Source organism: Gossypium arboreum, chromosome 13, assembly GCF_025698485.1.
Source record: "Gossypium arboreum isolate Shixiya-1 chromosome 13, ASM2569848v2, whole genome shotgun sequence".
Taxonomy (NCBI): Eukaryota; Viridiplantae; Streptophyta; class Magnoliopsida; order Malvales; family Malvaceae; genus Gossypium; species Gossypium arboreum.
In genome coordinates this window covers 9,816,839-9,888,927 of record NC_069082.1, presented here as the reverse complement: position 1 = coordinate 9,888,927, position 72,089 = coordinate 9,816,839, and the positions used below count along the sequence as shown (strand labels likewise).

The 72,089-nt window shown below is 33.2% G+C and overlaps 3 long non-coding RNA genes across 3 annotated transcripts; all 3 read left to right on the top strand.

Moving 5' to 3' along the window:
- Nucleotides 1-38,045: 38,045 nt before the first annotated feature.
- On the top strand, nt 38,046-38,759 carry LOC128286469 (uncharacterized). Its single transcript, XR_008277047.1, has 2 exons — nt 38,046-38,168; nt 38,516-38,759. It is a non-coding gene; the product is annotated as an uncharacterized LOC128286469 (long non-coding RNA).
- Nucleotides 38,760-47,133: 8,374 nt separating this feature from the next.
- On the top strand, nt 47,134-50,128 carry LOC128286579 (uncharacterized). The gene is made up of 3 exons (XR_008277192.1): nt 47,134-47,250; nt 48,842-48,914; nt 49,884-50,128. It is a non-coding gene; the product is annotated as an uncharacterized LOC128286579 (long non-coding RNA).
- An 8,376-nt stretch (nt 50,129-58,504) lies between these two features.
- LOC108463624 (uncharacterized) lies at nt 58,505-59,244 on the top strand. The gene is made up of 2 exons (XR_001868102.2): nt 58,505-58,627; nt 58,975-59,244. It is a non-coding gene; the product is annotated as an uncharacterized LOC108463624 (long non-coding RNA).
- Nucleotides 59,245-72,089: the final 12,845 nt, after the last annotated feature.

Below are 72,089 nucleotides of genomic sequence, written 5' to 3'. Positions count from 1 at the left end.
GCAGATTTGGCGTCTCTGTATTTGACGAGGAGCAGATCAAGGATATTAACATGGCGTCTCTGAGTTTGCAAGGAGCAAATTGAAGACCAGGAAGTCAGGATCTGATAAGACCGGGCAAATTTGATCCTTTTATAGTCTTTGCTCTATTCCTGTTACACAGTAATGAGCAAATAGGGGCAGCTATAATAGCCTAAAATTTTCCCCACCCGTAAAATAAACAAAAATAATAATAAAAGTTCTTTTACAGTCCATTTACAAAACCCAAATTGCTAGCCTATTTACATAGCCCAATTAAAACATTACTTAGGGCTCACTTACAAACCATACCGGTAGCCCACATTACACCTAAAACCCTTTAGCCCAAATACTCAAACTAGACCCAAATTAACGGGGCCCAAGAAGGCCCAATGCCTAAACTGAATCAGGAATCCCTAGGGTTTCTAGAAACCTTCGCGCTGCAAGCACTCCAATCGTCACGCCCCTTCGTGTCGCGCCGTTCCAGTGACCCTTCATCGACGCCTCCATCAGCGCCGTGGCTCCAGCTCCGTATCACACCGAAATTGGCGCACGAATCAATGCCAGCACACTCATCGCCATGATATCCTTGCTGGTACTTGCAAAAAGGAAAGATCCACAGCAGAAAAGAGAAGCAAATATGGAAAGAAATCAAAGATTTCTTTCTCGAAATGTAACAATTTACAGAAGGCTATAAAAGCCTCTTTTTTCTAATCTGTAAATAAAATTTTTTTTTACCATATATACAAATAGATACACGCATATATACAGAGAAGAAAGAAATAAGAGCAGTTTCTTTTTGAAAAAAAAGTGATTTAGTTACATATTTCGTTCCTTTTAGTTTATTTCTTTTGTTCAACGCATACGAATCGTTTTTTACAAAAAAACTGTTAGTATTTAGAAAAAAGGAAAAGATTACCTATGATTCGCTCGAAAAAATAAAGGCTTTTGACCTTCCAACCGCCAGATACTGGCGGCGCATGTGTGCGATGGTAGCGTCTTGACCCAAAGGGTCGGAGGCCGAGCTCTAAGGCTCTTCTTTTCTCCTCTTTCAGAGGATTTTAAGTTTTTTTTTTAAAAAACCAGCTCTTAAAATGAATTTTGGGCTAAAATTTGATTTATATAGCATTATAAAAATGGTGTCGTTTTTGCTTAGTTTAATAAGCACCAAAACGGCGCCGTTTAAATGAAGGATCCGCGCATTGACCCGTGACCCGGGGAGGATCCGCGTGTTTTTGGTAGATGGGATAATTGCCGAATTGATCCTTCCGTATTTTTTAATATTTATAATTTCATTTTATTTTTATTTTAATTTGGCCCCGACCTTTTATTTGTGTTTCAATTTAATCCTAGTTGCTATTATAAGGTCTATTTTGGAACGACGTCGTTTTGGGATTAGGGTTAAATTGCCCAGTGAGTCCCTCAGCTTTTATCGCTTGTTTCAATTAGGTCCATTTTTTATTTTAAATTTAACCCTAGAGTTTGATTTTCATTTAATTTTAATCCTTTTTATATATAATTTATTTATTTTAAATATATTATATATTATTTATTTTACTAACAACATTATGTATATCTAAATAATTTATTATATATATATTACTTTTACTTATGCATTGTTTATTATATTGTTTATATTTTATGATATATTTTATTATATATTATATTATTTTTATTATTGTAAATTATTATTAAATAATACATATATCATTATTAAATATTTAGTATTATGTAATGTTCTAAAATTTACCATAAAGTTTTGCTCCTATTTAATATAATATTATTTTTATAAATATATATTAAGTTATTATATCATATAGAATATTTTATATATATTAACCATTTTTTAAAAAATTTTCCTTTATTATTTATATATTGTTTTAAATATTTTTGATACCTCATTTATTTTTTTAATTATATTTAGTTTTTATCTTTATTTTTCTTTTCTTTTTTGACCTTCTTATATGATCATAATTTGTTTATTTTTTTATTATCAATATGTTGATTTATTTCATAAATTATTTATTATTTTTATGGTTTTTATATATTTGCATGAAAATTGATTATTTATGTTGTTGTTTTAAGTTATGTTTGCATGAAATATTATTGTATAGATTATGTAATCTATATTGTTGTATTCATTGTTTTCTATGTGGTATTGTGCATGAAATGATAATTTATGTATATTAGGTAACTTATGTCGGTATTTATCATTTTCTATATTACATTTACATGAAATGTTAAAATATGTATCATGTAGTTTATATTATTTAGTATTGATATCTTGTAATATGCCAAATGCATCATTGTTTTAATTTTTTTCATTTAACCTAAAAGAATTTTAAAAGTAAGGCAATGTCTTTTGTATTTAGGAATTCGGGAAGTAGTGCCCTAACATGCTGGGTTGCGATTTCCCGTTTGTCTAAATGTCTAAAGCATCCTTCTAAATAGACTTTGTAAATCACGAGATGATTTCAATTATGAAAGTTTAAGAATATCATGCCCAATCATACTGGGTGTGATGTTTGTATTCTTTTGTAGTGAAGGAATCTCGATTTTCAACTCAAATTACTCCAGATTAAAAAAGGATCCTACTTTTAAATTCTTTCAAACTTTTGACATTAAGATATAAAACTATTCAATTTGGTACCAATTTTGGGCATTGCAAGGGTGCTAATCCTTCCTCGCACGTAACCGACTTCCGAACCTGTTTTCTCTCATTTTCGTAGACCAAAATGTTTTGTAAGGTGATCCAATCACGCCTAAAAAGGTTGGTGGCGACTCCCGTTTTCAAAATTCTCCTTTTTAAACAAAGGGTTTCGACACATTTCATCTGTTAATCTAATAAGGGTCTGTTTGTTTACATGTAAATAGTTTTACGAAAAATATTTTTTACAATTTATTGTGTTTGCTTTACAGAAAATAGTTTGGTCAACAGAAAATGATTTACAGGTCAAAGTAAAATAAGTTTTTTTTCCTGTAAAATGATTTAACTTTTTGAAAAGCGTAAGTCATTTTCCGAAAAAGAGCTCATCTATAGATAATTTTATTTTTATATAAAATTAACTTAAATCAAGCTTAATATTATTATATTGATAATAAATTTTATTTTTATTTTTAAAATTTTTAAAATATTATATTTTCAATATTATTAAACATACATATTTATTATTTATATTTAGTCATATAAAAAATATTAATATAATAAATAAAATTTATTATTTTAATAAATTATTTAATATTTTAATTTTATTTTAATAATAAATTTTAAAAATAAAATAATTTTAAATAATATTATTCACATATTATTGAAAATATTCAATATTAATATTTTAATAATAAATATTTATTACAATTATAAATATATTAATAATAAATGTTTTGTAGTATAAATGTTAAAATATGCCATAAGTCTATCTACACTTCAAAGATTTGTAATTTAGTTTTGTACTTTTATTTTCAAGAATTTAGTCCATTTACTTTTCAAATTTGAAAATCAAGTCTAATTGTTGACATCGTTAATTTTTTGTCAATTTTGTTGATGTCACATTTTTAAATAAAAATACTCACTTAGTAGTCATCTAATTAAAAATAACGTTGTAATGAATCTAAATTTAACATAATATTTTTAATATATGAAAAACAATGTAAAATATAAAATTATAGATAAAAATAAATTCAATTAAACAATGAGAAAATAAGAAAATCTCAAATGTATATTTGTTTAATTGAAAACAACTTTTATGAAATATTTTTAAGAAATCTACTAAACAATGTAAAATATTTTACAATGATTCATTCAAACACCAGAAAATATTAACTTTTTCAAAAAAGTAAATCATTTTCCAAGAATCATTTTCAATAAAACAAACGGAGCCTAAATTATTTTGCTGAACATAATTTTAAAAGCTTGAATTTATTTGGGGTTTGATTTAATCACATTGAGTCATGCTTTTGGTTCTTTTAATTTATCTTATTTATATGGAAGCTAACCAGTTGTGATTTGGTAATCCTGTGACCACCATGGTAATGAAAATGTAATTAGTTTTATTTAGCTTAATGACTAATTTGACTAACTTTATAAAATAAATTATTTTAGTCTCATAATGAATGAAAATATTATTGTTTTTAACTTTGCTGATGTAGCATATATGTGGATTGTCACATAGATGACATATCAACATTAATTAATTTTTTAAAATTCAAAAATACCCAAAAATATTTTAAATATTAAAATTATTAAAATTATTGATTCAATATTTTAAAATTTTAAAAATTAATTAAATATTGACATGTCATCCACATAGAAATCCAAGTGTATGTCCTGTCAGCAAAAGTAATCCCTCCATTTTTGAGTAATTTAACAAAAAATGTAAGTTTAAGGGCTAAAAAAGACGAAAATTAAATGAATGGTTAAAATGATTTTTTTGTTTGTATTTTCGTCTATATACACTTGTATTTCTCAAACAAATTGATTTAATAATAATATCCATTAATTACATTAATATCATTTGTATATTGTCCTTAATGATTTTTGTATGCAAAGCAAAATGGAAGAAAATATTGGCTGACTAGTTATCTAATGTTTAACTAATACTAAGCGGTAGAAGTGATCGGATCGTAAGATGAACTTAAAAATATTTTTAGTCTAATCGAATATGAGCAAACCGATTGAAAGATTGATATGTCATCTATCAAGTCCAATTGGAGAGATGTTTTTTCCTTAGCATCCAAGTGGATGACTCTCAGAAGATAGAGACATAGAAGTGACTTACTGGATTGACAGTACATCAGACAGGACTTAAGTAGAATAATTCTTAATTGATTTATGCATTTATTCACTTGTGATGTTCATAGTGTAGTATACCTTAATCCTATGTGGATGATGGACTCCATATGCATGACTTGCATACATTGATGTAAGTAAAAGCCTAAGTTCAAATAGGTAAGGAAATGAAAGCTGGTGCATTAGGTATACAACTTCTGTAGTATGTTGGATAATTCACAATAGTGGAATTCATAGTCCAAAAAATAGCTAAATGATATATTTTCATTGGCATTACATGATAGATGAAAAGTAAACGTGGTCATGAATCATTTATCTTCGTGATTAATGACTTAATTACTATTTGATAGTAATTGACTTTTCATGAAGGAAGATGTAATGGTTACCATGAGATAAAAAATATTATACTGGGAGAATAAATTTACCCCAAAGAGATTAAGAATATCCTACAAGGGTAACACATTTATGGAAAGGTAATTGGACGAGCACTGATCGAGTAGCTTTTGTAATGATATATAATTAGGGAGAGCTCAATCACGATACTATGATACTGTGTTTATAATTAATAGGTGAAAAGTTAGAACATAATTATAAATCATTTGGACCCTAATTATATATGCCCAATCGATCCCTGATATTATGTTTATTTGGGACTTTGTGATTTAATGACTGAATTGCTATTATTATATTGTATGAGATGTGAATGTTACATGTCTATTGTCACCATAATTAATAAATTGGTATTGCTATTACTGCTTATGCCCTATTGAGTACTTATTAAGCATGTCTACTATTATTGTTTAACTGAATACATGTTAAACATGTCTACTATTTCTGCACTTTTTTGTTACAAGCATGTCATAATGCATTGCATGGGGTGAAACGATATGAACGGATGAAGTAGTAACAGTTTAATAATCTGCAGACACTAATGGTTCATCCATAACTTATTGCGGTTTACCTGGCTGTTTATATGCAAATTAGTGGTGGTTTATCCACCATTTGACATGTAGGGATGGATGAGTTATTAGGAACTCTTACTATAGTGTGTAGCGAAGTTGTGTAGGATCCTTCCGGATAAACTGAAATAGCATTGCCATTCATAAGCATGTTCATGCAAAACTATGAATTTCAAAATATTATACTGATGCGTTGATCCTAAAAATTGATACTGTATTTCTATGCAATTGTGATTATTCTAAGAATTGTTAGTTCGTATGTTTTGTCTAATATTTTACACTGATTTTCTTGTGAAGAGACTCCCACTGAGCTTTTTAAAGCTCAACCCCCTTTAATTTCCATCTTTATAGATAATCCTCAAGGTTAGGACGCGAACTCGGCATCCGGAGGGCTCAACTTGGATAGTTTTTAAATAAAAGTATTTTAGAATTATTAATTGAATTTTTTGCTATTCAGAAACTGTATTATTTTATTTGAATTGTGGCATGGGACTTAGGTTTTGGGTTTATTTTGGCATGCATGAAGTTATAGTTGTTTAGATTTTTGAAACTTGGATAATAAATTTATGATACATGAAATCTAGTTTTTAATTAAAACTGTGTCAAATATAACTTTTCAATTATATTATTATGTAAATGAGATTTGAAAAACATATAAAGTTGGAAATAATTATTAAAATCAACTGGTTTTTTGCAAGACAATAAGTTTTTCTACTTGAGTAAACAAATGTTTTAGAAAGACTGTTTTATAAACTCTGATAGTTTTTACTAGGTCATTTCGATGGCTAATGTGATCTTCTAAATTCGACCGTAACGTCTAGATCGGGTGAAGGATGTTACATTTGGTGATATCAGAGTCAAGTTATTCAAAACCCAAACTGTGAAATTTTGAATGAGTCTGCATGCATGTCTTAAAAAGGGTATTTTGGGATAAACCATGCCACAAACTTTTGAAAAATAAAATTATTTATAGAAATTAAATTTAAGACTCTGATGATGATCTTGGCTTAGTTACTTTTATATCTGAAAGCAGTAGACAAACTCTCAGGAAGAATAACTATTGTTTTTATCTTTTTGGAAATTGTTACTGAAGTTACTGTAGTTAGTCCTTTGGGATAGTATGTGGTAGTGAGTAGGATTTTCAAGAGAAGTTCGTTGCAGGTTTAAGGAGAAGTATTGTAACACCCCTAACCCTTATCCGTCGTCGAAACAGGGATATGAAGCATTACCGGACTTTTTAGAACAATTACAGACATTTCATATCATTTAATACACACATCAAAAACTAATCATAAATCCTTTACATTGTCCCTTATGTGAGCCATCGAGGCCCAAAATAAGCGTTAGAAATAATTCGACACTAAATCGAAAACTCAGAGAATTTTTTGTAAAATTTCAAAAATTTCCTTAGCCACAGGGGACACACGCCCGTATGGCTAGGATGTGTGGCTCACACGACCAAGAGACACGCTCCAATCTTAGGCCGTGTGGGCATTCAATGTGAGGCACACGGCTGTGTCCTAGCCCATGTCCATACCCGTGTAACTCTCTGACTTGGGTTACACGGCCAAGCTACACGCCCGTGTGCTAGGCCATGCATAAAAACCTGGCTATTCTGTTTCTAAATTTTGAGTTACAGGGGACACATGACCGAAACACATGCCCATGTACACACGACTGAGACACACACCCGTGTCTCTTCTCGTGTGGACGAAAATTGGTCATTTTAAGGTCTTTTTCTCACCTATTTTGATATCAACCTATATACAATATTTCAATACATCAATATATCCCAAACAAGCAATCAGCACAAGCCAAAATCATGTTTTAAACATGACATAACATCAAAGATACTCAATTACTTGAACTTACCTACTTAACCTATTTCATTGATTTATCAAAATCTACCACTAGTTACACACATACAAACATTTATCATTCACAACCACAATTCAAACTATTTCATTGTCAAACCAACCCTATACATGCCATATAAACCAAAGTGTTCATTGCAAAAGCTACCGGATTAAGTTAGATAGTGTGGCTTGATACGTTGATCCGATCTTCCGATCTTATGTTAATCTACAAGAACATTAAATAACACAAGTAAGTTTAATGAAGCTTAGTAAGTTTGATAGGTTAAACATGAATCTTACCAAACCTACTCTAACAAATCAATTAAGCAAATCATTCAATAGACACTTCCTGCCAAATCACAACAATCACTTGATAGTTACACTTATTTCAATTCAATACCAATAATAATCATAAGTCCTCCAATATTAATTTCATATGTCACTCACCGAGTCTTACCGAATCGAAAAATGGCTTACAGATATGAGTACATCATATTCAAAAGCCCAAAGGCTGAACAAAAGCATATAAGTGCTAAACAAAAACCCATAAGGGTTGAATGAAAGCTTGTAATAGCTGAACAGAAATCGTAAGGGTTAAACAAAAACTCATATGAGTTAACAAAAGCTCGTGAGAGCTAAACGGAAAGTAAACTCAAAATTTCGCAACAAATGTTGAACCTCGGTTTACTTGGTAATTTTCCATCAATTCATCCTTTGCATTTACCATCAATTCATCCTTTGCCATAGAACGATTGTACTCAATTCTGCGTTCCACTCGTTTTGAACATTTAATTCAATTTCATAATTTAACAATAATTTTATTTTCAACAATAGTTATGAATAAATACATAATAGCATTCAACAAGTTAATAAATAAATATTAAATTTTACCTATACGAACTTACCTGGATTAAATTGCATGATTTGTAGTAGCTTAGGGACTATTCCGCTAATTTCTCTTTTTCATGTTTGTCTATGATTTCTTGATCTAAAATATAAAATCATCCATTCATTAGCATATATTTCATTTTAAATTTAATTCATAATTAATGCCCCTTAATTTTTGAAATTACACAATTAGCCCAAATTATACAGCTTTTACAATTTAGTCCCCTACTAATTAGCCTATCAAATGAGCTAATTTTTATTAATTGACAATTTATCCAAATACTCTAGACTATTATACAGCTCTTGCTATTCAAAATTTCAATACCAAACCCTAATAATTAATCTTTTCACAATTTAGTCCTAAAATCAATATTTATTAAAATCACTTGATAAAATCATCATATAACAAAATTAAAGCTCTAAATCCATGTTAATTCATCACAAATATCCTGCACTCATCAATGGTAACTTTCAAAATTACCCATAAAATCAAAAACTAATGAAATATATTATTGGATCTAATTGTAAAAGTCTTAAAAATACAAAAATCTCAACAAAAGAGCAAGAATTGAACTCACATGAAGTAAAAATATGAAAAACCAGCTTTAGGAGCTTTCTTATGGCTGTTTTTGGCTGAAGATTGATGAAGAAATGTCTAGAATTCAATTTGGTCATTTGTTTTATTTTTAATTTCAACTAATTTACCATTTTGCCCTTCGTTCACAGTATTTCATTATTTATTTTCTACACTCATGCAGTCCTGCCTTCTCATTTGAGGCTTATTTACCCTTCAAGTCCTCCCTTATTTAATATTTAAACTATTTAATCACTATTTCTTAATTAGCAAGTTTTGCACCTTTTTCAATTTAGTTCTTTTTAATTAATTAACTATCAAAACGTTAAAATTTTCTAACAAAACTTTTATACTATCTTAATAATATTCCGTAAATATTTATAAAAATATTTATGACTTATTTTTTAAAATCAAGATCTCGGTACCTCGTTTTTGAAACCAAATAACCTAATAAATCCTTAAAACACACAAATTACTAATTCCAAAATTCTCCTAAAATCACATTTGACTCGTGAATACTAAATAATAAAATTTACAAGCTCACTTGTAGGATTTGGTGGTCTCGAACCATCGTTTCCGACATCACTGAAAATTAGGCTGTTACAACTCTCCCCATTTACGAAATTTCGTCGTCAAAATTTGTTACCTGAGAATAAATTCGGATGTTTTGATATCATCAATTCTTCTGTTTCCCAAGTAGCCTTTTCAAAACCATGACGATGCCACAATACGTTTACAAACGGTACTCACTTTTTCGCAATTCTTTAACTTCACGAGCCAAAATTTTTATTGGTTCTTTCGAGTATGTCATATCTGGTTGTAATTCAATCTCACTGTGAGGAATCACATGTGAAGGATCAGGTTTGTACTGTCTCAACATTGATACATGGAACATATGTGAATTTTCTCAAGTTCAAGAGGCAAAACTAATCGATAAGCTAAAGGGTCAATTCTTTCAATAATTTGATATGGTCCAATAAATCGTGGCCTCAGTTTTTCTTTTCTTCCAAACTGCAATACTTTCTACCACGATGAAACTTTTAAGAACACTCGATCACCAACTGCAAATTTTATATCTCTTCTTCTCAAATCTGCATACGATTTCTGACGGTCAGAAGTAGCTTTCAAACTGTCCCGAATGGCTCGAACTTTTTCTTCAATTTCCTAGATCAAATCGACTCCCACTAACTTGGATTTACTCAATTCAAACCAATATAATGGAGTCTTACATTTTCTCTCATAAAAAGCTTCAAATGGTGCCATTTTGATATTGGATTGATAATTGTTGTTATATGCAAATTCAGCCAATGGTAAATACTTTTCCCAATTACCTCCAAACTCGAGTATACAAAATCTCAACATATCTTCCAAAATTTGAATCACACGTTCTAATTGCCTGTCAGTTTGGGGGTGAAATGTTGTACTGAAATTTAGCTTTGTACCTGAAGCCTCTTGCAATTTACTCTAAAATCTTGATGTAAACCTCGAATCTCGAATTGAAACAATAGATATCGGAACCCCATGTAACCTTACAATCTTTGTTATATACAATTCCGCTAGCTTATCAACTGAAAAATCTGTTCTGACTGGAATAAAATGTGCCGACCTAGTCAATCTATCAACAACCACCTAAATCGAATATTTCTTTCTCGGGGTTTCAAGCAACCCAGATACAAAATCCATCGTGATATACTCCCACTTCCATTCAGGAATCATAACAGGTTATAGTAAACCCATTGGTACTTGATGTTTTGCTTTCACTTGCTGACAAATCAAACACTTTGTTTCAAATTCATAGATTTCCCGTTTCATACCCGACCACCAATACATCCGTTTCAAATCACAATACATCCTTGTACTACCGGGTTGAATGTAGTACGTACTACTGTGAGTTTAAAAAAGAATTTCATTTTTCAATTCTGAATTATTCAGGACACAAATTTTAGTACGATAACGTAACATACCACTATCATCAATGTTATACTCTAAACTGAGATTGTCCTGAACCATCTGTCTTTTCAGCACAAATTTCAGATCTTCATATTACAATTCCCAAATTCATTGAAGAAACATAGGTTTCATTTTCAATTCTGCTAATACAGAACCATCTTTATTAAGTGATAAATGAACATTCAACACTCAAAGTGTAAACAAAGATGACTTTCGACTAAGTGCATCCGCAACCACATTAGCCTTTCCCGGATGGTAGTCAATCACCAAATCATAATATTTCAGCAATTCTAACCACCGTCTCTATCTCAAATTCAACTCTTTCTGAGTCATTAAATACTTTCAACTTTTATGATTTGTGGATACATAACATTTCTCACCGTATAAATAATGTCTCCAAATCTTTAAAGCAAATGCAATTGCAACCAACTCAAGGTCATGTGTAGGATAGTTCTTCTCATGCGGTTTTAATTGTTGAGAAGCATAGGCCATTACTTTTTTCGACTGCATCAATACACAACCCAAATAATTTAGAGACGCATCACTATAAACAATATACGGTACACCAGATTCTAGCTGAGTCAAAACCGAAGCTTCTGTCAACATTTTCTTCAACTGATCAAAGTTTTGCTGACACTCATCAGACCAAAAAAATTCAAAATTTTTTTGCAATAATCGAGTCAATAGCGAAGAAATCATCAAAAATTTCTTGACAAAACATCAGTAATAGCCTGCTAAACCCAAAAAACTTCGTACTTCAGTAACATTCTTCAGAGTTTTCCAATTTACTACTGCAGATACTTTGCTCGGATCAAATCGAATCGCATCGACTGATACAATGTGACCCAGAAATCCAACCTTGTGAAGCCAAAATTCATATTTTCTAAACTTTGCATATAACTACTTTTCTCTTAAAACCTGTAGCACAATTCTCAAGTTTTGTGCATGTTCAGATTCTATCTTGGAACAGATCAATATATCACCAATAAACACAACCACAAATCTATCCAAATAAGGTTTAAAAATCTAATTCATTAGATCCATGAAAGCAGTAGGGCCATTGGTTAAACCATATGGCATTACCAAAAACTCATAATGACCATATCGAATTTTGAAAGCAGTTTTCAGCACATTACACTCTTTAACCTTCAACTGATAATACCCAGATCTAAGGTTATATTTTTTAAAACACTACGGCACCTTTTAGTTGATCAAATAAATCATCGATATGGGGTAATGATATTTATTTTTAATTGTGATCTTGTTCAACTATCTGTAATCTATAAGAGTTCAAATAGTCGTCTTTCTTTTTCACAAATAATATAGGTGCACCCCAAGGAGACATATTCAGCCTAATGAACCCTTTGTCTAATAACTCTTACAACTGTGTCTTTAATTCTTTTAACTCAACTGGTGCAATACAATATGGTGTTACTGATATCGGAGTTGCCCCAAGAACCACATCAATTACAAACTCAACTTCACGATCAGGTGGTAAACCCGGCAATTCTTCAAGAAATACATCAGCAAACTCACTAACAACCGGTAACTATTCTAACTTTGATTCAAAATTACGAGTATCTAGAATGTAGGCTGTAAATGCCTTATTACCTTTTCACATTAACTTCTGAGCTGAAAAAGCTGAAATAATTTTAATAGTATCATTCGGATTCTCAGACTCAACTGAAATTACCTCCATTGTCTGACATTTCAAATTAATCTGTTTCTGTCTACAAATTATTATGACATCATGCTTTATTACCCAATCCATTCTCAAAATAATATCAAATTCTTGAAAAGATAGTAACATCAAATCAGCAGAGAATTCACAGCTTTTTACTTTCTGTAGACAATTTCGACACACTAAATTAACTATTACACACTGACCTAATGGATTAGTGACTTGAATATCTTAATCGGTAGGTTCAACAGACAATTTCTTTTCCGATATTAATGCATGCAAACATAAGAATGCATGGACCCAGGGTCAATCAATGCATATACAGTAACATCAAAAAGATAAAATGTACCAACAATTATGTCCAGAGTCGTAGCTTTTTCTCTTGTTTGGATAGCATAAGTACGTGCAGGTACCCTAGCTTTTGACCGGGCAGTACAATCTCTCATACCGAAACGAGCAGTTCCAGTAGCACTCTTTTGACCTAGATGTATACTTCTTTGAGAAGTGGCCGACTATTTCTCTTTCTGATATTCTTCCTCTCTTTACAATTGAGGACAGTTTCGAATAAAATGGTCAGTGGCTCCGAATTTGTAACAAGTCCCCGTTTTAATTCTATATTCACCGTGGTAGTTTTTCCCACAATATTTGCATTTGGGCTTAGGAACATTCTGCACAGTACCCACACTAACAGCAAGTCTAATAGATATCCCGTAATCAGGTTGAGTCACCTTATTTTTATTTGATCGATCAGGCATTGAGGAGGCTGATAAACCGTAATTTATACATATTTTTACCCCATGCTTAACACATTTTATGGATGATTTTTCCTTAGAATTGGTGAATTCAATGCTCCTAATGCTTTAATTTCATGTTTTATACTTAGGCGAGCATAAGAGAGCAAAAGGAACGAGAAAAGGACAAAAATGGAGAAAATGGGCCAAAGTAAGAAATCAACACGGCCTGGACTTCCTCACACGGGTAGACCACACGCCTGTGTCAATTTGGTAGATTAGAAGCACGACTCACACGGGTAGATCACACGCCCATACCATTCTAACAGGATCGAGCACGGCCTAAAGTAATCGTACACGGGCGTGTCCCTGCCGAGCCTAAGTTTCCAATTCAGAAAAGGCTAATTTCGAGGGTTCTTAGGCATTCCAAAGCCTATAAATACACCCTAGATGAGGAAGAAAAGGGGAGGCACAAAGAGGAAGGAAGGAATTACTGGAAGATAGCCGATTGATCCATCTCAGGATCCGAATTCATCATCAAGACTGAAGATCTCCCCTGAATTTCCTTTCAGGAGTTTTGAGTTTTCTTTATGTTTTGTATTCATGTTTTGTATTCATTACTCTTCTGAAATGTTTTCCTTTTTAGTTATGAACTAAATCCCCTAAATACATAAGGGGAATGAAACCTAAGATGAATCTTGTTATTATTTTCTGGATTGTATGATAAATATTTAACTTGTTCTTAATTATGTGTTCTTACCAGGATACTGATTCAAGATAAGCTCTTATTCAGAGAAGGAATAGACCCTGACTAAGAGTACATTCGTGATAGTTAAGCGGAGTTGATTGCGCGCCTAGAGATAGGGTGACAAGATTTTGTCGGATTAAGGTGAAACCTAATAAGGGGATCTATAGATCGAGTTAATGCAACCCTAGGATGTTAATTAGAGAAAAGCCTCAATTATTCAATCTAGGGATTAGACGTTATTAGTCTTGAATAGGGATAATAACATAACTTAGGGATCTCTACGGAACAAGTTAAACGAATAAATCGTCCGATACGGAGTCAAAATAACAAGTGAAGTCTAGGTGGATTTTTCCTTAGGTATTGTCTTAATTCAAACATTTTCCAAAAGTAATCCCCCAATTCTATTTTCTGTGAATTCTTAGTTTAGATAATTAGTTAGTTAAAACAAAACCCCCTTATTCTTAGGCTAGATAATAAAAAGACAGTCATTACTAGTACTTTTAGTTCCTTTGGGATTAACAATCCGGTCTTGCTAAAACTATACTACTGTTCGATAGGTACACTTGCCTATATCGTGATAATAGTTAGTTTCAAGAACGATTCATTATAAATATTTAAAACCTTCCACAAAAATTGCGTATCAAGTTTTTGGCGCCGTTGCGGGGGAACTAAGATATTAGATACGCTCAATTTTTATTACTTTAGCCATTTATTTTCCTTGCAAAATAATTTTATTTTATTATTATTATTATTTATTAATTTAATTTTTCTTTCTCTTGGCAGGTTTTTATTATTTATGACTAGAAGAAACCCATCAGGACCACTACTTTTTTACTAAGAAATCGATCGCACAGTTCGCAGAAACCAAAGAGAAATAAGGCGAAGCTTAAGATACATAGAGAACAAGCAAAAGGATGATACTCAAACCCCAACCGAAGAGATGGCTGAAAACCAAGACAATCAGCTACCTCCTGCGATACACGTTGAACTAGTAAATCAGAATCCTGCTCCTCGTACTATGTATGATTATGCTAAACCTACTTTAACAGAAACTGAGTCAAGTATAATTAGGCCTGCTATTGCTGTGAATAATTTTGAACTAAAACCTAACACTATTCAAATGATACAGCAATTTTTTCAGTTTGATGGTTTGTAGGATGAGGATCCAAACACTCACTTGGCAAATTTCCTGGAATTCTGCGATACATTTAAAATTAATGGTGTTTCTGATGATGCCATTCGTCTTCGGTTATTCCCTTTTTCATTGAGGAATAAAGCTAAACAGTGGTTGAACTCATTACCATGAGGGTCAATTACTACTTGAGAACAAATGACCGAAAATATTTTATTAAAATATTTTCCGCAAGCTAAAACAGCCAAATTACATAATGATAGCTCTTCATTTGTGTAGATAGACTTAGAATATTTTTACGATGCATAGAAGAGATACAAGGACCTACTGCAAAGGTGTCCTCACCATGGATTACCTCTATGGTTGCAAGTTCAAACATTCTACAATGGTGTGAACCCCTTAACAAGGCAAATGATTGATGCAGCAGCCAAGGGAACCATCAAAAACAAAACACCTGAAGAGGCTTATGAATTTATTGAAGAGATGTCACTGAATAACTATTAGAGGCAAGTCATGAGGACTAAGCTAACTAAAACAGCAGACGTTTATAACGTCGATTCGGTTACTATGTTGTCAAACCAGGGATGTGGTGTTGGTAGGAGGCTGTGGCCAAATAGAGCACTAAGGTTCCCTTGGTTTCGGTTTGGGGAAGGTTGGGACGTTTTTGTAGTGTGGAAGTGGCCGAATTCTCCTATACTCAATTTCGGTACTCTACTGTCTCGAGATCCTTTTGTTTGCATATTTTCTTTCTTCTTCTATTCTCTCGATTGTTATCTTTTTGTGTTAGTCAAGCGAGCATTCTCTCTTTCGGTCTTATTCTGTTTGGTGAAGCACTACATCCCTTGTTGTTCTGCGTTAGCCGATTCTCTCATCTCCCTCAATTCTTTTCTCATACTCTTTTACCATTAGTCGACTTGATCTTCTCTCTCTCATCATTCTCTCTTTTCAGTTTTTTTTAGTCGAACCATTCTTGCTCTCTTCTCTGTTCATCTTTTTCTTCTTCTTGTTTTCCCTCATTGGCCGATTATTGTGCCTCTTGTTTCTGTGCACTTGCTTCTTTTGAGCATCAAGTTCCGACAAGCATCCATTGTGCCAGCATCTTTTCTGCCTATCGTTTGGTCTTGGGGTAAGTGTTCTTTCTTGTGCCTATTATTCTTTCGTTTCCTTCTCAAGTGGAATGTTCGGTTAGGGATGCTAATTCTCTACTCCTTTTGCATGTTTGGGATCTCTGGATTCTAACTCTCGAAGAGATAAAAGGGAGCCTTCAGCACTCAAAGGTGTACAAATTCTTTTTTGGCGTTCGATCTAATCACTGGGGTAAGAAGACTAAGTTGTCAGTTGCGGTTGGATGTCAAATCTTTCTAACTCTAGTTTGGGATTTATTTGGACTATAGGTATCAAGCTTTGGATTTTATACTTATTACTAATAAAATATGTTGTTAATGCAGTAGATCGGCAGGAGATGTTCGATCGTTTTCAATCAATGGTCTAAGGGTTGTAGATAGCATTTCTTGAGACAAGGTTGGATAGTTGAGTAACTTAGGCGGTTTCGTTAACAGGTGTGTAACAGCACCCTTATCTGTATCGATCAAAAGCAGAAACTACTGCTTAAGAGGTTCCTTGAGTATACGAATGCTCTTGGGCAAATCGAGCCATACACTATAGGTGACGACCGAAGGGGTCACCACGACAAACTTGTGGGCTTGCACTACTTTTGGGCCTCGTAGCGCCAAGATGAGCCATGTGGGCCGATAGGCTTGCGGGCCCACACTGAAAAATTTGTGCGATAGGTGCTAGACTGTGGTTTGGGTTGTGAAATCGTATAGTCGAGACCGAAAAAGGACTAGATGAGCCACACAAGCGTGTGGACCCACTTGGGCCGAGGAATGGGCCTCGGGCCCATTGGCACTATTTTCGCCATAAGGATTATTTGAGTTATTTGTAATGACCAAAGACCCTCCAAGAGGTCATTAATAGTATCGAGACCCTATAATGGTTAAATGACCAAAATACCCCTAAGGGGTAAAAATTTACGATTTTACCCCTCGCTGGCGAAATGATTATTATGTCCTAGCAATAGGTTAACTGATGTGTGTTGATATTATGAAATTGGTTGTGATTACAACATGTTGCATACACTTAGTAATTATGATATGACATACTACATGGGGATGGGTATATGATTTGGAAGGATCTCGATCGGTGACTATGTCACGATGATTATCTTGGTGGTTTACCACGCTTCTCACATCGGCGACTATGCTTTGTTTATTATTATTACTTGGCGACTTTTTGGGATATTGGTGTCTTTGGTTGGGTGGGTCGATTGATATCCCCACGTGTGTTGGTTGGTACGGTGGTGTCTTTGTGGTATGGGATGGGTTGTATTACGCATTTATACTGATATTGTATTGGGCTTATGCCCACAATGCTACTGTATAGGGCTAAGGCCCAGACTGTACTATTACTAAATAGGGCTTTGGCCCAAACGCATCGACATCGTGTTGTTTATCAGATATTTATTATTGGCATTACACACTGTGTTTTCGTAAACTCACTTTATTTCTAACTGTGCAGGTAATCCCTAAAGCTTAGATGATTTGGAGTCGCGAGGGACTCGGGTTGGCCACACTCATCAAGCTTTCGCTTCTTTAAATTGCTAATAGCTTTTCGCTTTTGGGTTTTAATTTATGTAATAAGGCCGTTGGTGGGTTTTAAGTTTTAATTTGGATTGAGGTTTCTTATATTAAACTGCTAGTCTAGGAAAACGTGAGTTTTCAAAATAGCATGATTTTCTAAGGAACACGAGGTTCCAACAACAAAGTTTTCAAAATGCTTCCACAGTTTTAACTGAAGTAACATACCAAAAGTGATCGTAATGGTACATGTTTTGATGTGAATTTTAATTAAATAATAATAAATGGGTTTAGATTCAGTAACAAATTTTTACCGGAAAAATCAACTTTGACAAACGATTTGATGTGACACGCCAGATTTAGCCATAACGTCTAGGCTGGGTTTGGGGTATTACATTTAGTGGTATCAGAGTCAGGTTACAAAACTTGGCTGTGGATTGGGTTTCAAAATTTTGGTGAATAATAAGGCTGTTTTCAAATTATGTAAAGTGTTTGAAATATGGTTCAGGAAAGTGTGGCACACCGAGTCTCCAGCGGCAAATCTGTAAGTTCTCTGCTGGTATCTATTGTTGTAAGTGTGATGCTAGAAAACTGTTATAGTTGGTAGCATTAAATCTTTGGTTAGAGCAAACTGATACTGTAGAAGACTCATATTGGTAGCGAAATTTTGATTTGCGAGAACAAAACTCTGAATATTGTTTATCATAAAATATCTTCTAATAATAAACTAGAATTATGAGCTAATGGCATAAAACTTTAAAATCCAGATAAAGCACGTATCGATATGAGCGCCAGAGGTACTCGTGGAAGGGGTACGCGAGGCCGTGGTAGAGGCCGAGGGAGTGCTAGGGCTAGGTCTTCAGCTTCGGGTCACATGCCTGCTAGGGAGACACCGGCTTCACCGATAACTGAGACCGGGTCTCATGATCTAGCAGTTGGAGATGATGCCCTGTCTCAAGCAATGCTGCGGGTTCTCGAAAGGGTTGCTAGAGTGAGTACAGGGTCAGTGGCTCGGGGGTCAATTTCTAAGAGACTCCAATACAATAGGGCGGACATCTTTAGGGGTGTTTCTGGAGTAGCCCCGAATGTGGCAGAATATTAGTTAGAGGCTACGGAGCGGATTATGGATGATCTTGACTATACTGTGGAACAGAAACTGAAAGGGGCATTGTCGTTACTGCGAGACGAGGCTTATCAATGGTGGCTCACTGTGAGGGAAGGTACGCAAGCTGACCATTTGACATGGGATTTCTTCAAAGCGTCCTTCTAAAGGAAGTATGTGGGTGCAAGTTATGTGGACGCTCGAAGGAAAGAATTTCTAAACATGACCCAAGGGAACAAGACTGTGGCGGCTTATGAGGCGGAGTTTCTACAGTTGAGTCATTATGCTCGTGAGATAATAGCTACTGAGTATGAACGCTATATGCGGTTCGAAGATGGACTTCGCGATAAATTGAGAATTCTGATAGCTCCACAAAGGGAGCGAGACTTTACTGCCCTTGTCGAGAAAGCGAAAATTACTGAAGACGTGAAGCGCTTTAAGCGCCAGAATTAAGAGAAAGATAGGGGCAGAGTTAAGAGGGACTTTGGATCCTCAAGTTCTGGAAGTAGGCCTTTTAAGAGGGCCAAGTTGGATGGGCCAGTTCGAGCTAGAGGTCCTGTTGCTGCTGCAAGACCACAGCCCTGTACTGACTGTAGAAGATCTTATTTGGGTGAGTGTTGGAAAAAGATTGGAGCGTGTTTCAGATGTGGGTCCACAGACTATCAAGTTAGAAATTATCCTCAGAGGCCTACTCAGATGTAAGTCACAGGACAGGGTCATGTTCAACCTGCGAGGGGTGATCAGCCTTTGGGAGGTCGTGGACAGCCTAGAGGTGGAAATGGGTTTGGACAAGGACGTGGAGCACCGGGCAGGGGCACAGGTAATGCTGAGGCGAGACAACCAGCCTTGGTTTATACTGCTCGTTGCCAAGAGGATGGTGACGCCCCTGACATCATAACTGATACGTTCCTGATTTATAACTTGCCTTATGTTGCCTTAATTGATATTGGATCCATGCATTCGTATGTTGCGTGCACTGTGTCTGGAATGTTGGGTATTTAATCTGAGAGCACTGCTAATGAAATGATAGCATTGAGTCCGCTAGGACAATCGGTCAAAGTCGATAAGTTATTCAAGGGTGTGCCCTTAGAAGTTCAAGGGGTCGTATTTCCTACAAATTTGATAGAACTGCCATTCAGGGAATTTGATATTATTTTAGGTATGGATTGGCTAGTGAAGCATCGTACGAAGTTGGATTGTGCTGCTAAGCAGTTGATGTTGAGGATGAAGAGGTGGTTGTAATAGGGGAGCGAAGGGATTACTTGTCTAATGTAATATCAGCGTTAAGGGCCGAGAAGCTGGTCCGCAAGGGTTGTGAGGCTTTCCTGGTGTATGTTAGCAATTCTCAGACTAAGAGTCTTACTGTTGGAAATGTTAGAACAGTTAAGGAGTTTATGAATGTTTTTCCAAAAGAGCTACCGGGCTTGCCTCCAGACCAAGAGGTCGAACTCAGAATTGAGCTTCTACCAAGGACAGCTCCAGTGTCCATCGCCATATATAGAATGGCACCAAAGGAGCTAGTGGAGTTAAAGGCTCAAATTCAAGAGCTGTTAGACCGAGGGTTCATTCGACCAAGTGTGTCTCCGTGGGGAGCACCAGTTTTGTTTGTGAAGAAGAAGAATGGGTCCATGCGCATGTACATCGACTAGTCAACTGAATAAGCTGACCATCAAGAACAAGTACCCTTTACCGAGGATTGATGATCTATTTAATCATTGCGGGGAGCTGCTGTGTTCTCCAAAATAGATCTTCGATCTGGGTATCATCAGCTAAAGGTTAAGGAAGCTGATGTGTATAAGACAGCGTTTAGGACTAGTTATGGTTATTACGAGTTCCTAGTGATGCCGTTTGGGTTAATAAATTCACCAGCTGCTTTTATGGACATGATGAACCGAGTATTTCAACCCTATCTGGATCGGTTCATAGTAGTGTTCATAGATGATATTTTAGTGTATTAGCAAATCGAGGAGGAGCATGATGAACATTTGCAGATTATTCTTCAAATTCTGAGACAGAAGCAGTTGTACGCAAAATTCAGTAAATGCGAGTTTTGGTTACAAGAGGTGACATTTCTGGGTCACGTGGTGTCTGCCGAGGGGATTAGGGTTGACCCTTGGAAAATTAAAGTCGTGTTATGATGGAAACCACCAAGGACAGTATCTGAGATTCAAAGTTTTTTGGGTTTAGCGGGGTATTACAGACGTTTTGTGGAAGGATTTTCAGTGATAGCTGCACCGTTGACTAAATTGTTACGGAAAGGGGTGCCGTTTGTTTGGTCCGATAAACAACAAGAGTGTTTTAAGAAATTGAAGAAAGTTCTGACTAAGGCCCCTGTTTTGATTCAGCCAAAGCCTAGAAAGGAATTTACTGTTTATAATGATGCATCACACATTGGATTAGGTTGTGTGTTAATGCAGGAAGGAAGGGTAGTTGCTTTGCATCGCGACAGCTTAAACCTTACGAGGTAAATTATCCCACTCATGATCTGGAATTGGCGACGGTGGTATTTGCGCTAAAAATTTGGAGGCATTATTTATATGGGGAAAGAACGATTATTTACACGGACCATAAAAACCTCAAATACCTCCTTACTCAGAAGGAGTTGAATCTTAGGCAAAGAAGATGGATTGAGTTGCTTAAGGATTATGATTGTTTAATTGAGTATCATCCAGGCAAAGCTAATGTGGTAGCTGACGCGCTGAGCCATAGAGTTGTCTCTGATTTAATAGCAATGTTTGCTCGTCTTAGCCTGTACGATGATGGTAGCATGTTAGCTGAATTGCAAGTAAGACTGACTTGGACTGATCAAATTAATAAGAAATAGTTGTTGTATGAGTCACTAGTTCCTCGTTTTCAGCAAGTGGAAAAGAGTGAAACTTCAGAATTTGGACTGAGCAGGGAAAGGGTGTTATGTTTCTGAGGAAAAATGTGTATACTGAATGATTCTGAGCTGAGGCAGTCTATTCTGCGAGAGGCGCATGGTATCCCTTATGCCATGCATCCTGGTGGGAATAAGCTATATCAAGACCTTCTTGAGGGTGGCCTGGGTTGAAACGCGAAGTTACCAATTATGTGAGTAAGTGCTTGGCGTGCCAGCAGGTTAAAGCTGAGCACCAATTACCTTCTGGGTTACTATAGCAAGTTAAGATTCCACTTTGGAAGTAGGAGAGGGTAACTATGGATTTTGTGAGTGGTTTACCCTTGACACCTTCTAAGAAGGATTCAGTTTGGGTGATTGTAGACCGACTGACTAAGTCAGCTCATTTTATACCGGTCTGCACTGATTATTCATTACAGAAGTTGGCCAAGCTATATGTGGCTGAGATTGTAAGACTGCATGGGTACCAGTGTCTATCATATCGGACAGAGATCCTAGGTTCACATCTCGATTTTGGAAAAGGTTACACGAAGCTTTGGGTACACGACTGGATTTCAGTACTGCGTTTCATCTACAGACGGATGGACAGTTTGAGAGAGTAATACAGATACTAGAAGACATGTTGAGAAGCTATGTTTTGGATTTCAGGGGCAGTTGGGAGGATTATTTGCCGTTGGTAGAATTTGCGTATAACAACAGCTATCAATCCAGTATTCAGATGGTACCATACGAAGCTTTATATGGTCATAGGTGTCGTACCCCTACATGTTGGACTGAGCTGGGTGAGCGGTGAATTTTAGGGCTAGAGTTAGTTGCTGATACAAAAGGCAAGGTAAAGCTTATTCAAGAGCGGTTGAAAAAGGCGTTTAATAGGCAGAAGTCCTATGCAGACTTAAAGCATAAAGGGATCGAGTACTCTATGGGGGATTATGTCTTCCTTAAGGTGTCGCCATGGAAGAAAATTATGAGGTTTAGACAGAAGGGCAAGCTGAGCCCTAGATTTATTGGGCCTTACTGGATACTTAAGTGAGTAGGACCGGTTGCGTATCAGCTTGAGTTGCCCCTGGAGCTAGAGAAAATTCACGACGTGTTCCACGTTTCCATGCTTAGGCGATATCATTCTGATCCCTTGTACATCGTACCTATCGAGGAAATTGAAGTTAGGCCTGACCTAACCATTGAGGTAGAACCAGTGCAGATATTGGAGCGTGATGTTAAAGTATTGAGGAAGAAGGCTGTTCCTCTGGTCAAAGTACTGTGGCGCAATCACGGCACGGAAGAGGCCACTTGGGAACCAGAAGAGTCGATGCAGCATCAATACCCTCATTTATTTTGACCAGGTAAATTTCAAGGTCAAAAATTTTTTTAGGGGGTAGAATTGTAACGCCCCAAAAATATGGGGTCTATAATTTTGCTTTGTTTTTGCATATAGTCCATGTTTGCTTGAATGGTTAGTTGATTTAAGTGTGTTTGGGGGTGTCTGAGTAGTTCTGGGTTCAAGTTTCGGCTTTTGCAGCATTTTTGTTTTTGCTCTTAAAAGAACCTGAACACTGGCACTTAGGCTTTATAAATATTCATGGTTGATTGGTGACACAGAAGGCCTTGTGGCTTAGTGGTTAGTAGCGTGTTGTGCATTCGTATGGCCATAGGTTTTAATCCCAGGTAACGCAAGGGGGGCTTTATTTTATGTTTTGGTGGCGCAAAAGGTGGAGTTTGACTCAAACTCTGCAGAAGTGGTTGGAGACTTGGTAAAAGGGGATTGGTTTGAATTTGAATGGGAGGTTTGTGAGATTGTGGAGGGATAAGGGGAGAGAATTGGGGAGAAAATCAAGGGATGTGGTGTTGGTAGAAAGTTGTGGCCGAATGGAGTACTGAGGTTACCTTGGTTTCAATTTGGGGAAGGTTGGGACGTTTTTGTGGTGTGAAAGTGGTCGAATTCTCCTATACTCAATTTCGATACTCTATTGTCTCAAGATCCTTTCGTTTGCATATTTTCTTTCTTCTTCTATTCTCTCGGTTGTTATCTTTTTGTGTTATTCAAGCGAGCATTCTCTCTTTCGGTCTTATTATGTTTGGTGAAGCACTACTTCCCTTATTGTTCTGCTTTAGCCGATTCTCTCATCTCCCTCAATTCTTTTCTCATACTCCTTTACCATTAGTCGACTTGATCTTCTTCCTCTCATCATTTTCTCTTTTCGGTTTTCTTTAGCCGAACACTCTTGCTCTCTTCTCTGTTCATCTTTTTCTTCTTCTTATTTTCCCTCCTTAGCCGATTATTGTGCCTCTTGTTCCTGTGCACTCGCTTCTTTTAAGCATCAAGTTCCAACAAGCATCCATTGTGCCAGCATCTTTTCTGCCTATCGTTTGGTCTTGGGGTAAGTGTTCTTTCTTATGCCTATATTCTTTCGTTTCCTTCTCAAGTGGAATGTTCGGTTAGGGATGCTAATTCTCTACTCATTTTGCATGTTTAGAATCTCTAGATTCTAACTCTCGAAGAGATAAAGGGGACCCTTCAGCACTCAAAGGTGTACAAATTCCTTTTTGGCGTTCGATCTAATCACTGTGGTAAGAAGACTAAGTTGTCAGTTGCGGTTGGATATCAAATCTTTCTAACTCTAGTTTGGGATTTATTTGGACTATAGGTATCAAGCTTTGGATTTTATACTTATTGCTAATAAAATCTACTGTTAATGCAGTAGATTGGCAAGAGTTGTTCGATCATTTTCAATCGGTGGTCTAAGAGTTGTAGATCGCATTTCTTGAGACAAGGTTGGATAGTTGAGAAACTTGGGCGGTTTTGTTAATAGGTGTGTAACCGCACCCTTATCAGTATCGATCAAAAGCCAAAACTACGGCATGAGAGGTTCCTCGAGTATGCGAATGCTCTTGGGTAAACCGAGCCATACACTATAGGTGACGACCGAATGGGTTACCACGACAAACTTGTAGGCCTCGTAGGGCTGAGATGAGTCGTGTGGGCCGATGGGCTTGCGGACCACACTAAAAAATTTGTGCAGTAGGTGCCAGACTATGGTTTGGGTTGTGAAATTGCATAGTCGTGACCGAAAAGGGACTATATGGGCCACACGAGCGTGTGGACCCACTTGGGCCGAGGAATGGGCCTCAGGCCCATTGGCACTATTTTGGCCATAAGGATTATTTGAGTTATTTGTAATGACCAAAGACCTTCCAAGAGGTCGTTAATGGTATCGAGACCCTATAATGGTTAAATGACCGAAATACCCCTAAGGGGTAAAAATTACGATTTTACCCCTGGCTGGCGAAATGATTATTATGTCCTAGCAATAGGTTAACTGATGTGTGTTAATATTATGAAATTGGTTGTGATTACAGTATGCTGCATACACTTAGTAATTATGATATGACATACTGCATGGGGATGGGTATATGATTTGGAGGGAGTACTGTACTGGTAACTATGTCACGATGATTATTGCTGGTGGTTTACCATGCTTACTGTTACTGGCAGCTATGCTGCATTATTATTATTACTGGCAGCTTTGCTGCGATATTGGTGTGCTGGTTGGGTGGGTCGATTGATATCCCCACAGATGTGTTGGTTGGTACGGGTGGTGTGCTGGCTGGTATGGGATGGGTTGCATTACTCATTTATACTGATATTGTATTGGGCTTATGCCCACAATGCTACTGTATAGGGCTAAGGCCCAGACTGTACAGTTATTGAATAGGGCTTTGGCCCAGACTATACTGATACTGTGTTGTTTACTGTATGTTTGTTATTAGGATTACACACTGAGTTTTCGTAAACTCACTTTATTTCTAACTGTACAGGTAATCCCTAAAGCTTAGATGATTTGGAGCTGCAAGGGACTCGGGGTTGGCCACACTACTGTTTCTGCTTCTTTAAATTGCTAATAGCTTTTCGTTTTGGGTTTTAATTTATGTAATAAGGCCGTTGGTGGGTTTTAAGTTTTAATTTGGATTGAGGTTTCTTATATTAAACTGCTAGTCTAGGAAAACGCGAGTTTTCAAAATAGCATGATTTTCTAAGGAACACGAGGTTCCAACAACAAAGTTTTCAAAATGCTTACGCGGTTTTAACTAAAGTAACATACCAAAGGCAATCGTAATGGTACATGTTTTGACGTGAATTTTAATTAAATAATAATAAATGGGTTTAGATTCAGTAACAGATTTTTACCGGAAAGATCAACTTTGAAAAACGATTTGATGTGACACTCCAGATTCGGCCATAACGTCTAGATAGGATTTGGGGTATTACATTGTTTCCCCAAAGTTTAGGTATTACTTTGAGTTGGAATTCACAAGTTTTAAACATCAAAAAGCCATAATTTTTGTGAGATTTTTGAGCCTTTTGAACATCCATTAATTCTTTCATGCTCACTTTTATAATTGCTTTGAGTGCGTCAGTATTGAACTGTTATTCTAGAACTTGCTTGATTATGCATGTCAAGACCACACCATTTGATTTGATATGTCAAAATGATTAAAGCACTTAGGATTAACCCACTCATTCCATGAAAAGCCTACCTCCACAATTAACCCCTAGTGAACCCCCTTGAGCCTAACAAGCCATTTCTTGTATTACCCTTAATATTAACCCTTAACCCATTATTGTTGAAATCCCCTAAATTAAATTTGATCCCTATTTTTGTCGAGATTTGAATTGAAATAGTTGCTCAGTTATGTCTTGTTCTTAATAGTTAGTCTATGTTATTTGACTTGTTTTTAAAAAAAAAGTGTATACACATTAGTAGTAATCTTTTGTTTTTGAGCTTAAGTATTTAAATTCCATATTCGAAAGGTAAGCTCATGTAATGCAAGTGATGATTAAATCTTTTTCTAGTTAAGTGATTTTTAAATTCAATCTCGATTCTAACTTTTTCTTTCAGCTTGTGACCACACCCTTTAACCAAGCCTCATTACGACCCGCTAAAGACCTTTTGATTGATGTATCATCCCAATTTATAGTGGTGGAGATTTGATTTTCATGCAAGCCTATGGTAATTACTTTTCATTATTGACTATTGAGTGCTTCATTTATTGTCCTTAAACACCTCGAGTGATTTGAGTGAATCTTTAGTGAGGATGTGAAACTCTGTGACATTTTGAATCCAAGGTAATTACTTAGACGAGGGGAGACACCTATACTTTCATGATTAAGTGCTCAACTTGGAATGCTTGAAACTTTGATGTTCTTTCAGTTGAATTCTCAATGTATGATTACCTATGGATTATTTTGAGATATTATCAATAGAGATTATAATTTAAGAAAAACTTATTTTGATTATGAGTTGAGAATTTTGCTTGAGGACAAGTAAATGCTTAAGTGTGGGGTATTTGATAAACCATAATTTATACATATTTTTACCTATGGTTAACACATTTTATGGATGATTTTTCCTTATAATTGGTGAATTTGATGCTCCTAATGTTTTAATTTCATGTTTTATACTTAGACGAGCATAGAAGAGCAAAAGGAACGAGAATCGGGCCAAAAATGGAGAAAATGGGCCAAAGTACGAAATCAACATGGCCTGGACTTCCTTACACGGGCAAAGCACACGGCCGTGTCAGTATAGCAGATTCGAAGCACGACTCACACGAGTAGATCACACGCCCGTGCCATTCTAACAAGATCGAGCACGGCCTAAAGTAATCGCACACGGGCGTGTTACACAGGCGTGTCCGCCGAGCCCAAGTTAAGTCCAATTCGAAAAAGGCTAATTTCGAGGGTTCTTAGGCATTCCAAGGCCTATAAATACACCCCAGAGGAGGAAGAAAAGGGCAGGCATAGAGAGGAAGGAAGGAATTACTCAAAGAAAGTTGATTGATCCATCTCAGGAGCCGGATTCATCATCAAGACTGGAGATCTCCCCTCAATTTCCCTTCAGGAGTTTTGGGTTTTCTTTATGTTTTGTAGTTATTACTCTTCTGAGATATTTTCCTTTTTAGTTATGAACTAAATCTCCTAAATACCTAAAGGGAATGAAACCTAAGATGAATCTTGTTATTATTTTCTGAATTGTATAATAAATATTTAACTTGTTCTTAATTATGTGTTCTTAATTCTTGTTTTGATATCCCAGGATACTGATTTAAGATCAGCTCTTATTTAGAAGAGGAATAGACCCTGACTAAGAGTACATATGTCATAGTTAAGTGGAGTTGATTGCGCGCCTAGAGATAAGGTGACAAGATTTTGCTGGATTAGGGTGAAACCTAATAAGGGGATTCATAGATTGAGTTAATGCAACCCTAGGATGTTAATTAGAGAAAAGTCTCAATTATTCAATCTAGGGATTAGACGTTATTAGTCTTGAATAGGAATAATAACATAACTTAGATATCTCTACGGAACAAGTTAAATGAATAAATCGTCTGATTCGGAGTCAGAATAACAAGTGAAGTCTAGGTGGATTTTTCCTTAGGTATTGTCTTAATTCAATTATTTTCCAAAAGTAATCCTCCAATTCTGTTTTCTGTGAATTCTTAGTTTAGATAATTAGTTAGTTAAAACAAAACCCTCTTATTCTTAGGCTAGATAATAAAAAGACAGTCAATACTAGTACTTTTAGTTCCTTTGGGTTCGACAATCCAGTCTTGCAAAAACTATACTACTGTTTGATAGGTACACTTGCCTACATCGTGATAATAGTTAGTTTCAAGAACGATTCATTATAAATATTTAAAACCTGTCACGAAAATCGCGTATCAGTGGCTCGACTGAAATCATCTTTAGACTTCTTAGCAGGCAATGCTAAAAATGATTTGGAGGAACTTCTTTTGTAAGATTCTTTATTCTGTCTATCTCGTTTTATTTTTTTGTTTTACACCTCTTCTATCTTTTGAGCACGATCTGACAGAACAACAAATTCTTGTATTTCAATACCCCCAATCATCATTCTGATTTCATCATTCAGCCTTTCTTCAAACCGAATGCATATTTTTTCTTCGGTTGGTACAATTTCCTAGGCATATTTGCTGAGGTATACAAATTTTCTTTTCTACTTGGCTATCGATTTGTTTCCTTGGCGCAGGTCAATAAATTCCCTCTTCTTATTGTCTAGATACCTCTTGCCAACGTATTTCTTTTAAAATTCACTCTGAAAGAATTCCTAGGTGATTTTCTCTTTTAGCACAACAGTCACTATAGTCGACCACCAATTATATGCTTCCTCTTTTAGTAAGGAAACAGCACATCTCACATAATTATTGGAGGTACAGGTTATTTCTTCAAAAACTCTTATTGTAATTTGAAGCCAATAGTTAGCTTTATCTGATCTACCTCGAAATTTTTCGGCCCCACACTTTCTGAGTTTTTCTATCTGAGTACGTTTACTTGATTCAGTCATTGGATGAGGTAGAGATACAACCAGAGACTCTACAGGTGGTACAATAGGGGGAGGAGGTTACTGAGCCAAATTTCTTTATTGAATAGATTCACTAAACCATTGATTCATAAACCCAAAGAACATATTTTTAAGTTCTTGTTCTTGGGCCGGAAGAATTGGGACGTTACTACTTGTCCCATGTTCAGATGTATGTACTCTACTATTGACCTCATCATGATCAGCATGTTCAGATATATCTGACATCTTTACAATCTATAAGCAAAACAAGGGTTAGATCGGATTATACACATCACACAATTACAGATTTATATGGCATGTATTTCTAGACATTTTACACACTATGTTCATTCCGAGAATCAACTAAATTGAAGCTCTAATACCAATAAATGTAACACCCATAACCCTTATCCGTCCCCAGAATAGAAATATAGACCATTACCGAACTTTTTAGAGCAATTACAGACATTTCATATCATTTAATACACATATCAGAAACCAATCATAAATCATTCACATTGTCCCTCACGTGAGCCCAAGCCCAAAATATGCGTTAGAAATAATTTGGGACTAAACTGGAAACTCAAAAAATTTTTTGTAAAATTTCAAAAATTTCCTTAGGTGCAGGGGAACACACCTGTGTGGCCAGGCTGTGAGGCTTACACGACTAAGAGACACGCCCGTGTCTTAGGCCCTGTGGGCATTTGATGTGAGGTACACAGCTGTGTCCTAGCCTGTGTCCACACCCATGTAACTCAATGACTTAGGTCACACGGCTAAGCCACACGCCCGTGTTCAAGGCCGTGTGTAAGGTGCAGGGGTCATACGGCCAAGACACGCGCCCATGTGCTAGGCCATGTGCAAAAACCTGGGTATTCTGTTTCTAAATTTTAAGTTGCAGGGGACACACGACCGGAACACAGGCCCCTATACACACGGCTGAGACACATGCCTGTGTGGACGAAAATAAGCCATTTTAAGGTCCCTTTTCTCACCCATTTTGATATCAACCTATACGCAACATTTCAATACATCAATATATCCCAAACAAGCAATCAACACAATCTAAAATCATGTTTTAAACATGACATAACATCACAAATACTCAATTACTTATACTTACCTACTTAACCTATTTCATTGATTTATCAAAATCTACCACTAGTTACATACATACAAACATTTATCATTCACAACCACAATTCAAACTATTTCATTGTCAAACCAACCCTATACACGTCATATAAACCAAAGTGTTCTTTGCAAAAGCTACCGGATTAAATTGGATAGTGTGGCTTGATGTGTTGATTCGATCTTCAGACCTCACGTTAATCTACAAGAACATTAAATAACACAAGTAAGCTTAATAAAGCTTAGTAAGTTTGATAGGTTAAACATAAATCTTACCAAACCTACTATAACAAATCAATTATGCAAATCATTCAATATACACTTCCTGCCAAATCACAACAATCACTTGATGGTTACACTTATTTCAATTCAATACCAATAATAATCATAAGTCCTCCAATATTAATTTCATATGTCACTCACCGAGTCTTACCGAATCAAAGAACAGCTTACGGATATAAGTACATCGTATTCAAAAGCCTGAAGGCTGTACAGAAAGACATAAGTGCTAAACAAAAACCCATAAGGGTTGAACGGAAGCTCGTAAGAGCTGAACAAAAACCCATAATGGTTAAACAGAAACTCATATAAGTTAACGGAAGCTCGTGAGAGCTAAACGGAAAGTAAACTCGAAAGTTCGTAACAAATACTGAAACATTGGTTTACTTAGTAATTTTTCGTCAATTCCTCCTTTGTATTTACTGTCAATTCATCATTTGCATTTACTATCGATTCATCCTTTGACATAGAATGATTGTACCCAATCCCGCGTTCCACTCATTTTGAATATTTAATTCAATTTCATAATTTAACAATAATTTTATTTTCAACAATAGTTATGAATAAATACATAATAACATTCATCAAGTTAATAAAAAAATTAAAGTTTAACCATACAAACTTACGTGGATTAAATTGCAAGATTTGTAGTAGTTTTGGGACTATTCTACTAATTTTCCTTTTTCACATTTGTCTACGGTTTCTTGATCTAAAATGTAAAATCATCCATTCATTAGCATATACTTCATTTTCAATTTACTTCACGATTAATGCCCCTTAATTTTTGAAATTACACAATTATCCCAAATTATACAACTTTTGTAATTTAGTCCCTTATTAATTAGCCTATCAAATTAGCTCATTTTTCTCAATTGACAATTTATCAAAATACTCTAGACTATTATACAGCTCTTGATCTTCAGAATTTCAATACCAAACCCTAATATATAATACTTTCACAATTTGGTCCTAAAATCAATATCTATTAAAATTACTTGATAAAATCATTATATAACAAAATTGAAACTCTAAATCCATGTTAAATTATCAAAAACATCTAGCACTTGCAATGCCCTAAATAATTTAATTCTGCTTCTGTAAATATCTCACATAAATATGTAACTACTTTAGTGGTTAAGTGTTCTGGGAATGTGTGGGAGGTCTTAGGTTCAAGTCGCACTTCTGTCAATTTTGTTAACTTTTGGATCTAAGCTTTATCCTTATTCAATGGGCTTATATTGAATTAGCTATAAATTCATATCAGAATAAGCCTGTTGGTTTGAGTGGTAAGGGGCTGGGGTGTTGGAGGTCCTGTGTTTGAATCTTTGCGCAAGCATAAATGTTAATTTTTGCTCGGTTATCTGATAGAGTCTTGGTGGATTTGGATTCTGAGGAGTTAGTTGTTAGTGGGTTAGTGAGGAGAAATCTGAGAGATTTAGGAGTTATCCTTGATTTTTTTTATTATTTTGTTTTCAAAATTTTCTCTCTCCTCCCATAACATTCTGATGCCAATTCTTCTCTGTTCTCTACCATTTTCTCTACTTCTTCTTTTTCTGATTGTTCTATTTTGTTCTCTATGATTGTAATCCTATGTTTCGATAATTCAGTGTTCTTTATGTGTTTTCGGTATGTGAGGTTTAGTTTCACTGCAAGTTTTGGGTTCTATAACGATTTGGGATTACTCGATTCGTGGGGTTTCAGTAATAGAGTAATATAAGAGGATAGCAATTCTTGAGATCGTTATTTTGTAGGAATTGACTGGGAACCTCTGGTTAGTACTCCAGCGGTTTAGTACGCTTTAACGATGGTTGTTGTCAACGGTAAATTCTTGCATTATTTTAGATTTTTGAGTTAATTCATAAATTAATTACTAAATGGTCAATGAATTACTATTTCTTAGGTTTCAAAGGGCTCGGGGTTGTTGTAATGTCTTAAACGTACCTGGTGTGTTCCCGAAACACAAAAAAATGAGGTTTCAGCAAAAGCCAAAATTGCCTACTGTCGACGCCACACGAGTGTGTGGTCACCCGTGTGTATGGCCGTGTGCGAGACACGATTGTGTGTCTGATGAAGGTGTGGTCGTGCGTAAGACACAACGGTGTAATGGCCGCAGTGTGGCTGAATGAGCCACACGGGCTAGGCCAAGTTGGGCGTGTGGGCCACACAGGCGTGTAGGTCTTTTGGCCAGGTTATGTGGGCCACACGAGCAAGACCAATCTGGGCATATGGGCCACTCGGGCAAACAGGCCCATAATTCTATAATTTTCCCTAGAGTCGCACGGGTCATTCCAATCGACTGTGGGCCTATCGTAGGGTCGATAAGGGCTAACCAAACCCTAAAATTGTAGATCTGATATTATGTTCTGAATTTGATAATGCTATGCATGTTTGATTATTCTAATATCTGTACATAAGCATGTTGAGCATATCCAATATGTTATTCTGTATCTGTTTCTGTATATGATTGTGGGGCGGGATTTGTATATGAGGAGGAAGTGTTCTGTACGGTGATCATCGCGTATATCCTGGCAGTTTGGCAGCATATTATCTAACATGTGTCGTAATGGAACGATATGGTGTATAGGGATGGGTGGGTGTTTTTCACTCCATATGGTGTGATGGGATGGTCGGAGTTGGTGTGTAGAGGATGGGGGTAGGAATCTGTGTTTCTGGTCTGTAAATCTGAATCTATGTACTGTATCTGAAAAGGCCACAAGCCTGACTCTGTACCTGTATGTTTGTATGCTTATTTCTATTGGGTTACACGCTGAGTTTACGAAAACTCACATCCATTTGTCTGTTCTGTTCAGGTAATCCACAAACTTAGGCGGATTGGTGCGTCAGAAACTCAGCAGTAACCACTCGACCATAAACTGTTTAATGTTATTAATTTATGGTTTTATTTATGATTTTGGTTTTCTTTTGAGAGTCTATAATTTTGGGGACTTTCTCGACTTTATGGTTTTTAACTGTTGGTTTTTGGTTTATTGATAAACTGCATGATTTGATAAGATGTGTTATGAATTCGACGGTTTTACACAAAAAAGGGGTTTTTCTAAAAATAACAAATTGGGTTTCTAAAATATAATGAATTTTTAAACTTCCACTGTAATAAGTGTTTTGATAAACTAATTAATTGAGTAATGTTTTCAATATTCGTGAACGAACTCATGGTATAGAAATTGAATGGTTTATTAAGTTGACACCGATTTTAAAATCCATTCCTTGTGACATCACCAGATTTAGCCATAACGTCTAGGCTGGATTTGGGGTGTTACAGCACTCATCAACGATAACTTTCAAAATTACCCATAAAATCAAAAACTAATGAAATAGATAGTTGGACCTAATTGTAAAAGTCTTAAAAACACAAAATTTCAAGAAAAGGGCAAGAATTGAACTCACATGAAGTAAAAATATGAAAAACCAGCTTTAGGATCTCTCTTATGGTTGTTTTTGACTGAAGATTGATGAAGAAATGTCTAGAATTCAATTTGGTCATTTGTTTTATTTTTAATTTCAACTAATTTAACTTTTACCCTTAGTTCACACTATTTCAATATTTATTTTCTACACTCATGCCATCCAGCCTTCTCATTTTAGGCTTATTTTCCCTTCAAGTCCTCCCTTATTTACTATTTAAACTATTTAATCACTATTTCTTAATTAGCAAATTTTGCACCTTTATCAATTTAGTCCTTTTTAATTAATTAACTATCAAAACGTTAAAATTTTCTAATGAAATTTTTATACTACCTTAACAATACTCCGTAAATATTTATAAAATTATTTATGGCTTGGTTTATAAAATCGAGGTCTCGATACCTCATTTTCAAAACCAATTAACCTAATAAATCCTTATAACACACAAATTACTAATTCCAAAATTCTCCTAAAATCATATTTGACTCGTGAAAACTAAATAATAAAATTTATGAGCTCACTTGTCAGATTTGGTGGTCTCGGACCACCGTTTCCAACATCACTGAAAATCAAGCTGTTACAAGTATTATCTAGAATTGCATTAAAATTAGAGTTGTGTAGCGAAAGCGTGATGGTTGGTTTGAAAATAGGGATAACGAATTTTATGGCTAAGCGATTGGCATGTCAGCAAGGAAATTTTAGGGACAAATTTTATTTTTAAAAAGGGAGAGTTGTCACATCTCAAATACTGAGTTAGTAGAATTGGGTTTGTGAAACCGAGAGTGGTCACGCCCTGATTTATAAGGTTATCATTGTAGGTTTGTTAAAAAAGAAAGTTACTAGCCTAATGGTTAAGTGTTAGTCCCTATTCCTAGAGATCTTATGTTCGAGCCCTCTCCCTCTCATATTTTTATTATTTTTTACAGCCTAATTGTCACACCTCGAAATATATGTACAGTTCAGTGTCTAAATTAAGTAAGAAATGAACTTAAGGTTTAATGGTTAAGTGTTAGTGCCCTTTCTTAGAAGTCACAAGTTCAAGCCCCTCATTCCCCTTTGATTTTTGTGAATTCGGCAAGCCCTGAGGTATATTGTATGTGTCTCCCCTAGGGATTACAAACCTTAGGTATTTAACCAATCCTTTCCTAATTAGATTCCACATTTTGCCTCTTTTCAAATTCTAATATAAATTGCTTTCCACCTTCTTTTTCTTTTCTTTTTCCTCATCTTTGAACCATATTTTTCATCATTAGGCTCTTAATTATTTTTTTTCCCTACCAAATCATTCTTCGTTCATTTAATTTCTATTGGTATTTAGAATCGTCATCCATAAACACCCATTACCTTTGCCAAGAATCGATAAGTACACTTTATCTTAATAAATAGATCTCGTATATCCGTTTAACCGATTTTTTTCAAATTTCAAAAAAATCCTACCATTGAATTTAACATATGTATATTTGCACGATTGTCATCTGAAACACTATTCTAGGCAAATCGAACCAAAATCGATTGTAAGGAACGTCAATCGAACCCGTGGTGAAAGGTGTGTGTGTCTTTTCCAATTGAATCGGTGGTTATCATGGTTTAAGGTTACACGGTCTCCTACACAGGCATGTAGACTACACGGATGGACCACATGACTATATGCCCTAGAAAGTCATAAGGTAGTTTGTCTTCCACACAACCTCAATCTATTACATAGCCTACCACACAACCGTGTCCTTCCTGTAGAGTAAATTATCATTTTCCACAAGACATCAAGTTGTTACACAGTCAGGCCACATGGCCGTGTGATCCCTATTTTACAGTTTTACCCTGAAATTTATGAATTGTTCAATTTAGTCCTTATATCGTCATTGAGTTATTTTTGGAGTTTTTATTCACTCAATTAAGTCTCTGATGTTATTTTTAATCAAGAATATGTGATTTAATGACTGAATTGCTACTGTTATATTATAAGACATATGAATGTTACATGTCTACTATCACTATAATTTTGATAAACCGTTACTGCTATTATTGTTTTTACCCTACTAAGTACATGTTAAACATGTCTACTACTACTGTTGAACTGAATACATGTTAAGCATGTCTACTATTTTTGCATTGTTCAGTTACAAGCATGTCATAATGCATTGCATGGGGTGAGATGATCTAAACGGAGGAAGCAGTGACAGTTTAATAATATGCAAACACTGATGGTTCATCCATAACTTAGTGGCAGTTTATCTGTAAACTTTTTATTTGAAAATATTAGTGGTTTACCCACAATTTTTACTGACAGTTTATCTGCAAATTAGTGGTGGTTTATCCACAACACAGTGTGTAGGGATGGATGAGTTCTTGGGAACTCTTATTGTAGTGTATAACAAAGTTGGGTACGATCGTTCCAGATAAACTGAAATTGCATTGTTATTTATAAACATGTTCATGTAAAACTGTGAATTTTGAAATATTATACTGATGTGTTAACTTGAAAAACTAATACTTTGAATTGCTATACAATTATGATTACTCTAAGAATTGTTGGTTCATATACTTTGTCTAATGTTTTACATTGATTTTCTTGTGCAGAGACACACTGAGCTTCTTAAAGCTCACCCCATTTAATTTCCATCTTTACATATAATCCTCAATATTAAGGCGCGGACTAGACATTCAAAGGGCTCAGCTCGGATAGTTTTTAAATAAAAGTATTTTTGACTTATTAATTGAAATTTTTGTTATTCGGAAACTGTATTATTTTATTTGAACCGTGACATAAGACTTAGATTTTGGGTTTATTTTGGCATACGTGGCATTATAGTTGTTTAGATTTTTGAAACTTGGATAATAAATTTATGATATACGAAATCTGGTTTTAATTAAAACTATGTCAAAAATCACTTTTTCGCTACATTATTTATGTAAATGAGATTTGAAAAACATATAAAATTTGAAATCAATTTTTGCAAAGTAATCATTAAAATCAACCGGTTTTTTGAAAGAAATTGTACCTTTTGGATACACACTAAGTTTTTCTACTTGAGTAAACAAATGTTTTAAAATGATTATTTTATAAACTCTAATAGTTTTTACTAGGTCACTTCGATGGCCAATGTAATTTTTCGAATTCAGTTGTAACGTCTAAGTCGGGTGAGGAAGGTTAAAATATCCATAATAAGATACGAATTTTTAATTTTATTTCTCATATTTTGATTATAAAAACGTACCAAATATGTTTTTATTATTGAAAAGCAAATTGTTTTATTTTCATAAACGAAACAGTGTACCATACACTCATCCCTTATGATAAATGTGAAATTATCAAATATTACATTCTTTTTAAATAGGTCTTAAATATAAATCTATTATCTTGGTTTAGATCCATATTAATGTAAGAATTTTTTTTATTTCTTCTATTCCAATTATAAAAAGGTACCAAACATGTTTTCATTACTGAAATAGAAATTGTTTTATTTTATAAACCAAACAGACTTTCAATTTTCCATTCTTCATCAAATCTCTAATGAATGAAATTGCGATCACAGATTAATCCAATAATATATACGATGAACAAAACATAAAAAAAAACATAAATAATAAGAATGTTCATATAACCTAATTAAAACTAACAAAAAATTAGTCCTAAATCCTAAAATCAAATAAAATAAGAAACAAATAACTATAAATATCTTAATTAAATTTTCCAAATAAACACTCAAATATATATGGTAAAATAATTAATACTTATATTTTTAAAACCTCACCTTACCAAATAAAGGAAAATAATAACTATAGAAATCTTTAAAAAAATCCAAATAAACACTAAATATATATGGTGAAATAATTAATACTGATATTTTCTAAAATCTTACCCTACCAGATATAGTGAGATATTATTTCCAAAGCAACTATAAATTCGATAATAATTTCTAAGAAGCATTCACCCAATTAAATACTTAGGAAAACACAAAATTAAACAAAAAATCATGAAGAAGTATATTGCCATTCCCATTCTTTGCACTCTTCTTTGGCTAACTTTACTTTCTCCATCCAAAGGTATTTTTATTATTCTACAATTAAAAATAATGATATGAATTAATTATTCCACATTCTAGAATAAAAAATAAGTATATTTATATTCAATATTTTAGAAATGAAATTGATCAACATAAATAAAACCAAAACAAATAAATTGTTCTTTTTTAGAGTGTTTGTGTTTATTGTTGTTATGTTGTTGATGTTATTAGGTGCTGGATTTTGTTTGCCTTTTGTTTCACTAACCCTCCAGCTAGTTCTCTTTTGAGATTTTAATAAAATATTACTATGGGCGAGAAAAAAATGGATGATAAAATTTAATTGTTTTGTGATTTTGTTGATAAAATTTAATGGAATATGCTTTGTAGGGGATCCCAAGTTTTGCCCAACAACAATGCAAATAGTAGGATCATGTGGTCCCAATGGAACCTTTGAATGTTTTGAAGCCATTAATGCGGAGTATGGAGCTTCCGCAATGGCACAAAGGTATTCTTGTAAAGATTTATCTGATAACGAATCTGTGTCAGTGTTATATTGTTTGTCAATAATTGTAATTCTCTTTGAACCTCATTTACGACTTGCCATAATAAAATAAGTAGTAAAATTTAAAAATATTTTTCTCAATTTTATTATCAAATGCCCTTTGACCAGTATTTAAAAATAGTTCATAAAAATATTGTATTAAAAGCAAAATTAAAATAAACAATAACATAATTAAGCTATGAATATGATATTACATTGGTTTGTATTTCAAACATTAATAATGTATAAATTCATAAATTATGAGTGAATTAAATTAATAAATAAATGATTAACCTATTCAACCAATTAATATTAAGTAAAAGGATTAGGTTGGTTAAAATTTATAGAAATAAATTTATATTTTTAAAGAAATATTTTGAAATGTATCTATTTAAAGAATTAAATCACAATAATTAACGACCAAAAACATCCATCATACTCTCACATCAAATCAATGTTTTTTTATGATGACCACCGATTTGAGAAGTGGGATGTAACCTACAATGTTGTAATGGTATAGCAAATTAGCAATAGCAAAAGCGAAGGGCATTTATTTTCATGGTTAAATGGTAAATATTTTTTTATAAAATAAAACAATTACACATTAATTATTATATCTAAATTTAGATATAAAGTTCTCTTTTCGTAATTGATCTGCTACCATTAAAGGAATATTTTAAAAAACATGTAGGCCAATAGAAAATTGCTTCATCAAGTCGGTAAGAATATGTGCAATCGTATTAATCTCCCTTGAGATATATTGGATCTCTACCTCCTGTTGTCTTCAACACAATTTAATAATTCTTGTAGCTTAGTCTCTATTCAGTTGACCTTGAAATCTACTTTAAATAGATTCAATAGCAAGAATACAATCTATTTCTATGATGACATTTTTCCATTTTGCCTTCCATGTATATTGGAGACCATCATAAATAGCCCATAATTTGGCCTGCTCAATGTTACATCTCCCAATATTTCTTCTGACTCCCCTAATTGAATTGTCGAAGTCATTCTAACCACAGTTGCCAACAATGCTACCTCGAATAAAGATTTTTAATTTTAAAAATAAAAAAAGTTATATGCATAAATATATTAAAAATCATGAACAATAAATTAAATTAAAATAGATAATAAAAATATATTCTTTTTCAAATTTTAAACCTAAAGATTGTGTAATTTTAAAATTTAAATAAGAAAAAAGAAGAGTTATGAATGATCTAAAACTCTAAAAAGTTTCTATGGAAAGAAAGATAAGAAAAAATGAAAGGGATACAAATAATTTATGAGATGAATACCAACCCCAAAAGAATTTCAAGCAAAATACCTATTAAACAATGCCAATCGAATTTAAATTTCAAAATGCAAAAACTCAAACCCTAAAGTCACTTTTTTTTTAACTTTATAGTACTATTGTCTTGATATCTTTTATATATATATATATATATATATATATATATATATATATATTTATATATTTATCTCATGGCGGAGGAGGTTAGTGTTGGTAGTGGTAGAGGCTCATCTTCGGGCAAATAAAGAGAGATCAATATAAGAGTAGGATTAACCTTGAGGGATTCGTTAAAATTTCGGTGGGTGTTTCCAAGCGAAGACTAGTTTGAGATCGAGTACGAGGAAAATGGTGATGGCAATGATGACGTACCGCATCGTTCTGTGGTATAATCCAAAGACAACGATAATCTGGAGCACTGTTTGATCCGCATTGAACCACGCTTTGATTCCTTCGACGTCGAAGTTCTTGAAATTCATTGTGCACATAGAAGTGATTTGGTAATCCTGTGATAACCATGGTAATGAGGGTTTTTTACCCAACTGGGTTAAAAAAAATTTAAAACACCAAAATAGGGTGTCAGATACATTATTTAAGAAAATGGGTTGTTTTTTGGGTCGAGCCTACCTGACAGGCGCGACCCATTTTTTTAATAATATATATAATATATATTTTAAATATTATTATTTTATTATATTTTAATAATTTTTAAATTTTTAAAATCCAATCGGGTCAAAACTGGGTCGTGCCAGACCCGGAGGCTCGACCATTCGCGCCTTCTGCAGGGGCCCGATTGCCCTGCAGGCTACCACGTGTCCCTACCCCCTCCCCCCATGCCACCTGTAGAGACCTGGAAAGAGAGAAAAAAAATTAAATTTTGAAATGGGGGACTATATAAGCACCGGTCCCCCAATTTTGTGAAGGCAGCAGCAAAGAGAGAAAAGAAGAAGAAGAAGAAGAAGAAGAAGAAGAAGAAGAAGAAGAAGAAGAAGAAGAAGAAGAAGAAGAAGAAGAAGAAGAAGAAGAAGGAAGAAGAAAAAAATGTTAGTAATTTTTTATAATTATTTTAAGATTAAAATGTTAGTAGTTTAGTGTTATGTGATAATTTTAGTGTTTGTAATTATTTTAAAATTAAAAAAGTACATTTCTAAAAAAGTAAAATATTAGTAATTTAAGAGTATTATGTAATTACTGTGCTTGAATATAGTTTATTATTTGCTAGTTTTTGTTTTTGTTTTAATACTACTTGTCAAGTCTTGCTTTATTTGTTTTTTAATTTAAACTTTTTTTGTTGAATTTTCAAGTCCATGATTTTTGTTTTACTTGTATCTAACACCCTATTTTGGTGTTTTAATTTTTTTTAACCTAGTTGGGTAAAAAACCCCATTATTTTGCCATTGATGCTCAATTTTGATAGCTTGATGGCAGCCTCCCTTTTAAATAAATATATAAAAATATATATCAATATTTTGCCAGTTGTTGTCCATTTCCGGATTTACTTGGAATCAATGTTTTTGTATTTTATTTTAAAAAACTTTACTAGCATTCACTTCATTGTTAACAAAAAGTGAGAAATACAGTGACTAATACATTCTAAAAATAAAATAAAAATTTATATTTATGTAAAATGTATAAACTTGAGAGTTAATCCTTTCAAATATTCTTAAATTATAATTTAATTTAATTTCAAACTTTTAAAATTAATTAAATTTACCTATGTAACGTGTTAAAAACTAATTCTTTTAAATTTTATAAAAATTTAATCAAAACTTAAGGAAAAAATAAAATATTTTAGGAGTAAAATAGACTATTAATAAATTATGCTTATATTTTAACTTGTATAAAACACATAACAAGAGAATTAATATATATTAAAGAATTAAACACATTAATATAAATGATATGTTAAAATGCATTTGGCTTTATGATTGGAAGTAATGTAGTATTTTGCGGTTGAATAGATGCATAATTGACTAGTTGAAAGTGAGTATATGAGAAATAAGTTGCTTTGAATATGGAAAGATGCTGAATAAACGATCTAAAGAGGGTAAGAAATAGAATTAAATAATTCTAAAGAGAGTAAGAAATTTTAATGTAATTTTAATGTAATTTTGATATAATGTAATTTTATAATTTTTATTTATTTGATAATTTTAATTGCAAATTTGCAGCAAATGGGTTCGTTGATTGATAATGAAAATAAGGGTCACATATCGAGTAACATTAATGAGATGGTAATGAAAATTTTATTTGATAGTCACATTATTTGTTGAATGAAATTATATTGTATTAACCATTTCGTAAATATAATAATGTCAGGTCGAGTACCGCGTATTGAGGGGTCGTATTTATAGTGTAGGGTTTCAGCCGGATGAACGCGTAATACCGTTCTTAGAGTTAGCGGGGTTCGGATCAGCAACATTGATCCGGACTTTTGATCTGCGATATGACTTAATTTCTGCCTTAGTCGAGCGATGGCGTCCGGAGACGCACACGTTTCATTTGTCGTGCGGGGAGTGCACCATCACTTTAGAGGACGTTGCAGTACAGCTGGGGCTGCCCATCGACGGGAACGTGGTCACCGGCGTAAGTTCAATCTCGAGTCCGGCTCGCCTTTGCTATGAGTTACTTGGACGCTCCCCAAGTGAGGGGAAATTTGCCACCTTGTGATTTTCATGGCTAAAGGCCAATTTTGAGCATTTGCCCAATACTGCCACTGAATTGGAGGTTAAGCAGGCCACTCGAGGTTACATTATGCACCTTATAGGAGGTGTACTCATGCCGGATTCACACGGCAGTGAGGTCAGTTTGATGTACCTACCGCTACTGTCTAATCTGTATAACACGCGTTCATACAGTTGGGGGTCCACAGTGTTAGCCACGCTGTACCGCGAACTTTGTCGGACGACAGATCCTTCCGCGATGGACATAGGCGGATGCCTCATACTGCTGTAGTCGTGGGCACTTTATCGGATGCCATTCTTGGCATCCATTAGTCACCAACCATATATATTTCCACTTGTTAATAGGTGATGAATCTTTACGCGTTATAGTAATTAATTGAATTTGTTGGGTTATATTGTTCTAACAATTTGTTTTCGTAGATGGAGCACGAATTCAGGTATCGGGAGGTCATACACGGTTCCGATATACCGTCTGATGACCGAGAAATATCCTAGGGAGGGGGTAGGTTTTTCCAATATCAATTTAATTTTATTATTTTTATCTCACTCAACTCGCGTTAATATGAAAATGTTATTAACTGTGCAGTTCATTTGGATACCGTATTCTGTTCCTAAGATTATGGTCGTTATTCCCTCGCATGCCTACGTCCACTCAAACTTATGGTGCATTAGCGCACCCCTTATCCATTTTCAGATGGTGGAGTGGTATCATGGCGATCGAGTACTCCGGCAGTTCGGTTGTGTACAATATATCCCGACACAACCAGTACGATTGCCTATAAAGCTCCATGGCATGACTAGGAGGGGGATGCATTGGGCAGATTGGGGAGATGTGCATGAAGAGTATGTTACGATGTGGAACAACCAGTTTGGTAGGATACCGCCGATGGATCGTTGTTTGGATCTGCGGCCCTCGACACAGTACCTACAGTGGTATTATGAGAAGGGGAAACCATTTTTATTTGGTGGGCGGTCGATAGTAGTCTCCCCTCATACAACACGGATTGGGCAATATTTTCCAGATCCGCATCATGCACCAGCTCAAGAGCCAGACCCAAAGCCAGAGCCGGAGGCAGTGCCGGATCCAGAGCGGGGGCCAGAGTCGGAGCTACACTTCGGAAGTAGTTCTTATCATCCAGATTTAGGGGCCGATGACTATTTCCCGGGCTCTTCAGCCCAGGGATATTATTCAGATTTTGATATCTTTAGCCCACTGCCACATCTGTACTCTATTCCTTCCGGCTCATATCCATCACCGTACTCTACTCCTCCCAGCCCATATCCAGCGCCGTTCTCTACTCCACCCGGCTCTAGTTCATCAGTGGCATTTGATACGTTCTCTACACCCCTACATATGGATGAAGAGAACGTTGATCGTCGTAGCCGCCCACAACGTGAACGTCGAGCTCCACAAAGATATACCCCTAGAACCACACCATCAAACCATCAATTTTAAGGGGTTTTGTAATATATTGAAAGGATAAGGTTATTTTTTACCCATTTCACAACTTGTCGTCTCCAGTCTGCGTTCTTATAATCTCGATGGAAGTTAGCCGCGATTTGTCAGATATCTGAAAGCGGATCTCCATGGCACACCAGAACACCTAATGGCGCAACTCGTATTTTTTCCAATAAAAAATTATTAAATTAATAATACTAAAAAATATTAGACTTAATTTTAAAAATATTAAAAATCTAAGCATAAAAAATAATAAATTAGCGAAATTATTAAAATAATAATATTAAAAATTATTAAACTTAATTTCAAAATTATTAAAAATTTAAGTATAAAAATAATAAATTAATAACATTATTAAAATAATAATATTAAAAATTATTAAACATAATTTCAGAATTATTCAAATAATAATATTAAAAATTATGAAACTTAATTTCAAAATTATTAAAAATTTAAGTATAAAAATAATAAATTAATAACATTATTAAAATAATAATATTAAATAATTATTAAACTTAATAATTTTCTTTTCTTTTCTCTCTTTGCGGTGGCATGGGAGGTGCAGGCAGGGCGGTGGGGGCAAGGACACGTGGCGGGCTATAGGCAATCGCGCCCACATGTGAGCGAATGGTAGCGCCTCGGGTGCAGCTCGACTGCTTTTGACCCGATTGGATTTTAAAAATTTAAAAATTATTAAAATACAATAAAATAATATTTAAAATATATATATTATTAAAAAAATGGGTCGCGCCTGTCAGGTAGGCTCGACCCAAAAAAACAACCCATTTTCGTAAATAATGTATCTGACACCCTATTTTGGTGTTTTAAATTTTTTTTTAACCCAGTTGGGTAAAAAACCCTGGTAATGAAAATGTAATTAGTTTTATTTGGCTTAATGAGTAATTTGATTTTCTAACTTTATAAAATAAATTACTTTAGTCATTCATAATGGATGAAAATATTATTATTTTTAACTTTGCTGATGTGGCATACACATAGATTGTCACATAGATTACATATTAACATTAATTGATTTTTAATTTTTAAAATATCAAAAATATTTTAAATATTAAAAATTATTAAAATTATTGATTCAATATTTTAAAATTTTAAAAAGTAATTAAATGTTGACATGTCATCCACATAGCAACCCAAATGTACTATTAGCAAAGTTAACAAATGTTAACTTTTCCCTCCATTTTTGAGTAATTTAACAAAAATGTAAGTTTAAGAGCTAAAAAAGACGAAAATTAAATGAATGGTTAAAATGACTTTTTGCTTGTATTTTTATCTATATACACTTGTATTTTTCAAACAAATTGATTTAATAATAATATCCATTAATTACATTAATACCCTTTGTATATTGTCCTCAATGTTTTTCGTATGCAAAGCAAAATGGAAGAAAATATTGGCTCACTAGTTATCTAATGTTTAACTAATATTAAGCGGTATTAAGTGATCGGATCGTAAGATAACTTTAAAAATGTTTTTAGTCAAATCAAAAATGAGCAAACCGGTTGAAACACTGATATGTTATCTATCAAGTCCAATTGGAGAGATGCTTTTTCTTGAGCATCAGAGTGTATGACTCTCAGAAGATAGAAACATAGATGTGACTGACTGGACTAATAGTACATCGGATAGGACTTAAATAGAATAGATCCTGAACCCATTTATGCATTTATTCACTTGTGACGTTCATAGTGTAGCATACATTAATCCTAAGTGGATGATGGACTCTGCATGCATGAATCGTATGCATTTATGTAAGTAAAATTCTGAATTCAAATAGATAAGGAACTGAAAGCTAGTGCATTAGGTATACGACTTCTGCAGTATGTTGGGTAATTCACAATAGTGGAATTCATAGTCCAAGAAATAGGTAAATTGTATCCTTTCATTGGCGTTACATGATAGATGAAAAGTAATGTGACCATGAATCATTTGTCTTCGTGATTAATGACCTAATTACTATTTGATAGTAATTGATTTTTCATGAAGTAAGATGTAATGGTTACCATGAGATAAAAAAGATTATACTGGGAGAACAAATTTATCCCAAAGAGAATAAGTATATCCTACGAGGGTAACATGCTTATGACAAGGTCATTAGATGAGCACTGATCGAGTAGCTTTTGTAATGATATCTAATTAGAGAGAGCTCAATTACGATACTATAGTGGAATGACTTCGTGACTAAATGAGTTTACAATTAATAGGTGAAAAGTTGGAACATAATTATAGATTATTTAAGCCCTAATTGTATATGTCCAACCGGTCCCTGATATTATGTTTATTTGGGAATCTGTGATTTAATGACTGAATTGCTATTATTATATTGTATGATATGTAACAGCCCAATTTTCAGTGATGTCAAAAAAAGTGGTTTGAGACAACTAAAATATGACAAGTGAGCTTATAAATTGTTATTTAGTATTTATGAGCCAATCATGAATTTAGGAAGGCTTATGAATTAGTGATTTGTGCTTTAGAAATATTTATTAAATTAATTAGTTTTGAAACCGAGGTATTGAGACCTCGATTTTATAAATCGAGCCTTAAATATTTTTATAAATATTTACGGAGTGTCATTGAGTTAGTATAAAAATTTCAGTTAGGAAATTTTAACGTTTTGATAGTTAATTAATTAAAAAGATCAAATTAAAAAATACATTCCCAAGACCCAGTTCTCATAAATCAGATTCATAAATATTTATTAAAATATTTACAAATTTAGTTGTGTAATTAATTAAGTTTCGGTTAAGTGAATTTGTTTGAATTAAAAGTAATTAAGTATAAGGACTAAATTGTATGTAAGGTAAAAGTTGAATTATAGATTAAAAAGTAAAGGGACCAAAAGAGCAATTATGTCAATGGTCATATTTGAGGCCGCATAACATTAAAACCATGTGTAAAATTTGATAGATATTATAATAAAATTTATTTACTTAATAATTAAGTATATATATTATATATATTATATTATGTTATATTATATTATATTATAAAACAAATAAAAAAAAAGAAAGAACAGAAACAGAGAAGCCAAAAACGAAAACAGAATAGAGAAGGAAAGAAAAAGAAAAAGAAAAAGGGAGAAAGGAGAAAGACGAAGGCCAACGATTTTCAAGGTTCCAAGGTCAATCGGTTAGTCAATTTAGTCTATTTTTCTTGTAATTTTTATGTTTTTGGAATCTTGGTATTAAATACTACCCAACCCATGTCAAAATTTTAGAAATTATTGAGTTTTTAAATGTTGTCTAAGTTGAATAATTAGAGTATTAGGGACTAAAATGATAGATTTTCAAGTTAGAAATGAAAAATGATTGAATTGTAGAATAAATTGTAAATTTTGTGTAATAAGGACAAATTGTGAAAAATTCAAAATTTAGAAATTTATGTGAAAATAGGGAGTTGAATTTAGTCTAAAGTGGAATTTGCATGAAAATAAAGAATTAAATGTGAAAAATAAAAGTTAGTCTCGGTTTAGGGACTACATTAAAATTTAGGCAAATATTAAGTAAAAATTAATTTTTCAATATGAAATTAAATTGTGTTGTATTGATGAATTTTAATTGTTTTAATTATGTAGCTAATGTCGTATTGGAATCTTCGACAAAAAAAATGGGAAAGATAAAGTTGACATGGAATAGCTCGAATTTTTAGTTTGTATTTCTATAATCCCAAACTAGTTATTAATTGTTATATTTTTTATTTAATGTATATGGTAAGTGTTAATGTGAGAATTATTGTGTTTTGCAATTGAAATGGATTGATTTAGAATGTGATGAATTTATTGAATTTATATTGATTGACTTGGTATACATATATTGAATATATATTGATTATTTGAATTGAAATGAATATTGGTTGGATTGGAAAAGTGAACTATATATTGAATGGATTAATTTTTGAATTGAAATGATTGTATGTGTAATTATGTGATTATATGAAAAACAATTGATATTGGATATTGATTGTTGTTAAAAATATATATATTGAGTTGAGATTTATGTGAATTTGTGATTAATGTGATAATTGAATATTGAATATTGGCTGTATTTGAAAATGTGGATTTAATACCGTATTAACTGTATCGGGCTAAGTCAGATATAGTTGGCATGCCATAGGATTGGAAGTGTTCAGGAATACTTTTACCACGAGTCGATGAGACACTGGGTATTAAATTAATACTTTGGATAAATTCGATGAGGTACTGGGTACCAATTTACTTCGGCAAGGCCGATGAGACAGTGGGTGTCAATCTATTACTTCGAATTATCTAATGAGGCACTGGGTGCCAGACTGGTGTGTTTTGGTTAGATCTGTGTATCCGCTAAATTCTGAGTCTTGTGAATATGGGTAAATAAGTAAATTGGCAATATGAATGATATTGGATGATTTTGAACATGAATTGTATTGAAATATTGAATTGAGTTATGAAATTGAAATGTATGAACCAATGGGTTCATAAAATGGTTATTGATATGGTGAAATGATATGTGTATCCTATTGAGAAAAATTATTTGAATATCAATTATGAGATTGAAATAGTAGAAGATGAAAATTGAAAGTGTTATAAATGACATGTTATGAAATTGATTATTTGTTGAATGATTTTTGTTATGCGAATTTAGATATATAAACATTGAAAGTTCTTATTTAATAAGTATTCAAATTATAGAAATACCACTGAGTGTATACTCAGCGTACGGTTTGTTTTTTGTGCGCAAGATAGGTTAAAGTTCGATCGTTGAATCAACATCCAAAGCCGATCCCGAACTCATTGTGGTGAAGTACATATCTTTTTGGTAATGGCATGTACCTAGGACATTTGTATTTGTCATTTTGAAAAGTGTTGCAAAATATGTTATAAAATGTTATTGAATACATATATATATATAATTTTGTGTACTATATTAAAATTATAAATAGCATGTTTTGGTATGAAAATTAGATTTGATTTGAATAAGTAATTGAACTGATTGGGATATTATATGAGAAATAATATGTTTGTTAGATAATTATGTAATGTTCATATTTGATCCGAAATATCCGGTAATGCTCTGTAACCCTGTTCCGGCGACGAATATGGGTTAAGGGGTGTTACATGATATGTGAATGTTACATGTCTATTGCCACTGTAATTCTAATAAACTATTACTGCTATTACTGCTTCTGCCCTATTAAGTACATATTAAGCATGTCTACTACTATTGTTTAACTGAATACATGTTAAGCATGTCTACTATTTATGTATTTTTCTGTTACAAGCATGTCATAATGCATTGCATGGGGTGAAATAATATGAACAGATGAAATAGCGGTAGTTTAATAATCTGCAAACACTAGTGGTTCATCCACAACTTAGTGGCGGTTTATCTGTAATCTTTTTATCTGAAAATATTAGTGGTTTACCCACAATTTTTACTGATAGTTTATCTGCAAATTAGTGGTGGTTTATCCACAACGATGTGTGTAGGGATGGATGAGTTCTTGGAAACTCTTACTGTAGTGTGTAGCAGAGTCGGGTAGGATCCTTCAGGATAAACTGAAATTGCATTGCCATTCATAAGCATGTTCATGTAAAACTGTGAATTTTGAAATATTATATTGATGTGTTAATATGAAAAACTGATACTCTGAATTGCTATACGATTGTGATTATTCTAAGAATTGTTAGTTCGTATACTTTGTCTACTGTTTTACACTGATTTTCTCATGCAGAGACTTACATTGAGGTTCTTAAAGCTCACCCCATTTAATTTCTATCTTTATAGATAATCCTCAAGGTCAAGACGCGAACTTGGCATTTGAAGGGCTCGACTCAAATAGTTTTTAAATAAAAGAATCTTAGACTTATTAATTGAAATTTCTATTATTTGGAAACTGTATTATTTTATTTGAATTGTGGCATGAGACTTAGATTTTGGGTTTATTTTTGCATGCATGGCATTTTATTTGTTTAGATTTTTGAAACTTGGATAATAAATTTATGATACATGAAATCTAGTTTTAATTAAAACTATGTCAAATATCACTTTTCCGCTACACTATTATGTAAATGACATTTGAAAAACATATAAAATTAGAAACCAATTTTTGCAAAGTAATCATTAAAATCAATCGGTTTTTTGAAAGAAATTGTAGCTTTTTTATATACACTAAGTTTTTCTACTTGAGTAAACAAATGTTTTAAAAAAGATTTTTTTTATAAGCTCTGATAGTTTTTACTAGGCCATTTCGATGCCAATGTAATCTTTCGATGTAATCTTTCGAATTCGATCATAACATCTAGGTCGAGTGAGAAAGGTTATAAGATTCAGGGCAATTTATTAAAAAAAAACCCTTTTATTTTGTTATTTACTGAAATGACCCGACTTTTTGATTATTTACCGGAAAGGACCATTTTCCCCAAAAGCGCGTCCATGTCGGCATGAAGTCAGGGGACGTGTCAGCAAAACACTTTCCTGAGGGAGCGTTTTTCCCCTTTTTTTAGGGTTATGGTTTTTGATTATTTTAGGGTTAGGGTTTAGTGGTTTAGGGTTTAAGATTTTAGTGTTTTTTAAGGGAAAATTAATTTAATTTGAGTTGAGGGTTAATTAATTAAATTAACTATGAAATTAAAAAATTAATTAAATTAGGGTTTAAGATTTTTTTATGGTTAGGGTTTTTGATTGTTTTAGGGTTAGGGTTTAGTGGTTTATGGTTTTTAGGGTTTAGGGTTTCAATGTTTTTTAAGGGCAAAATTAATTTAATTAGAGTTGAGGGTTAATTAATTAAATTAACTATGAAATTTAAAAAAAAAATCAATTAAATTAGGGTTTAGGGTTTTTAAGGTTAATGTTTTTATTGTTTTAGGGTTAAGGTTTAATGGTTTATGGTTTTTAGGGTTTAGGATTTTAATAATTTTTAAGGAAAAATTAATTTAATTAGAGTTGAGGTTAATTAATCAAATTAACTATGAAATTAAAAAATTAATTAAATTAGGGTTTAAAGTTTTTAAGGTTAGGATTTTTATTTTTTAGGGTTAGTGTTTAGTGGTTTAAGGTTTTTAATATTTAGGGTTTTAGTGTTTTTAAGAAAAAATTAATTAATTAGATTTGAGGATTAATTAATCAAATTAACTATGAAATTAAAAAATTAATTAAATTAGGGTTTAGGGTTTTTAGGGTTTATTAATTAAATTAACTATTAATTACGGAAAAAAGCTCCCATGTGGACGCTCTTTTGCTACAATAGTATCTGAAAAAATAATTTTGAAAAGATATTTCTGAACAAATAGTGTCAAAAACGCTTCAAGAAGGATGCACTGTTAGCAAAATTACGGAAAAAAATCTCCCACGTGGACCTTTTTTTGCTACAGTAGTATCTGAAAAAAAAATTTGAGAAGATATTTCTGAACAAATAGTGTCAAAAACGCTTCAAGAAGGATGCACTGTTAGCAAAATTACGGAAAAAAATCTCCCACGTGGACCTTTTTTTGCTACAGTAGTATCTGAAAAAAAAATTTGAGAAGATATTTCTGAACAAATAGTGTCAAAAACACTTCAAGAAGGATGTACTGTCAGCAAAATTACAGAAAAAAGCTCCCATATGGACACTCTTTTGCTATAGTAGTATCTGAAAAAGCCTTAGACTATAAATGAGCCAAATTTCATTCTTAGGTTGCATAAGTTATAGGAAGAGAAATTGAGGCTAAAGTAAAATAGAAACTGAAGATGAGTGAACGTATTAGTGTTGTTATTTACTATGATGGCGAGGTCTGTGACACTATAAACGGTGTTGTGTTTTTATCAGAGAGCACAACGCGACTGGTTTTTAACCAGAACATAGATTTGACAGAACTTCGTAAAAGAATTAGGCGTAAAATCTTCGGAACGGTGCCAATAAACGTTTTGTCTATTAAGTATTGATTTTGTACTTCGGTTGATCCCATGAGATATGACTCATTCGACATCAAAGGTCCTCATAGCTTGGAGGCAATGGTGTAGACTCATCTTGCTAGTGGATCACCCTATATTGAGTTAAATGTACAATTTTCATCGCCAAATGATGCATTTGCGATTTCAACATCTAATGTTGTTCGAGAGGAATACACGGCCCCTGCCTGACACTCCGTTGTCGGTGGCAAAACACAGAAGCGCTCGTGCTTGGTAGCAGTATGGAATACACAACCCCTGCATGACACTCCGTTGGTGGATGGGACATGCACCTCGGTGGGTCGATGTTTGATACTGGAAATACATACTGGGGAATGACATCAACTTCTAGTGGTTGGCAATTCACATCAGATTGGGGACGTTATGAAACATCTAGAAGAAGGGATGATGTACTCCCTACGACATCCATCGGCGAAGGGACCTCGTTCGTTACAGATGATGGTGGGTCGAATTATGAGTCCGATGTGGATCCACCTCGAGAGCCCGGCCTCGATGGTGCAGAAGTTGGATTATTTTTTGAACCGGAGCTTGTTCCAACCATACCTGAAGATGTTGAAGGGGGTTCAGATGAAGAAGAAAAAGATCTGCGATTCAGGGCGTACTCACCTTCAGCCCACATACATAATATCGATCTATCTCAAAATGATGCGTTGAAGTTTCCAGATCTACCACACAGAAGGCATGACCGTACAAGTTCGTCATTATATTCGGGTGAAATTGAAGTTGGTAGAGATTTTTCCAATAAGGATAGTTTTCTTGTTGCATTGAAACAACTTAGCATCATGAATGGGGTTAACTACAACGTGGTTAAATCCAAATCCGATAAGTTTGAGGCCAAGAGTGCAGTGCAAGACGGTACATGTTTATAGAAAATCATGGCCTTATTGAGGAAAAGGACAGACTTGTGGGAGATAAAAAAGTAAAAATGTCCACATAAATGTGTTGGCGATAAAGTATCATTAAGTGTTTAAGGTTTTCGAATAAAACTGTTATTACCTAATGTTGCATTATTTAACATACTTCGTTGATAGGTGTTTCACAAGATCATCTCAAGATGGATTCAGATATGTTAGCTAACTTAATACTACCGATGCTGAAGGCAGATTCGAAGACTTCAGTACTGGTCTTAATTGCCAATATTAGTAGCCAATTGAAGTACACGCCCTCTTACCGCAAGGTTTGGATAGCTAAGCAGAAGGCGTTGGAAAAGATGCATGGTAGGTGGGATTCTTCATATAATGAAGTGTGGCAGTGGTGTCAGGTGATGGAGAGATATGTCCCAAGTTGTATAACAGACCTTGAAACGGCACCTGTGTACTACAACGACCGATTACTCCGTGGATGCCAAGTGTTCAAGCTTCTGTTCTGGAGCTTTAAGAAATGTCGGGACGTATTTATATACTGCAAGCCTTTGGTACAAATTGACGGTACCTTTATGTATGGTAGATATACCCATCGGCTATTGCTAGCTGTGGCACAGGATGGCAGTGGGAGAATCATTCCAATCGTGTTTGCAATAACACCGGGGGAGTTAGCTGATGACTAAGATTTCTTTCTTTCTAGGTTAAGGAGGCATGTCTACCCCCAACCTAATATATGCATTATACCGGATCGGGGCACTGAAATATTAGCCTTAATTAAGCGACAAGAAAGCCAATGGCATTGTACAACCATCGGTATTGTCTAAGGCGCGTTGCGTCCAACTACTACGGGCAATATCGATCTAAAACTGAACAACGGCAAGTGACCAACATGGGTATTTAATCTCTATTAATATAATTTTGTTTGTAACATTCAATTTATTCCGAATGGAAGAGTGGTATGTAATTTTCGTTATCAACTTATATTGGCAGGGTATGAGATAAGTAAAGACCGTTTTCACGAAATGTCAGTGGTTTTGCGTTCAGTTAACGAAGAAGGCGCAGACTACCTTTATAGCATACCTTTCGAACAGTGGACACAAGCATACGACGATGGCCTACGATATGGTCATATAACCTCAAACTTGGTTGAATGCATAAATTTTGTTCTAAAAGGAACGTGTCATTTGCCGATAACAGCCGTTGTGCGAGAGACATATTTTCATTTAGCGTCACTATTTCCAAGCGGGCAGTGAGTTATAAAGGCCAAATGTAGGGAGGCCATAATTGGTACGCGAAGGTAATGCGAGAGATTAACAAGGCGAAGGCATGAGCCAACACCATGTACATAGTGTGTCACAGTCGCGACAACCTATGGTTTCGTGTAACGGAGTTTGACAGACCGAACCAAGGTATTATTGGTGAGCAATATCATATACACTTGAGAAATAGGACATGCGACTGTGGGGTGTTTGACGCACTACATTATCCATGCGCTCATGTAATTGCAGCTTGTCAGAATCTCCGTTTGGATCCCATGACGTATGTTGAACAAGTGTACAAAATAGAATACATGTACAATGTGTGGAGACACGTATTCCTACCGATCCAATATGAACGTAAGTGGTTGTCTGTATCGTTTGCTCCGTTTAAGCTGTTACCGGACAAAGAATTACGTCGCAAACCAAAGGGTCAACCTTACTCGACTAGAATACGTAATAATATGGATAGCCGAGAAGCAACGAACCAACAAAGGTTGTGCGGATGGTGTAGGAACCCAGGCCATATAACTCGATCATGTCCAAATTGAAATAGCTGATAGTTGTTGTAATAAAATTATGTTGCATTATTTATATTTTATTAAAAATATTAAAAATATTGTCGTATTCAAAATAACATTTATCTTAATAAAAATTATTGGCTAATTTAAAAAACATTTATTGTATTAAAATTAAAAAAGTAAAGTACAATTAAAATATTAAAACAACTTTTATTTTATTAATTAAAACTATATAAAAAATAAATATAAAAATAATAAAAAATATTGGCTAATTTAAAAGAACATTTATTTTAATAAAATTAAAAAAGTAAAGTACAATTAAAATATTAAAAACAACTTTTATTTTATTAATTAAAACTATATAAAATAAATATAAAAAATAAAAATATTGGCTAATTTAAAAGAACATTTATTTTAATAAAATTAAAAAAGTAAAGTACAATTAAAATATTAAAAACAACTTTTATTTCATTATATGAAACTATATAAAAAAGTTTCTACAAATATATTAAAAAAATCAATGTTGGTGCCAGTTGAAATCAGTGCCACATGGGGGTCGTCGACGGTTACGCGCTAGATTCCTCCTTGGTTCAGCTTCCGGCGAGGGTTATGGTTGCTCCGGTGGGGATTGTGGTTCTTCCAGCAGGGGATCTGCTTGTGGGTGTTGAGAGGATGACCTACCTTGATAGAATTATGAATCCGGAGGTGTTTGGATCACCCATGGTGGAGGTGTTTGAATCCAATAAGGCAATGGGGAATGGTAAAAAGAAAAGCTCTCTGACGACCTCTCGTGCGATCCCTCATGCCGCGGTGGCCTATTGATCGGCAGTTGACTCGGAGTAATTGGGAATAGAAATGAACCAGGCCATGCATTCCAACCTGTCATAGAATTGGGAAAGGGAAACATAAAAGGGTTAGAATACATATAAGGGCTAGGATACGCACCTGGCATAATCTGAAAAGGTTATGACATGGGTGTCGTTGGTTGAAGTGTTGGGCCAGATGGCTGTATGGGCACTATTGATGGGCCCGGTGATTGTGTGGGCGCTATTGTTGGGCCTGTGTCATCATCCCTTCTTCTTGGATTTAAAGGGCCTCGTCGTTCCCTTTGCACACGAATTTTTCGTCGCCTCTCCTCTTTCGACAGTAAATATGGTTTGCCATGGATCCTAAACCATGGCATGTATGTCAGCACGCATGCTAACTCAGGAACAATGATGGGTTCCCGAGTAGGTATATAGTCATACCGATTTTCCCACATTTCAATATATTCTGACCAGTGTCTCGGCCAATCCGTATTCAATAGCCGTAAGTCGACTTTGTGCTTATCATCGAGCACCTCAAGTTCTACAGGAATCGGTTGTCGGAATCTAAATTACCACAATACCCTATCTGACTGGTGCATCTCCACGATAGCATAGTTGACCAATGGGACCTTTATATGCCAAATGTTTGGATTTTGAAAAAATTCATCCGGAATTACTGCCCAAATTGCCGGATCCTCGTATGGTGTCCATTGAAACTATATGAACATGATAAAAATATTAGTTATATAGGTAATGCTAAATACGAAACAACTATTTTATTATGTATATATATTTTATTTTAATACTTACTTGTGCTTCCGACCGTTGGTCTAATGGAAGCCATATATCTTCAAGAGATGTGGGTATTCCAACATAACTCGCTGAATGGTTCCATCTAATTAAATAATTTTTTAGCATACAATTATATTTTAAATCTACGTAATAATTGTAAAATCTAATAGAAAATTTACCTCGTTATTAGTGGGAATGTATATGGATGGTTCACTTGAGGACGTAAAAATGGAAAGCGAAATCGTGCCCATAATTGCAGTAGTAATAGGCATCCTCCGATTTCGGCTTTATTCGGTCGCGTTACCCCGCACATCTCCCAGTACAATGTTGCTAACACAGCAAACCCCCAACTTAATTCACCTGCTGCTCTAAAATCAATGAGTTTCAGCAGTCATCTGAGATGTACGCAGTTTCGTGACAAGTTCGGCATCAGATAACCTCCAATCATCTCAAGAATGTATGCCCGAGCATACCATATTCTTTCTAATTCAGTCGAATCATTATCCGGCTCCGGAAATATGTCTTGTAACCAGCCCATCTCGATCCGGCCTCTGTTAATATTATCTGGAATAACACCCAAAAGCTCGTAGAATACGGCCCCCCAATCAGCAGATTGAGCAGACCCGGTGACTGCGTACCCATCAACCAGCAATCCCAATTGCAATTGCACGTCTTCCAGAGTGATAGTACACTCTTTGCATGGAAGATGGAAAGTGTGCGTCTCGGGTCTCCACCTCTCTATCAATGCACTGATTAGTTTCGGGTCCAACTTGCACCCTCAGCCGATCGTGGCCACGTGCCAAAAACCCGCTTCCCGTAGGTAATTCTCTATCAATGGCGATGGAGGACCAGACATATTACGGATATAGCATTGCAACACCCGATCTACAGACTTTTATAAAAAATTATAAAATAAATATTAATTAAAATTGCATAAATGAAAAAAAAATACTATTAAAAAATAATTAAACTTATCACTCACCATTGTCATTTGATAGACGGAGATATGTTTCGTATCGAGACGAATTAATTCTCCGGCCATTGCTAACACGATCGAATATTTTTTGTAATTTAAAAAATAAAACTAATTCAAAAAAATTTTAATAGAGCTTTTTTGCAAAAATTAGAAACAGCTTTAACAAAAATTGAGAGAAATTTGAGAGAATTTAGAAAGAATTTAGAGAGAATTGTGAGAGGATTATTATGTGAAAAAATGAAAAGGGGGAGGGACCTTTTATATATATTTTTTTGACCATTGGAGTTTGGAATTCAAACGGTTATGTGACCGTTGGGAGCAAAACGCTTCCCTAGGGGAGCGTTTTTTGACATCGCCCCGACTTAAGCGGCCGACGTGGACGCGCTTTTAGGGAAAATGGTCCTTTCCGGTAAATAATAAAAAAGTTGGGCCATTTCAATAAATAATGAAATAAAAAGGATTTTTTTAATAAATTGCCCTAAGATTCATAATAATATAAGAATTTTTATTTAATTTCTCATACTTTGATTATAAAAAGGTACCAAATATGTTTTCATTATTGAAAAAGAAATTGTTTTATTTTCATAAACCAAACAGTGTACCAAATATTCACCCCAAATAATAAATATGAAATTCTCAATATTACCTTCTTTTTAAATAGCTCTTAAATATAAATCTATTATCTTGGTTTAGATCCATATTAATATATTATTTTATTTCTCATATTTCGAGTATAAAAAAGGTACCAAATATGTTTTCATTACTGAAATAGAAATTGTTTTATTTTCATAAACCAAACAGGCTTCCCATTTTCCATTCTTCATCAAATCTATAACAAATAAAATGCAATCACAAATTAGTCCAATAATATATAAGATGAACAAAATATATAAAAAAACATATATAATAAGAAAGTCCATATAACCTCATCAAAACTAATGAAAAATTAGGTCTAAATCCTAAAATCAAATAAAATAAGAAACAAATAACTATTAAAATCTTGATTAAAATTTCTAAATAAACAGTTAAATATATATGGTGAAATAATTAATACTTATATTTTTAAAACCTCACCTTACCACCAAATAAAGGAAAATAATAACTATAGGAATGTTAAAAAATATTTCCAAATAAACACTAAATATATATGGTGAAATAATTAATACTGATATCTTTTAAAATCTTATCTTGCCAAATATAGGAGATATTATTTCAAAAGCAACTATAAATTCGATAATAATTTTTAGAAGCATTCACACAATTAAATACTTAGCAAAACACAAAATTAAAAAAAATCATGAAGAAGTATATTGCCATTCCCATTCTTTGCACTCTTCTTTTGCTAGCTTTACTTTCTCCATCCAAAGGTATTTTTATTATTCTACAATTAAAAATAATGAGATGAATTAATTATTCCACATTCTAGAATAAAAGATAAGTATATTTAAATTCAATATTTTAGAAATGAAATTGATCAACATAAATAAAACCAAAACAAATAAATTTTTCTTTTTTAGAGTGTTTGTGTTCATTGTCGTTATGTTGTTGATGTTATTAGGTGTTGTATTTTGTTTGTCTTTTGTTTCACTAACCCTTCTGTTAGTTCTCTTTTGGGATTTTAATAAAATATTACTTTGGGCGAGAAAAAAATGGATGATAAAATTTAATTGTTTTGTGATTTTGTTGATGAAATTTAGTGGAATATGCTTTGTAGGGGATCTTAAGTTTTGCCCAACAACAATGCAAATATCAGGACCATGTGGTCCCAATGGAGCTTTCGAATGTTTTGAAGCCATTAATGCAAAGTATGGAGCTTCCGCAATGGCGCAAAGGTGTTCTTGTAAAGATTTGTCTGCTAATGAACATCTCTGTCAATGTTATATTGTTTGTCAATAATTGTAATTTTCTTTGTCAATAATTGTAATTCTCTTTGAACCTCACTTACGAGTTGCCATAATAAAATAAGTACTACAACTTTAAAATACTTTTACTCGGTTTTATCATCCAATGCCTTTTAACCAATATTTAAAAATAATTCACAAAAATATTGTATTAAATACAACAGTAAAATAAATAATAACAGAATTAAGCTATAAATATGACCTACTTTTAGAGTTTGTATTTATGACATTAATAATGTTTAAATTTATAAATTATCAGTGAATTAAATTAATAAATAATTTATAATATATAATTTAAATAAAAATGATTAAGCTATTCAACCAATTAATATTAAGTCGACTGGTTTAGTGTGACACCCCAAAATCTTGAGGGTTAATTAAAATAATTAATTAAGAAATGAATTAGGCTTGATGATTAAGTAGTTAGTGCACCTCCTTGATGTCTTAGGTTTAAGCCACTCCTCTTATATTTTTGTCTTTTTAATTGCAAGAAACTAGTATAAAAACCACACTAAAATATATATTGTTAGGAGTAGAAACTAAACAAGAAATAGGCCTAGGCCTAACAGTTACACTCTTGCTTCTCCCCCCTTGCATACCTAAGTTCAAATAGCCCAAATTCCCCTCTGTTCCCTTTTATTTTTGGCAGTAAGGGTAAATTAACATGCAACCCCCTAAAGTTTGAAAACTCTAAGTATTTAGCCCTTTTTCCTAATTACATTTGAAGTCTTGCTTTCTTTTCCAAATCAGTTGTACATAGATTATTAATAGTTTAATAAACTAACCAATAATAACAAATATCCTCTCCTAGGATAGATGACCTATTTGATCAATTCTGAGGTGCAATAGTGTTTTCCAAGATAGATTTAAGGTCGAGGTACTATCAACTAAATTTAAAGAAGGCAGATGTCCCCAAAACCGCATTCAGGACCCGATATGGCCACTATGAATTCCTTGTAATTCCTTCTGATTTAACCAATGCTTCGGTCGCCTTCATGGACTTAATGAACTGAGTGTTCCTACCCTTCTTTGATCAGGTAGTCGTTACGTTCATCGACGACATCTTATTTTATTCTAAAACCGAAATCAACCATGACAAACACCTTAGGAAAATCTTCCAAAATATTCGAGAAAAGAAATTATATGCCAAACTAGGTAAATGAGTATTCTAACTTAAGGAAGTTATGTTTCTAGGACATGTGGTACCCGTAAAGGGTATTCGAGTAAATCTGAAAAAGATATAGGCTATCCTAGAATGGAAACAACCAAAAAATGTTTCTGAAATTTGAAGTTTCATGGGTTTAGTTGGGTACTACAATATACTCATTGAAGGGTTCTCCTTGATAGCCGCGCCACTAACTAAGTTGTTAAGGAAGAATGTCCCGTTTAAGTGGAAGGATGATCAATAAGCAAGCTTTGATAAGCTAAAGGTTGTGTTAACCCAAGCTCCCATGTTAACGCAATGGTTCGCATGCAAAATACATTAGAGTTCACAACCATGCGAAACATTAATTTCAAGAACTTAAAAATATTTATAGGTTTGCAACACACTTAAGCACTTCGTATAACATTAAAACATAGCTCGCATACCTTAACAACATAAGGGGTCATAGATTAGCAAACAAACATAATCTCACGTATTATTATAGGCTCGCATAAAAACATGAGGTCGCACAAAAACATGTGTTTGCAAGATCCAACAGTTCACATGCATATAAATCAAACCTAAAAAAAAAACACTATGGCTATCTAAACTCTTTAAAGGCTCATACACCCTAGTTTCACCAAGTAATAGACTTTACAAACAAAATAAACATGCATGCAAAATATTATCACATATAAGTAGGGTTCGCATAAAAACATGGGTTCGCAAAGCTAAGGATATGCATGTAATAAAACTAACATAATAGGGATACGCAAGTAAATATAACTTGTAATAACCAATGTTTCGCATGTAAATAATGCAACACTACAAGGACACACAATTAATTTAAGCAACATATAGGGATCGCTTGACAAAAAGCAACATGGATGAATATCATTAATTTATTAATTATAAAACAAAAGGCAAAATCCATAACATGGTTCGTAAAAATAAAATAACTTAACAACAGAGCATAATGTACTTTTATAATTAAGAAAATTATTTGATAATCAATTTAACACTATACCTATCGTACAACATAGCATAGACTTATCGCTCATTTCTTTGGTTCACCTGTATCAGTCAGGTGTCTTGCCAAATCATCGACCTCACCTATGCCATCCACAATCTACTTATCTGAGAAGTAAGGGACGAGTGGGTGAGTTCAAGGAGAACTCAATGAATAATTAGAAACCATTAGGTTATGTTTAGAAATAATATTTGAAGAAAATATAAAAAAAGTTTAGTTAAAAAATGATTTGCATACTAGGTTCATAGGTGAGGATGTGAGACCCAATTCACATTTGAAAAACATATTTTAGCGAAACAATACTTACAAATCCATTCTTTTTAAAACTTGCTTTGAGAAGCGGGCTCGCATTAAAATCTTATGAGACCATATTTCTTTTTAAAATCAAATTTGAATTTGAGTTTATAATAGAGACACAAGACTAGCTCACACATAATAGAAATCACAAACAGAGTCGACCTTAGTCACATGATTGGTTCGTCAAATAGAAGATTTGTCTCGTTGAATAAGTTAAATCCAACCTGCTCACAATAAGTACGTAGAATGAGACATATCACAAATCTCACAAAAGCCCATGCTCTCAATGAGCACGCAGAGTAAGGCTCACAAAAGCTCATGCTCTCAAAGAACACGCAGAGTGAGACTTAACATGGATGAGTACTCACACTATTGGTATACTTTTTGGAAGGCTCACTAAGGAGCTCACTAAATAGAAAGCTCGTACTAAGGCAAAGCTAAATAGAGAGCTCACACAAAGTAGAGCCAAACAGAGAGCTCGCACAAAATGAACTTAGTAGAGAGCTTGCATAAAGTAGAGCCAAACAAAGAGCTCACACAAAGCGAACTTAACATAAGCTTGCATAAATTTGTGCTTTAAAATAATCCAAAATTGTGTCTCGAAAATAGGTTTTCGTAGCTTCAAAAACAAAGTATTAGTGGTCTTTCAAAAATCTTACCTTTAAAACTTTTTTTTTTAAATCAGAGTTATTTTTAGAAATGTCATAACGAATTATCATATCCCGAACATAATCGAAATTATCTCAGACCGCTCACACTTTTGAAAACTTAGTAAAAAACATATCATAATGGAACTTGATCACTCACAAAAAACAAAAAACTTAAACGATTTTGGCTTTGCCTTTATCCCTGCTAGAAGAAGGTTTGGTTGGTTTACAACAGAAAAATATATTACTAATAGAACATTTAGAATTCACACATACATACGAACCTATATCTAAGAACAACCAACCTTAACAAGACAAGGACTTAACCGAATTACTACGAACAGAATTTCAAAATAGAAACTTGACGATAGAATATTCAGTGAAGATTTTCACTGAATCAAATGTCTTATTTATAGACCTAAGAGTCCTAGATACCTTTGGATACTTTATCTTATTTAGGAAAGACATTACTTACATGTAAAGTATTCCTAAATACACTAATTAACTTTTTCCTAATTAGAGCCTGAGTGTATCTTTGACCGTGAACCGGATTCGCACTTTGACTGGCGAACATAATTCGTAACTTACCTGGAGAACATAGACTGGCGAATCCCTAGCTTGCCAACACATTAGTGAACTTTCTTCACAGTGAAACCAGTGATCCTCTTATCACTTCATTTGTTTTACATTGGTGCTCAGCAAACACCCTTGCTGAAACTTTATTGGTGAACACCTAATTTTCCTGAAACTTAGCGAACACCCAATTTGCTCCATTTTTGGCAATCCCAATTCACTGGAACACTGGTGAACATTACTCTACATGGCCAAAAACTTTCTGCCCCGATTTCGAATTGTGACAAAGAGCCTGAAGGGAAGATAAGATTAATTCAGGATAGACTGAAAATGGCTTCAAATAGGCAGAAGTTGTATACGGACTTAAAAAGAAAAGACATTGAATACAATGTTGGAGATTAAACGTTCTTGAAAGTATCTCCATGGCAAAAATTTTTGAGGTTTGAACGAAAGGGCAAAGTAAGTCTTAAGTTCATTGGACCTTATAAAATCCTTAAGAGAGTCGATCCAATAGTGTATCAATTAGAATTACCTCCAGAGGAAGACCAAATTCATGACGTCTTCCATGTCTCCATGTTGAGACGATACTGATTTGATCATCCCCATATCGTCCCAATAGAAGAGATTGAAGTAAGATTGGATTTATCCTTTGAGGAGGAACCTGTACAAATTTTAGATCATGAGGTAAAGGTTCTTAGAAGGAATCAAATCCCTCTTGTGAAAGTTCTATGGCAGAACCATGGCATGAAAGAAGCTACATAGAAACCGAAAGAGATGTTCCGTCAATAATATCCTTATCTGTTCGAACCAGGTAAATTTTGAGGACAAAATTTCTTTAAGAAGGAAGAGTTGTAACGCCCTACAATATATAGTTTAATTGAAATAATCAACCAAGAAATGAATTAGACTTGATGGTTAAGTATTTAGTGCACTTCCTAGAGGTCTTAGGTTCAAGTCATTCATCTCTCATTTCTTTTCTTTTTAGTTTCAACAAACTAGGATAAAAACCACACTAAAATATATATTGTTATAAGTAAAAAGTAAACAAAAAATAGGCCTAGGCCTAATAGTTATATGTTTGCTTCTCCCTCATTGCATACCCTAGTTCAAGCCATCCAAACCCCCATCTATTCTCTTTTATTTTTGGTAGCAAGGGTAAATTACCATGCAACACCTAAAGTTTGAAAACTCTAGGTATTTAGCCCTTTTCCTAATTACATTTAAAGTCTTGTTTTCTTTTCCAAACCAAACAAAATTGTGCTTTATTTTCCCTATTTCTTCACCCTTTTCTTTTTTATCTTCTTATTAACATAATATTTTTTTCCATTGCTGGAATTATTTTTGCCTTCCGAATCAAAATCAATTCTGTACAAATCATATTTCCTATCGGTTGTCGATTTCACCATTGATAGCATCTATTTCTTTTTATCAAAGGTTCGATAAGTACATTCGTTTCAATTTGTAAAACTCGTAAATTCCATAATAACTCCGATCAAAGCTAATATTTTTAATTTGATTATGAACTATTGCGATTCTTTTCAAAATCTTCCATTAATCTTGATTGACTCTTGATACCCAATGTTAACTCGTGTATAAATATCATTTGAAGGACCCGTTTTAGGTGCATCGGATCAGATTTAATCGTGAGGGGATGTTGTTTGAGCTTCCAGAGAAAGGTGTGTTTTCTTTTACAAGTGAATCAGGGCAAACAGTGTTTAGGAATAGAGCCAGATAGTCTCCTACACAGGCATGTAGACCAAACAACGGCCCCTTACACAGCCATATGTCTTGGAAACCCTAGGCTAGTTCGAATTTCACACGACCAGGAACCCTTCACACAGTCGTGTCTCCCCTGTAGGTTAATTTTTACATTTTCCATACAAACAGGGTCTGTTACATGGCCATGTGACCCTGCTTTATAATATTTCCCATAATTTTATGATTTGTTTAGTTTAGTCCTTGAATAGCCTCTGAAGTGTTTTCAAAGTTTTATTTCTCTCAATTGAACACCTGATAATATGAGTACTGGAATTCATGATTTGAATGTATGAAGTATTATTATATATGCATGATATGTGAATAACATATGCATGTTGCATCTATCTTAAGGATTGTATGCTCAGCATGCCATATGTTACTGTTAAACCAAACACATGATAAAGCATGTCTCTTACTGTTGAATTGATTTATGATAAGCATATTAATTGCTACCATATTGAACTATTATAAACATATTAATTGTTATCTTATTGATCTGTTATAAGCATATTAAATGCTATCGAATTGATATGCTATAAGCATGTTACATTGCATTGCATGAGGTGGGAAGATATGTACGGAGAAAGATTGGCAGTTTATCTACAAATTTGTCGTGTATCCACAGCTAGAGGCAGATTCTATCTGCGGGATATTTGTTATGTTTTCATAGCCAGAGGAAAATTTTATCTGTGAGAGTTTTGTTGTACAACCACAACTAGATGCAAAATCTATCTATGAGATTTTGTTTTCTATCCACAGTCATTGGCAGTTTATCTACAAAGCATTGGTGGTTAAACCAAAACCCTGTGTGTAGGTGTTTAAAGTTCAGAGGAACTCCCACTGTGGTGTGTAGCAAAGTTGGGTAGGACCTTTATTTTGATATATTAAAATTGTATTGCCATACACAAACATGTGTATACAAAAACTGTGAACACTGAATTGATAATTATGGTGCTCACTCTATGTTTTGTTATTTAGTATGTTTTATCGACTATTTGCACTAATTTTCTTGTGATGAAACTCACACTAAGCTTCATAGCTCACTCTCCTTTTTATTTTCGTCTCTACAGATAACCACCAGGTTATGACGTGGACACGGCATTCGAAAGGTCTTGGCTCAGAACGTTTTTTATTCATTATTTAATTAAAGTATTTTAGGTTTATAATATGTATTATCAGTGATTCAGATATTGTACTATTTTATTATTGAACTGTGGCATGAGACTTGGGATTTGTTTTTTTTATATAGCACGCATGACATTTATTTGATTTTAGGATATCTACATATGGATATAAATTAATTATGCATGAACTCCTATTTTTATTAAAACTAAATTAGATATCACTTTTTCCTCTACTAAAATTTAAATAAAGTTTGTGTAACGAATAAATAAAAAATTAACTAAGTTTTCTTCTAAGATAAAACGAATGGTTAAATTTGATTGTTTTGTAAAACTTCGAAAGTATTAGGCCATTTCAGTGGCCGATGTAATCTCCCGAATTCGGACTTAAAATCTAGACCAAGTTGCGGAAGTTACATTTATATTAGTTAAAATTTATAGAGATAAATTTTATCTTTTTGAAGTTTTTTTAAGTGTAAATATTTAAAAAATTAAATCACAATAATTAACAAAGAAAAACATCCATCATACTCTCACATAAAGTTAATGTCTTTCATGATGATCACTAATTTAAGAAGTTGAACGTAACCCACATAACAATGTTGTAATGATATAGCAATTTAGCAATAGCAATAGAAAAGGCCATTCATGTTCATAGTTTTTTTTAAAGGTAACTTCATTAATTCATTCAATGAATGGAACCATACAATTCAGAGAGAAAAAAAATAACAAACACTCGACGTAGATGGTGAAGGACAAACTTCATCAACATAACAAAGGCTTTAGCCTCAACATTAATAGAATATTATGACACGTTGACAAATGGCTTTGTCACAATTCAAGCATGACATATCTGGAGTGATTTCAAGCACTTAATACGATAATGAGATCAACCCCGGATGGTCCAAAGTAGCGAGCCAAAATAGACAAAAGAATCGAGCAGTCACCAAACTAGAGAGGATGACAACAAATCATCCCTAAATAACTTGTAAAACTAAAATTACATTCATAAGAAAGACTAAAAAACATGCTACAAGAGCAAACAAAAACTTCTAAAACTAAAGACTTATTAAACAAAGGAAAAATAAATAAAAATATATATAAAACTTAAGACGACACGGGTCCAAATCGACACGTGAAATCATTTATTATTTTGAAATACTTTCAAACCAGAAACAAATTAAGAATTTGACGAAGAGTCACTCACTTTCCAAGAAAAACTACTTGTGGCCGGTGGAGTTTTAGCGAACAACAGACGCCGTCATTTGTCTATCACAACTTGTGAAGACAACAAAGATACCCACAAAATATATCTGCAAACTGAAAAGAGAGAAGACATGTGTAGTAATAAGAAGAAAGAAAGAAAGGGTTTATGGGAGAGGAAAAAGATGGGCAATAGCCAGCCCAAAAGCTGACACCACCGCTAAGCAAAACAAAAGATAAGAAGCAAACGGCTTGGAGAAAAAAAGAGAAATTTTTTTTAGGGTTTTTTCTTTCGTTCATGTTCATAGTTAAATGCTAAATGTTAAGCATGTTGTTTTAATAATATTTAGTGAATTTAATGTTTTAATAACTAAATTATTAATTTTTGTTTAACCAATTCGATTATCAATTCAAAAATAATTAAATAATAATTAAACTTTGAAAAATATTTAAAATCTTATTAATGGATTTTTTGTCTTGATTCTCAATTTTTATCAAATAATAAATTTTAATATATAAAATTGATTTACATTGGACCGTTTTCTGGCTATATATCTATACTAGTTTTTAATCTCATGTGCTGCACAGATTAAGTTGTATATATTAATTTTATATTTTATATTTATCGGTTAACTTTTTTTTACAAAATTTGTAACATTTTCAGTAATATCATGATTGAGAAAATAAAAATAAAATAAATGCTTAATTTTAAAATTATGATAATATGTATTATCATGGATATCAATTAAGAAAAAATTTAATATTTAAAATAATTTTAATTAATTACAATATTATTTAAAAATAATATTTATTTAAAAATATTTTAATATTATTCATTGCAAAGTTTATTTACCAATTCCTACTTATGATGTGTATTTATTTACTTAATTATAATTAATTATTTAAATTAAGTTAAATATTTTAAATTAATTCATATTATTTTAATAAAATAATTATTACAACATGTAATATTTTATATAAATGCCGTTACATTACATTTACAATATTGACTTACTATTTAAGTTTAACATTATTACAATAAGATTTAATGAAAAATTGAACAAAATTTAAAAATTTTAAATGTCCAAAATAAGAATTAAAAATATTTAACAAATTAATAATATTTTTTCAATGTAATTATATATATAAGATAAAAAAGATATGGAGAACAATTAAAGATAAAAGTTTGTTGACTAAATTTATTAATGTAATTGAAAGCTAATTTGGAAGACAACAGACAATAAGTCTATTGAGTAATTTTAAGTGTGTCCCATTAAAGGAAATATTCAAGTATTTATACATATTATCACTGTTCATAACTTAACCCCATTATTCATAGGATTGACACTCTGGGTAGGCCTCGAGTATGTTGGACATGTGTATCATTCCAAGTCGCATGTTGGAGTTTGCGGTCCCTTCCATGTGAACTCCTTAGATGTATGCGAGTTAGGACCGCAAACTCACTTCAACTCTTGCAAGCTAATACCACAAGCTCTCCAACTGTCCTCTCGTTGTACGTCTTGTGTGCATCCATTTAGTAGGGTTTGGCCGGGTCATAGGTCGGCGACCCAAAGATTATCTAGGTCTGGGGCTGGTGACTACTATTGTATGACAAAGTCATAAAACATAATAATTTAATGTAACATAATTGTTAGATTACTACATTTTAAGCTCTTTCATAAGATAAAAGTTTCGTTTAGTCTGATTTATACACTTGTATGAACATTGTACATATTCTTTACGATAGAAATTGAGTAGGGTTTTGTGTCAACAATATTCAAGCTCAATTTGGTTGTATTTGTAACTTCCATTTTGTAGTATGAATTTTAAAAAGCTATTCCATTACCGCGACAAACACACATTAATATAATTTTTTCATGCAATTGTTGTTTTTTTTCATATTTGACCATAGTCTTGCATTATCAATAAAACAAAGTAGAATACATATAATAAGAATGTGGTGAATTTACAATAGAAGTAAAATAACCACCTTTAAATAATGTATATTGAACACAAAAGGAATTAAATGACTCAAAATAATAAGGTAAAAATATGAATTGAGCAAGTTAAAATTATATTTTGAATATTATAAGTTATAGATCCATGTTTTATTAGATCAAGTTATATTTTAATTATTGACTCAAATGTAATTTAGTTAAACGGAATTTATGGAAATATGAATTATAAAAATAATATATTTTTAAATGTTGAGGTGAAAGAAAAGTGACAAAATAGATAAGTGTTCTTTTTTAAAATTAGTTATGTAATACACCTTCTTAATTTAATATTATGATTGGATTATGTGTAAAACATGTAGAAGATGAATAATTTATTTTTATATTGTATTGAATTGATTCAAAAGATAATTTAATAATTTAGTTAGAAATTTTAAATAATAAAAGTTCATAAAATTTACTTGTTTACAACGAAATTATCAAAAAGAAAGAAAGAAATTGTAGTATAAATACAAATTTTGTTGCATAATAAAATTTTAATAATATGAAAATGTTAAATATAAAAATCAAATAATAGCATTAATTAATTTATATTGTACAGACATTGAATGCAATTTAATGGGTATGTATTTCTTTAACCACATGCTACTTAAAATATATGTTATTAATTTATTAAAATGCCTAAAAGAGTGATAAAAATTATCAGTATATCGAAATTTTCATGTTTGCACTCAAATTCTATGATAATTTTTATCTTCTGCGATGTATTAATTTCTTAATTTATTATTTTTAAATATATTTGAAATTTGTAATGTTTGAAAAATAACCAAAATCATATATTTCAGCACTGCACCACACTTATTGTTAAATATAAATGAGTCAATATTTTATAATCCTTTTTTAAAATATTAATATGCTCCCCTGATAGCAACAAGTGCATCCTTGCCGGCACGAATTGGACAGACATCTGCTTCTAAGGAAAGTAATCTTTGGTTCATCTCCTCTAACCTAGGTCCAGCCTTTTCAAGAGCAAATATTAAGGTTCTCGATTTCTCTAAGCTAAGCTTCAGTGACTTTCTAGCAGCTATCAAATTATCTATATAAAAATTGTTCTTGCAGTCGTTATCAAATGCAGATTGGTCATCTTAATCCTCGAAGAAAAATCCTAATCAAGGATTGCTTGCAACTTCTTTTTCTTCTTCTTTTTTTCCCTGTCGTTGTGCTCTTCTTTTCTCTTTTCTGATGGTGATTTTTCAAAACTCAACTATTGTTTCTTTTTAAACATGAGATGATATGGGTTTTAGGATAAATTTTTGTATTCTATTTTCATAAAAAAATATATTTTTATTCCATCTAGGTATTTAAATTGGCATTTAAAATTTATTTAGACAGCTACATAGAACTACCATTAGAGAGGTAATTGAGCTTAATAGTAAAGTAACTACTTCATAACAAAATGATAACGTAAGCGACTAAAATGTAACATTTCAAATATATATAATAAAAATATAATTTAAAGAAAAAATAATTATTTTATAGTTTATCCTTTTATTTTTTATTTTTATTTTTTAATATGGTTAGAAGTTACGAAATCCTATAAATTTCAATGTAACCTTCGGTTTTGAATTTTAATTATGCACAAAATGAGGACATTTACAATGCAATATGTTTATGTTTGGTTTAAACAAAATGGAAATATTTATGTAATTGCCTCTTTTGTATTTAATTCTATATAAAATTGAAGAAAATAAATCGTGCGGTAAAACTATGTGTATTAATAGATTAAAAAATTAAATAAATTGTACTGTTAAAATAGAAAACACTTTATAAGTGTAGCGACGTAAAAATTTTAGCTTAGCTTGGTCGCTAATTGTGGCGATTTATTGAAAAAAAGTTTGAAATTTGACGTTTGATTTTTGAAATAAACAGGGAGTCGCCACCAATCCTTTTTCCTAGGTGTGATCGGACACCTATTAGATCTCTTATTAAAACAAATAAAAGGCTAAGTTTAGATCTACGTTAAAATCCAGAGAAAATTTAGGGTTCGGGAGTTGATTCTGCGAGGAAGGTATTAGCACCCTCATGACGCCCAAAATTAGTATCTTATTAAACACATGTTGTCTTGATTTTTAAAATACGAATTCAATTTGACATTTAAGTGTGATCCGATTGAAGGAAATGAGAAGTTGCAAGTTTTTTATTTTTTAGAAGGACGTCCTGTTTTTAACACGAGCCGATTAATTTCACCCAACATAGCGTTGAAATCGATGACTTAATGTTAAAATTGGTACATTGCATTATTCTTAAAATTAAAATGTAAAAAGTTTTTAAAATGATAGTAAAAAATCCATGAATATTATTGTCAAAAAAATGCGAACAATGATGTGAATAATAAAATATATAAAATATAAAATATTAAAATATCAAAATATTAAAATAATAATAATTAATATTGACAAATAAAAATAAAATAGAAATAAAAAGATGTACATAATATATATATTAGAAATAATAATGATGTTTTAAAAAAATACTATTAATAATACTACATCAATATGTACATATATAAAAATAAATACGTGATAATATTAAAAATATGTACATAATATAGTGTTAAAAATACATACATAATATAGTTAAGATATATACATAAGATAACATGTAGAAAAAAAATATATATAAATAATATAATATTAAAGATATATAAATAAAATAGTATAAAATATATATATATACGTAATATAGAATTTAAAATATACCTAATGTATTAAAAGAATATATATAATATAATATTAAGAAATATAATAATAACAAAAAAAAGAGAGAGGGAGAGGGTGGGTGATTTTCGGCCACAATGCCGGCCATTGTCCGGTCGCCGGACCGTCGCCGGCGCCACCGTACACGGCAGCCGGACCTCAAAAAAAACTTTTTCGATAAAAATAGGTAAGCTTCCTCCTTTTATTTTTTACTTTCGTATAAAAGAAACAAAATAAGATTGAAAGGAAAAAAATAAGAAAACAAAGAACTTAAAATGAGAATAGACAAAGAAACCTCTTTTGCTTTGATCTTTGATTAATCTCCAAAAAAAACTAGTTTATCCAAAAACTAGCCTTCACAATAACTCTTCTCCTTGATTACTTTAAAAAGAAACCTCTCCAAAAATCCTTTACAATAACTTTCTCTCCCAAAAACTCTCCAAA